The following is a 50,503-nucleotide window of genomic DNA, read 5'->3' on the forward strand; positions in this document are numbered from 1 at the left end:
CAAAATCCGTTGCGTAATTTTACAGATTTAAGCATACAGACAAACAGACTAAAATAGCGACTTTGTTTTATACTATGTAGTGATGTTATAAATTTTTTTCTACCTGCTGAAGTGCCGTGTGGTTCCCGGCATCAATAAAAAAAATATATTATGATCACTAAATCTCGTTTCCATTGACGTCGTAAAATGCGACTAAAGGATAGGTTTATAAACTAACATTTAAAAATTAAAAATGACAAATATAAATATATTTTATAAACTTGTACGGCTTATGAACTTGGGATTCTTCTTTTGTTCTTTGTTGCTAAGTTATAATTTGTTGTTTTAAAATATTAGGTAAAACTCACTTATTCTCACTTTAAAAAATTAAAACTAAACGTGACCTTTAATTTTTTCAAGACTGCATGAATAGGTATTATTCGTAAGACCCGGTTTTTTTCACTATAAATAAATAAATAAATAAATAAATAAATATATACGGGACAAATTACACTGATTGAGTTAGCCTCGAAGTAAGTTCGAAACTTGTGTTACGAGATACTAACTCAACGATACTATATTTTATAATAAATACTTATATAGATAAACATCCAAGACCCAGGCCAATCAGAAAAAGTTCTTTTCTCATCATGCCCTGACCGGGATTCGAACCCGGGACCTCCGGTGTCACAGACAAGCGTACTACCGCTGAGCCACAGAGGCCGTTTATACTCGTAAATAAAGAGATTCTGATTCTGTTCGCTCTGTGCACCCCGTAAGGGATAAAGAAGTTTTTATATGTAAGTATAAGTAGTTGTGCCCGCGACTTCGTCCGCGTGGAATAGTTATTTGGGCATCATTGAAGCCCTCAAGGATGAATCATTTTCCCAGTTTTTTTTTTCACATTTTCCATTATTTCTTCGTTTCTTATAGTTGCGGCGTGATGTTATATAGCCTAAAGCCTTCCTCGATAAATGGTCTATTCAACACAAAGAATTTTTCAATTCGAACCAATAGTTCCTGTGATTAGCGCGTTCAAACAAACAAACTCTTCAGCTTTATAATATTAGTATAGATGTAGGTAAAAATGTTTTGTATCATCGCAAAAGTCAGCATGTAATTAATACACTTGAGGTTTGCAGTCATCAGGTTTCCACGACTCTTTTTCTAGGAATATGTAGTAGACTAAATTTGATTTAACTATTATGTTCTTTCAAAGAATAATTAACGAGAGATAGATGAATAAATTTGAAAAAAAAAAATGCCGTCTGGTTCCTGGCACCAATATTAAAAAAGAATAGAACCATTCAATCTCTTTCCATGGATGTCGTAAAAAGCGTCTAAGGGATTATATTTCCAATAACACGCAAACGGAGTTGCGGGCAACAGCTAGTGACCAAATATTTGAATTACAGAAACAGCGTAGAGCACACTGATCTAATGTTATACAAACAACGTTTGGATAAAGTTATTCGTAACTCTATGAAACTTTAAAAAGTTTTCAACTGTAAAATAAACATTAGTGCCACTCAGCTCAGGAGAAGTTGATAAGAAACCTTCGGTAATTAAGCCGAGTGCGCTAAAATAGGATTCCTGGACATTTCCAATTCAAGAAGAGCATTTTAATTATATAAGTACTAACTATCAAAGTTTAAGTAGACTTATTTCAATACTAACCTTTTTGAAGAAAGCTTTTGAAAGTTAACGAAATGAGACATTATATTTTGAGAGAGAGAGAGAGAGAGTAAAATATAGTCTCTACATACATATAATCACGTCTTTATCCCTTGCGGGGTAGACAGAGCCAAGAGTTTTGAAAATACTGATAGTTCAACTGTTTGGCTTGATGATAGAATTGAGATTCAAATAGTGACAGGTTGCTAGCCCATCTCTCCATAATCAGTCTCTGTTAATATTTATTGTATATATGTATATTACTTCTTCCTCCTGGCTTTTAGTTCCGGTTCCCGGCATCCTCTCCACTCTGGAGAGGTACATAAAGATATTTCCTCTTCGAAGTTATGTAAGTACATTACTTTGAATTCTAACCGATTTTCGTACGGTGAGGGAAAACATCGTTAAGAATCCTGTACTTTCAGGCAATTGGATGTGTAACCATAAATCCAATACGGGTTAGGTTTACCTGAAAAGGTTGCGGAGGTCAGACGGGAGTCGCTTCGTGTTAAATCCTGACTCACTCAATCTAGGATCCATGGTCAAAGGCATACCCCGGGCTCCTCTCCAGAGTGGTGAGGATGCAACCGGGACTAAAGCCAGGAGGAAGAAGAAGTATATGAATGTATGCTCTAGCCTTCAAGAGTTGTGGACGAATTTTGTTCATGTTTGAAATGTTGGTAGGTTCATATAGGTATTTGACGGCCTCTGTGGCGCAGCGGTAGTACGCTTGTCTGTGACACTGGAGGTCCCTGGTTCGAATCCTGACCAGGGCATGATGAGAAACGAACTTTCTCTAATTGGCTTGGGTATTGGATGTTTATCTATATAAGTATTTATTATAAAATATATTATTTGATTTATATCTAAAAATGTTACCAGTGCGAAGCCGGGGCGGGTCGCTAGTTTTGATATAAATTCTATAACATAGTCGTTTCACGTGAATCCCACGTTAAACATGTACTTAAGTGCTTTTTCCTGGGATAAAAGATGAGCTTTTATAAAACGCTGTTAAATTTTACGAAACAAAGCAGCACTAAGAAATACTTTCTTCCTTATTTTAAGCGTAATTTCAAGAAAAAAATATTATATACTTACATATAGTCAAGTCTATATCCTTTGCGGGGTAGAAAGCCAACAGATTTGAAGAGACTGATAGGCCACGTGTAGCTGTTTGATAGAATTTAGATTCGAACAGTGACCTATTGTTAGTCCATCGCCTAAAAGAGGAAACCAAGTTTATAAGCCAGTTCATTAGTCGCCTTTAACGACATCCATGGGACACAAATGGAGAGGTACTTCTTTCTTTTGGTGCCGGAAACCACACGGCAAATAAGAGATAACAAACAAACACAATAGAATAGAAACTCGCTCGTGCATTAATAATATTAGTCATGAAGTTGGTTTTAATGTTTCGTTTGCATACAAACAGTTTCAGAATTAAGCTATTTCAGAGCTTTTCAAAACATTAAAGTATTGTTAATTGACACTGGCGTATGTCTAAATTTCATACTGCATAAGTATGTCTTTGTTCAGCGTTTCCGGGATTTAATCTCGAATAGGAATGTTGACGACAAAGTTTTGAAACATATGAAAATGGTTTTAGCATGTTATTTTTACCTGTAGTATTTATCTATATAATATTATAAAGCTGAAGAGTTTGTTTGGTGTTTGTTTGAACGCGCTAATCTCAGGAAGGTTCGAATTGAAAATATATTTTTGTGTTGAATAAACCATTTATCGAGGAAGGCTTTAGGCTATATTACATTACGCTGCAACTATAAGGAGCGAATACATAATGATAAATTGAGAAAAAAAAGGGGAAAATTAGTCATCCTTCAGGGTTTCAATGATGCCCAAAATTACTATTCCACGCGGACGAAGTCGCGGGCGCAGCTAGTAAATAATAAAATGCAATCGGAAAGTTTAAAATCACTCATTCGTTACCGACATAAACTATTTACAGTATTTTCTCTTCTATTGTCACAAAATCCTCTTAAAGTTTCAGTAACAGTCTTGGGCGCTGAATGCGGACTGAATTTCTGTGAAAATTATATCAAGAAGCGCTCTTAAGATCTTGAAGAAAGGCTTCTTCAAGGTTGGCTACACCCGTCTGTGTTGACGCAACCGCTGCAGTTATAGTGAGACGGGATGGAAAGGGATGAAAGATAATGAAGGTAGACGAAAGGGTATGAAACGAGAAAAAGGGGATGAAGTGGGAGGAAAGGGTAATAAAAGGGTAGAATGGGGAAAAATGGGGAAGAAAGGGGAAGAAAGGGGAAGAAAGGGGAAGAAAGGGGAAGAAAGGGGAAGAAAGGGGAAGAAAGGGAAAGAAAGGGTAAGAAAGGGGGAACAGGGGGAAGAAAGGGGAAGAAAGGGGGAAAAGAGTGAAGAAAGGGGATAAAAGGAGATGAAAGGGAAAGAAAGGGGAAGAAAGTGGAATAAAGGGGAAGAAAGTGGAAGAAAGGGGAAGAAAGGGGAAGAAAGGGGAAGAAAGGGGAAGAAAGGGGGAAAAGGGTGAAGAAAGGGGATAAAAGGAGATGGAAGGGGAAGAAAGTGGATGAAAGTGGAATAAAGGGGATGAAAGGGGAGGAAAGGGGAAGAAAGGGGATGAAAGGGTGTTGGCTCTGTCTTCCCCGCAAGGAACACGTGATAATATACACACATACATAAAATCACGCCTTTTCCCGGACGGGTTGGCAGAGACTACATCTTTTTACTTACCACGATCACTGCATACTTCCTACACTTCATCCACATTCATAACTCTCTTCATGCAAGCTCGGCGGTTTCGGGTACTCTCAACCTGACTCTTTGCCAGGACGACCGTGATTCTATATGTATGCTTATATACAAAAAATCGAAGAATGAGCGTTATTTTTTCATATTTACAGTCATAATACCACTGTCACGGCCATCTTTGAGACGTGAAATCCCGGAGTCTAGCGATACGGCACGTCTGAATTTTTGTCGATATTGTAAAGGAATATTTTTGCCGTATTGACAGAATTACGATATGGAATAAAATCTTTTTTTTTCTTCATATTTCGCCATTTTTTCGCGCGAGTTATCATTGTAACTGAACAAGAGGTAGCCGTGTGTGAACTGTGAACGGTTGTTATATATATTATCTGAAACTAGTTCTTACGCACTGCTAGAAACGCCCATACATGCATATGGTCACGTCTATATCCCTTCCGGGGTAGACAGAGCCAACAGTCTTGAAAAGACTGAATGGCCACGTTCAGCTATCTGGCTTAATGATAGAATTGTGATTCAAATAGTGACATGTTGCTAGCCGATCGCCTAAAGATGGATCCTAAGTTTGTAAGCATATCCCTTAGTCGCCTTTTACGACATCCATGGGAAATAGATGGAGTGGTCCTATTTTTTTTTTGTATTGGTGCCGGGAACCACACGTCACTAACGAAACGCCCAATTTAAAAAAAACAAATTAAGCGACGAGTTTAACGTCGTCTACAAGAAAAGAGACGGAATTAGCACCCGTTCGAAAAGCGACGAATATACATATGTATTATGTATATCTTGCTCTGCGCCAACGCCAATCTCCTGTTTGGTTTCCTTCCACCCAAAGTTTGACTGAAGAGATTGCATTAGCGATAAGTCCGCCTTTTTTACCATCTCTGTCTGTTTTGTGATGTTTTGTGCTGTTTTACTCTTATGGTGCAATAAAGAGTTTTATGTATCTATCTTTTATAGCGCTAATTACACAAAATAATAAAGGTTTTCTCAAATCCCACAGAAGCTATAGTTTTTACCGGGATGAAAGATACCCTATATCCTTCTCCAGACTCTTGATATTTCATACATACATACATATGATCACGTCTATATCCCTTGTGGGGTAGACGGAGCCAACAGTAAACAGTACAGATGACATAAAATTCGACTGAGGGACAGGATTATAAACTTGTCATTCCTTTTTTAGGCGATGGGCCAGCAACCTGTCACTATTTGAATCTGAATTCTATCATCAAGCTAAAATGCTGAACGGGGCCTATCAGTCTTTATTTAAGACTGTTGGCGCTGTCTACCCCGCAAGGGATATAGACGTGACTATATGTTAGTATGTATGTTCTTTTCTGCGCAACACACGTTTTAACCGATCACTTTACCGATTTTTCTACCGACGCCATGTTAATGTCGTACGATAGTACATACATAACCACAGAACATAATACACGTCTAATTAAAATCGGTGAATAGGAGAACCTGCATATGACTGGTCAATTCGAAGTCAAAGCTAGAGCGATTCGCTAAGTAAACCATTTTAAAACCTATCACTTCTTCTGTCGTGTGGTTTACGGCACTGTAGAATGTGTAGAACCACTCCATATCCTTCCCGTGGATGTCGAAAACTAAGGGATAGGCTTATAAACATGGGATTACTCTTTTATTCGATGGGCTAGCAACCTGTCATTGTTTGAATCTCAATTCCATCATTATACAGCTGAACGTGGCCTATCAGTCTTATCAAGTCTTTTGGCTCTGTCTACCCCGCAAGGGATGTAGGCGTGACCATATGTATGTATGTTGTTTAACTTTCACTAATCCAACATTTATATCTAATTTTCAAAAATAATAGAAAATACGTGGGTAAGAAAAAAAGTCTACTTAGCCAATTGAGGGTGTAAGATCAAAGGCGAATTGGTTGTCCATTATGACAATATCTGGATTACAAATTGATAACCGTTTACCGCAAAGCGCCAAAGACAAGCCAATGTTTGCGCTTTGAAATGCGATTGGTCTAGCGTCGGGACAAGTTAATTTGACAGATCCATTCGAATCGAAGGCCTACTGGATAATACTATTATTAATGGCAGAGAGTTTGGCTACGTCTGAATGAATAGACATACATATATACATAAAATCACGCCTTTTTCCGGGAGGGGTAGGCAGCTACACCTTTCCACTTGCCACGATCTCTGCATACTGCCTTCGCTTCATGCACATTCATAACTCTGTTCATGCAAGTTCGGCGGTTTCGGGTACTCTTGATCTGACCCTTTGCCAGGACGTCCTTAATGAATACACTATCGTTTTTAATTAAGTTTTCAGATATATGTAACTTATCTCATAGGCGATAACGTGGTCGAGCGCAAAGATCACTTTAAATATTTGGTATCCCAAGAATTGAAAGTGATAGTCATCTTTTACGACATCCACGGGAAAGATGGAGTGTTCCTATTTTGTATTGGTGCCGAGAACCCACCACTCCGTCTCATTGCCATGGATGTCGTAAAAGGCAACTAAGGAGCTATTCTTTTAAACTTGGGATTTTCCTTTTAGGCGGTGGGCGAGCAACCTGTCTCTATTTGAATCTCAATTCTATCATTAAGACAAGCAACTGAACGTTGTCTATCGGTATATTGAAGACTGTTGGCTCTATCTGCCCCGCAAGGGATATAGACGTGATTATATGTGGTGTCGGATTCTCGAGGTGAAAATAAAAATCCTGTGGCTTGGAACTTTTCTTATTTTGTTTGTAACTTCCCAATATAAGTCTTTTAAGCGAAGGAAATATGCAGAGATCGTGGCAAGTGGAAAGAGGTAGTCTCTGCCTACCCCTCCGGGAAAGAGGCGTGATTTTATGTATGTATGTATGTATAAGTCTTTTTCAATCGTCCGCAGCCAATTGTTTCAATAATTCATTACTCCTACTCTTTCATCCTACTCTTTCATCCTACTCTTTCATCCTACATACACGCGTCCTGCTTCTTTCTGACACTCATCTATCTCTTTCACACACGCACTCTGTTTCTTTCACTCAGTGTTGAAATAGTGTTACATATTGTGGAGGGGGAATACACATTTTATCGTAGTCAAACTCCACTGCAAGTCAGTAACTCTAATGTGATCTGTCACGAAGCAAATTCGGTTCCCATTGTCCCGTCAGATGGCGGGATTGGATCATTAAGCCTGCACCGGGTGTAATTATATGTATGTGCAGACTAGTTTAATTAATTCTCTGTTAAATCAGTTAGCTGTCTTTAACATGTATTTGCTAGAATGTTCTGCACATTTCTGTTGTGGTTATGCTTGTTTTGCGACTTCGTTTAATTTAGTACACTTAGATTATGAAAAAGAAGAGAACTTTTTTTAAAGGCTGAAATTTCCTATATATAAGAATTTTTCGAAGTATTATTGCAATATAATTTGAAATAAATCGCGTAAACTGATAGTAAAGCTTACATAAGTGGTTATAATTTTATACTTGACTATAGGCCGCCCGCGACTTCGTCCGCATGGAAACTCCTATTAATCCCGCGGGAACTTCGGGATAAAAGTAGCCTATGTGATATTCTGGGTCATCTGTATTTTCATCGTAATCGGTTCAGTAGTTTTTGCGTGAAAGAGTAACAAACATTCATACTGACATCTGATTCTATATTTAAGCCAAATAGGTGAACGTGGCCTATCAGTCTTTTCAAGACTGTTGGCTCTGTTTACCCCACGAGGGATATAGACGTGACCATATGTATGTATGAGATCAAATTAAGGCCTTATAGATTTAGCATAGGTAAGCAATGCAACCGTTTGCAAACTCGACAGTAAGACAAGCCAACGCAAATGAGATAATGCAAATCACAAGACCGACTTCGATAATACTTTAGTCTGCGTCAGAACTTATTGTTTTGACAGCTAAGCTTTTAGTCGACGCGACGCTTCACGAAGCTTATCGTGGCCGGCGGTATTAGCTTTTGTGTTGATGCACAGCTTGCAAAGGTGAAATTCTGAACTTAACGGATGCATTGAAAGCTTTATAAACTAAAGCGTGTTGGTGATTGTGTGAATCGTGAAGTTCGGGAACTGATGACCATTTATTTTAAACGTATTTACATATATACATACATATGGTTACGTCTATATCCCTTGCGGGGTGGACAGAGCCAACAGTCTTGTGAAGACTGAATGGCCACGTTCAGCTGTTTGGCTTAATGATAGAATTGAGATTCAAATAGTGACAGGTTGCTAGCCCATCGCCTAAAAAGGTAGGTACCCCTATAAAAAGGTAGAGCCTATCCCTTAGTCGCCTTTTACGACATCCATGGGAAAGAGATGGAGAGGTTCTGGTCTTTTTTGGATTGGCGCCGAGAACCACACGGCAAACGTATTTCTATATTTATTTATTTTTATCGAATTTACAATATTTTTTTTTGTCGAATTCCTAAAGGTCTTGTTCTGCATGTGTTTTGTCTAGCTAAAAAACACTAATAGAAAAGGATCACTCCATCTCTTTCCGTATCGTAAAAGGCGACTAAAGAATAGGCTTATAAACTAAGGATTCTTCTAACAACCACCTGTTTCATCATCAGTTTTCACTTGTTTCGCTTAATGATAGAATACATACATACATACATACAATCACGTCTATATCCCTTGCGGGGTAGACAGAGCCTACAGTCTTGTAAAGACTGATAGGCCACGTTCAGCTATTTGGCTTTAAGATAGGATTGAGATTCAAATAGTGACAGGTTGCTAGCCCATCGCCTAAAAGCAGAATCCCAAGTTTATAAGCCTACTCCTTAGTCGGCTTTTACGACATCCATGGGAAAGAGATGGAGTGGTCCTATTCTTTTTTGTATTGGTGCCGGAAACCACACGGCAATGATAGAATTGAGATTCAAATAGTGACAGGTTGCTAGCCCATCGCCTTAAAAAAGAAGTTTATAAGGCTATGTCTTAGTTGACTTTTACGATATCCACGGTGAAGAGACGGAGTGGTCCTATTCTTTTTTCTATTAATTAAGTACAAGTAATAAAAATATATTCTTCTTTCATTACAAATGAAAAACAGCTGTAAAAAATATTCAGCCGACAGCATTCATTTTGCACAAATAAATTCCTATCCCATCAACAAAATTACTCGGCACATCAAAGGCTAGTCGAAAACCATCAACATAATATGAATATCAGAAAGCCAGACAAATTGCAATCTATAAATCCGAAACACGAATACCTAGGTATAGTACATTAACAACAGAAGGTAATATTTACATGTCGCACGCACACATTCGTATTTCTATAGATATCGGAATCAATGAGACGATAGACGCGCGTCGGTTGTTAAGGTATTGTATAAATAAATATATACGAGACAAATTACACTGATTGAGCCTCGAAGTAAGTTGGAGACTTGTGTTACGAGATACTAACTCAACGATGCTATATTTTATAATAAATATTTATATAGATAAACATCCAAGACCCAGGTCAATCAGAAAAAGTTATTTTCTCATCATGCCCTGACCGGGATTCAAACCCGGGACCTCCTGTGTCACAGACAAGCGTACTACCGCTGCGCCACAGAGGCCGTCAAAAAAGCGTGAATAATGTAATAAAAGCGTCAGTAATGTATAAAAAGCGTAATGCGCTGGGAAGCATTTGAATCATATTAGGCGAAATACTACGATGTGGGAAAGCATAGTTGGAAAAATTATACATCCAAAACTCATCTTTGAGATAGTGGTTAGACATCCCGTTAAAATGTGTAACCGTGGTACAATATTAAAGATAAATAATACAGGTATAAAACGGTCACGTGACATACCTTTATTTTAATTTGGACGCTTCGAATTATGTTACCATGTTCCGTGTTCATTGGGCGATTATTCATGATTTAAAATGTGTTAGGTTTCTTTTTATTCTCCTTCCCCCTGGCTTAAGTCCCGGTTGCATCCTCACCTCTCTGGGGAGGAGCCCGGGGTATGCCTTTGACCATTGATCCCTGATTGGGTTTTATCCAAATCTGGATCATGGTCAACTGGCGCACCCTGGTCAACTTTTCAAACAGGTGAGGTTACAACCCGGGCTAACACCAAAGGAAAAAAAGGAAAGAGCATAATAATAAAAATGCCTTCTTCTTCTTCTCCAAGTACTCTTTTTCCTACGTCTATGAAAATTGCTTAATTTTATTTGAAATTTTAGTAATAATGTTTTGTCTTAACGTACGCAGTTCTATGCCTACTGTCACTATAAACCTGTCAAATAATTAAATAAGAGGCAACACGAAAACATAATAGTGAATGCTAAGGATAATATCAATTGTGACGATTCATTCACCAGTAGGTATTTGACACTTCTATAGTCTCATAATATTGCGAAGTCTATAACTTTGTTCCCCTAGCTGTACGTTCCCAGTTATTTGCTTTGCGGGGGTCCGGTTATTTCATTTAGTGCTCGAAATTAAATACCTACCTAACAGATTTTCAGTGATGTACAATGGTATTCGAATATTTGTGTTTTGAAATGATTTTTCTCTTGTCTGTTTACCTTCCCTTTTTAGCTTAATACTAGATATTGTTTATTGATGCCTTGTAATTATTTAACTTACATATATAGGTCTACTTTAAAAGAGCGGAATCTCCAAACACAAGTGCATTATGCATTTAAATGGAGGCTCCTGCTACTAATTTGTTACCCGCTTGTAAGTTACTTAATAAATAAATTTTCATTTTCATTTTTCATTTTTTTGTTACATTTTCAAAGCGTTTTGTTGCAATTATGTCTTAAGATAGCTGATGCCGTGAGTTTGCCGACCGAATAGAACCTCCCATGGACATCAGATAAGATTCGCATGATGACCATGTACCTGGATTGGCCAAGTGTGGTTCTCACACGGAGCTGCTCATCTATATTGGATCATAGACATCATAGTAGAAACTGCACTAGATGAATGTGCCTACTCCCTTACTCGCCTTTTTGTGCATATAAATGACGTGCATATACATACATACATACATATGGTCACGTCTATATCCCTTGCGGGGTAGACAGAGCCAACAGTCTTGAAATGACTGTATGGCCACGTTCAGCTATTTGTCTTAATGATAGAATTGAGATTCAAATAGTGACAGGTTGCTAGCCCATCGGCTAAAAGAAGAAAACCCAAGTTTTTAAGCCCATCCCTTAGGCGCCTTTTACGACATCCATGGGAAAGAGATGGAGTGGTCCTATTCTTTTTTGTATTGGTGCCGGGACCCACACGGCATATCTATATGGATCACAATCATCTTTATTGAATCATAGTAGAAACTGCACTAAATGAATGTGCCTACTCCCTTACTCGCCTTTTTTGTGCATATAAATGACGTGCATATTGAAGTTTTAATTTATGCTATGTGGCGTCTACAAAGCTGTTTAATGAAATTTGATGTGGGAAAATGTTTTTCAGAGTTACAGGGAGAACATACCTACAAACATACAGTAGATTAGGAGTATGTATATAGCGTAAATTGTATCATACTGAATCAGTTCTTTTAATTAGTATTTCCTATAAGCGGCTGTTTATGATTGACAGTTTAGTTTTTTAAAAGCTGTTATCTTCATCAGCTCTATTTAATATTGAATACCTTTCTTACCGCCGAGCTTGCATGAAGAGAGTTATGAATGTGGATGAAGCGAAGGAAGTATGCAGAGATCGTGGCCAGTGGAAAGAGGTAGTCTCTGCCTACCCCTCCGGGAAAGAGGCGTGATGTATGTACCTTTCTTAGTCACCTTCAACGACATCCATAGGACAAGATTGGTGTGGTCCCATTCTAAAGTTCCTGGAACCACACGGCATATAAAATATACAAAAGTATTGCATTGATACAAATAATTTCAATGGAATTCTAGTAATAAACTTACGAATGCATTGAAAGAACTACAGAAACCATTCATCTGAAAACATTTCAAACCGAACGAGATACGAAGAACGAAATAAATAAAACAAAAAAATAATAAATCCTATGTGCTTCAGAGAAATACTACAGCTAGTTTCATTTTAGGGTTCAAGAATTATTCGTTCATTCATTCATTCATATAATCACGTCTATATTCCTCGCAGGGTAGACAGAGCCAGCTGTCTTAAAAGGTAGGCCACGTTCAGCTGTTAGGCTTAATGATAGTGTTGAAATTCAAATAGTGACAGGTTGCTAGCCCATCGCCTATGCCTAAGTTGATTCTATAAATAAAAGTTTGGGTACATAATAATATAATCACGTCTATATCCCTTGCGGTGTAGACAGAGCTACTCTTGAAAAGACTGGAAGGCCACGGCTGTTTATGAGTAAACTAGCTTTTGCCCGCGGCTTCGCCCGCGCAAATGTATTTTAGATTATAAGGATACGACATAAAATTTCACCCATTTTTTAATCCCGTATCGTGCGGGACTGTTAAGTTTATATTTGATTTAAATTCATATGGCTTCTCCCGTCTCTTCTCGTTCTGTTCCGTCCCGTCACAACCTGTTGTGTCCCGTCCTGCCCCGTCCAGTCCTCCTATCCTGTCCCATCCTATTTAGTGCCATCCTGCTTTCCGCAACTGACACGTATTTTTTACTAACCAATATATTTACAATACAAATGAACAAAACACAACGAAACGTCTTCAAGCATGAATACGAAACGACCAACAACTTATTAACGGAGGGTAAAAATGCTTTCAAAATCATAGAAGTCTTATTGATTGTCGAACGACAAACGATAGCGACTTTGACATGGTGGCGCCATCTATTGCTACATTATCAAACAAATTGTTCATTGAAGGAATAAATTTTCTTATCTTTTGCATATCAAAAATTAACACTTATAAGGGTTCCATCGTACCTTAAGGGTAAAAATGGGACCCTATTACTCGACTTCGGTGTCCGTCTGTCTGTTAGTTTGTCTGTCCGCTCACCCATCCTCCTGTCACCAGGCGTGTCTCATGATCCGTATTAGCTAGACAGGTGACATTTTCACAGATTATAAATTTCTGTTGACGTTAAAATAAAAATACTAAAACTGTATGCATACCAAATTTCATCAAAATCGGCCTAGCGGTTAGGCCGTAAAAGCGGAACGATGATTCACCCCCCCTTTAACTGTTTTGGGGGTTGTTTTTTGAAAAAAAAAGTAGCCTATGTTTGAACTCGTATCTTAATCTATATGCATTTCAAATTTCATCAAAATCGGTTCAGCGGTTCAGGCGTGAAAGCGGAACGATGATTTTCATACAAACTTTCACCCCCCATTTGATTATTTTGGGGGTCGAGTTTCCCCCCCTTGGGGGTTGACATTTCAAAAATCCCTTCTTAGTGCTCACTTATGTTACTAAAGGAACCTCTGTTCAAAATCTCAGACTCCTATACCGAGCGGTTTCGGCTGTGCGTTAATAAATCAGTCACCCAATCGCACCCCCTAAATCACGATTGGAGGGTAGTTTGAAAAAACTTATAATGTCAAACATATTTACTTGCCTATGTACGTGTTCATGCCAAGTTTCAAGTTTATAAACCCAAGTTTTTACCCCTTTTCCCCCCCTTGGGGGTTGAATTTCCAAAAATCCTTTCTTAGTGCTCCCCTACATATCCCAAGGAACCTACATTCCAAATTTCAGCTGTCTACGACCAGTAGTTTCGACTGTGCGTTGTCTGTCAGTCAGTCACTCAGTAACGGAAGAGTTTTATATATATAGATGATGGTCAGCCCATCGCCTGCAATGTGAATACATACATACATACATAAAATCACGCCTCTTTCCCGGAGGGGTAGGCAGAGACAACCTCTTGCAATGTGAATCCCAAGCTTTATTAGTCCCTGCATTAGTCGCCTTATTCGACGTCCATGGTAAATACTCGTATATGGAGTGGTTCTATTCCAAAGTGACAAGAACCACACGACACTTCGGGAAAATTTCGGTAAGAATTCGACGTAAGCTTAACATATTAATAAGGGATAAATGAAAATAGACTTATAAATTTGGGATTCTACTTTTGGGCGATAGGCTAGCAACCTGTCACTATTTGAATCTCAATTCTATCATTAAGCCAAACAGCTGAACGTGGCCTGTCTAGAATAGAATAGAATAGAATAGATTTATTTTCAAAATTGGATACAAGGTATCACTTATTGACGTCACATTGTCTGTCTTTTCAAGACTGCTGACTCTGCTGACCCTGCCAGGGATATAGACGTGATTATATGTATGTCATAAATATAATACAGTACGGAACCACCATAACTAGCGACTCGCACTTGGCCGTTTTATTTTCAATTTGTTTCAGAGCTGCAGTCATACAGAACGGACGAATGCCTGCAGAACATTTCAACAATGTTATTAATTTTTATACTCTTATTTAATAGCAATTTAATTTTATGCTGTTATTAATTTTTATGTTACATACATATATAATAAATTTGTCATATAGTTATGAATGTGGATGAAGCGAAGGAAGTATGCAGAGATCGTGGCAAGCGGAAAGAGGTAGTCTCTGCCTACCGCTCCGGGAAAGAGAAGTGATTTTATGTATGTATGTACATAAAATCACACACTAGAGGCCGCCCGCGACTTCGTCCGCATGGAAACCCTATCATTCTCCCCAGAACCCCGGGATAAAAGTAGCCTTATTCTGGATCTTCAGCTACCTACATACCAAATTTCATCGTAATCGGTTCAGTAGTTTTTGCGTGAAAGAGTAACAAACATGCATACTGACATACTCACAAACTTTTACATTTATAATATTAATATGATAAAATCACGCCGCGTTCCCGGGGGTATAGGCAGAGACTACATCTTACCACACAACTCAATTTTGTATCATTCCTTTCATTAACTTTTACAATTTATACGACAAAAGAGGAAACAACAAACTATGTTAAGACCGTCACAGATTTAAAAAAAATAAAGTCATAAAAATGCTACAATGAAACGGAAGCTGTCTTAAATTCCTGATAACAGAGGTTATCGACCCGGGACGTGTGATAATGACTTATTTATACATCTACTTAGTAGAGCAACATGCTACTGGGTTTAAGTTAGACTTATCCGATAACTTTATTGCTGTTTGTAAACTTATACATATATTCACGTCTATATTTATATGCGGGTATATACCCTTGCAGGGTAGACAGAGCAAACAGTCATCAAAAGTCTGTAAGGCTACGTTTGGCTTAATAATAGAATTAAGATTCAAATACTGACAGGTTGCTAGCCCATCGCCTAAAAAGAATGCAAGTTTGTAAGCCTATCCTTTAGTCGCGTTTTACGACATCCATAAGAAAGAGATGGAGTGGTCCTATTCTATTTTGTATTGGTGCCGTGAGGTTCCCGGCAATACAAAATAGGTATAATATTTTCTTTATGGAATAATTTTCAGCTATCCGCAGACTATTAATTAAACTCCAATATTCAGTAATGGATATGCTAGGTTCAGCCAGACGGCTCTTAAAAGGGGGTGCATTCAAATTGATAATGGACACAGACGGGGGGTGGATAATAAATCCAATTTCATAGCAATATGTACTGTATACTGTAGTTTGTTTGTTAGTTCTTCCGCCATGATCAGATAAGTGACATCGGACGGGTGATTTAAGAAAAAACTATACTAATATTATAAAGCTGAAGAGTTTGTTTGTTTGAACGCGTTAATCTCAGGAACTACTGGTTCGAATTGAAAAATTCTTTTCGTGTTGAATAGACCATTTATCGAGGAAGGCTTTAGGCTATATTACATTACGCTGAAACTATTAGGAGCGAAGAAATAATGGAAAAAAAACAGGGAAAATTATACATCCTTGAGGGCTTCAATGATCCCTAATAATAACTATTCTAAGCGGACGAAGTCGCGGGCACAGCTAGTGTCAGATATAATTTTTATTGTCAAATATTATTCATTTTATTCCAATAATATAGTGTTTTAAATTTGATTATTTCTCTCCTCTTTTCTCCTTCCGTTTCCCGTAGTGAATAATGTATTATTGCAACTATACTTCCAGCAACATACATACATACATATGGTCACGTCTATATCTCTTATGGGTTAGACAGAGCCAACAGTCTTCAAATTGCTGACAGGCCACGTTCAGCTTTATGATAGAATCGAGATTCAAATACTGACAGGTTGCTAGCCTTTCGCCTACAAAAAAAGAATCCCAAGTTTGTAAGCCTATCTCTTAGTCGCCTTTTACGACATCCATGGGAAAGAGATGGGAGTGGTCCCATTCTTTTTGTACTAGTGCCAGGAATTAAATTATTCCAAAAACATTATTTATATTGCAGAGATGCGTTACCAGCTAGTATGCAAGGATAGTTACATTATTGGATCAAATTTGATTTTCGTTAACGGAATGGGCTTCTGTCTGGGTTGAGATTGAAGGGCCGGGGGCGACCGCCACGGTAATATATTTACTGGAATAGCTGCCGTGCGGTTACCGGGAACTTCTTTTTTCGCCTCATCTTCATTTCTTTGCTCCTTATAGTTGCAGCGTGATGTTATATAGCTTAAAGCCTTCCTCGATAAATGGTCTATTCAACGTCAAGGATTTTTCAATTCGAACCAGTAGTTCCTGAGACTAGCGCGTTCAAACAAACAAACTCTTCAGCTTTATAATATTAGTATAGAATAGAATAGATTTATTTTCAAAATTGGATACAAGGCATCACTTATTGACGTCACATCACTAAAATCTAACTATAACTACTACCGCATCCAAAGCGCACGTGTAGAAGAAACTACAACGGAACAAACTACACTGCAACATTTTCATCGCACGTCAATTCGCGTCAATTACAGATTAATGTTCATGCCACATCGAGTGTTTCTAGATCCGGATTCTGTTGCAATTACACGTGTGTGATCATTACTCGCCCTAGGCTCACCCGGTAAATCAATGTTCACCAAATGTTTGACCAGACACGACGCCCGGGGTAATCTTCAGCACGGCTAATGGATATTATGCAGGTATACGTACTTAATCCTTGTGATTTAATACAACTTGCTCTATGCATTCATATAATCACGTCTATATCCCTCGTTTAGGATAGTTATCAGTAACAATCTACTGGCAAGTAATTTTTAAAATCATTGTTTTATTATTAATTGATTTTAATTTTAGATTAAGTAGAGACCTAAATTGGACTTCCCTATTTCATCCCAGTGGATGGGTGGTTATGCCAAATTATCGGTACGAATAGTCAAAAGCGTAACGTATTGGTATAGTTACGCGGCACACCCGGTAAATCAATGTTCACCAATGTTTGAACAGACACAACGCCCGGGGTAAGCTTCAGCACGGCTAATGGATATTATGCAGGTATACGTACTTGTATGCCGTGTGGTTCCCGGCACCAATACAAAAAAGAATAGGACCACTCCATCTGTTTCCCATGGATGTCGTAAAAGGCGACTAAGGGATATGCTTACAAACTTGGGATTCTTTTTTAGGCGATGGACCAGCAACCTGTCACTAGTTGAATCTCAATTCTATCATCAAGCCGAATAGCTGAACGTGGCCATTCAGTATTTTCAAGACTATTGGCTCTGTCTACCCCGCAAGGGATATAGACGTGACCATATGTATGTATGTACGTAATCCTTGTGATTTAACACTACTTGCTCTATGCATTAACATAATCACGTCTTCATCCCATACAGGAGTGCATTTTAATTATATAAGTGCTAACTATCAAAGTTTATGTAAGTAGACCCATTTCAATACTTAGACCTTTTGGAAGAAAGCTCTTGAAAGTTACTCTACATACATACATACATATAATCACGTCTATATCTCTTGCGGGGTAGACAGAACCAACAGTCTTGAAAATACTGACAGGCCACGTTCAGCTGTTCGGCTAACTGATAGAATTGAGATTCTTATCAAGTGACAGGTTGCTAGCCCGTCGCCTAAAAGAATGCCAGGTTTACAAGCCTATCCCTTAGTCACCTTTTACAACACCATGGGAAAGAGATGGAGTATAGATCTATTCTTTTTCAAATAAGTGCCGGCAACCACACGGCACATAAATGATAAATAGAGGAAAACATATAATTGTAGCGATACCCAAAAAATAATGACTTATAACTTATCCATTGTATAAGAAATGAAGCAGACTAGGTTAAGTGATAAGTTAAGATATAGTTTATCATACACAAAGTATACAATTATGTCTAACTAGAGGCCGCCCGCGACTTCGTCCGCATGGAAACCCTATCAATCCCGCAGGAACTCTGTGATAAAGCTACCTACATACCAAATTTCATGGTAATCGGTTCAGTAGTTTTTGCGTGAAAGAGTAACAAACATCCATACAAACTTTCGCCTTTATAATAGTAGTAGGATAATGTTTTTGCGCCACACAAAGAAATACTGCAATAATCTCCCCCTGGGTGTGGAGTAACATTCAGGGGAAAACTTCACAAGAAAAAAAAACCACACTTCACAAGGAAGGTATTAGATATAGATAACTAACTACCAATACGCTACGCTTTTGTCTATTCGTACCAATAATTTGGCGTAACCACCCATCCACTGGGATGAAAAAGGAAAATCCAATTTAGGTCTCTATTTAAATTAAAATTAAAAAACTCAATTAATAAAACAATGTCTTTAAAAATTACTTGACAGTACATTATAACTGATAATAAATCTTATTCTAGACTAAGACTTTCAAAGAAATCATGAAATTCTTAACAAAACAATTTTACAACTTAAATGTTTTTCTTCGTATATCATTCACTAGCTGTGCCCACGACTTCGTCTGCGTGGAATAGTTATTTTGGGCATCATTGAAGATGATTTTCAGATGTTAAATAATAAAAAAGAAATTTATTGTATGCAGAGTTAAAATTGCTATGTGCCGTGTGGTTACCAGCACCAATAAAAAAAGAATAGGACCCCTCCATCTCGTTCCCATGGATGTCATAAAAGGCGACTAAGGGATAGACTTATAAACTTGAGATTCTTCTTTTAGGCGATGGTCTAGCGACCTGTCATTATTTGAATCTCAATTCTATTATTAAGCCAAACTTCTGAACGAGGCCTGTCAGTCTTTTCAAGACTGTTGGCTCCGTCTACCAAACAAGGCATATAGACGTGATTATATGTACATATGTATGTATAGTACAACTATGGTCATTCATTAGCATTCAGTTAGCTGCAAATGTCAACAATGTCAAACATGCAAGTATTAATATTCAAGATTATCCAACTTATGTTAAATTTCCATAGATATTAAGATAACAACTCAAAATGCTAAGAGCTGAGCTGAGACGAACATGTGGAGGGACTTAGTGTTAGAACTTCGAGCGAGTTCCTACAAGCACTAGGTATAATACATACTTACATACATATGGTCAAGTCTATATCCCTTGCGTGGTAGACAGAGCCAACAGTCTTGAAAAAACCGAATGCTAGCGCATCGTCTAAAAGAAGAATCCCAAGTTTATAAGCCTATCCCTTAGTCGCCTTTTACGACACCCATGGGAAAGAGATGGAGTGATCGTGAACGTGGCCTATCAGTCTTTTTAAGACTGTTGGCTCTGTCTACTCCGCAAGGAATATAGACATGATTATATGTATGTATATATGTAGGTTTTTATTCCATCCTAATGGATGAGATGTAAGTCGACCTGCACTGTCTCACCCCTTTTAACAACCCACCTTTGCTTTCCACTCACTAATTACTGTGCGCCCGACAGTAAAGCGGCATAAGTAAGAAAAACTCAAAATTGATTAAAAAAAAAACAAAAAAAAAAGTGTCACTTTTAAACTGTCACTTTTGTGAACTGTCAATAAGTGACTCAAGAAATATGAACTTATTTTTATCTAAATAATTATGGTTAAAAAATGAGACTCATTGTCATTTGAGAGGAATCTTGAAATATTGTTTGATTGTCTTCATACTATTATGATATAGATATTTAATGTAGAAATTAGTTAACGAAACCATTTTACAATTGCTTATGCTGTAACATTAAAGATTGTCATTAAATCAGGGTAGTCCGAAATATACTATTTAAAGCAAACACTATTTAAATATATCTTAGTGATAAGGGTTGTCCAACCTTAATAATTTTTTTTAACTAAAAATTACTTTAAAATTATTTATATGGCTAGTAGCTATATAAATTTTTGAATTGCATTTTTTTACTACACAAAGTATAATCTGGTTGCGATAAATAATATTAATAACATATGCACAAAAAAAACCACTGACTGTCAATTGGACATAAAATTAAACGTTATTTATTTATTTTCTCTAATAATACAACGAAAGTAGTACACCTCTTAAAGTATTTGTTATTTTATAATATATCAAAACACATGACCTTAACATGACCACAACAAATAATTATCCAAGTTAATAACACTCCGTAATTTGAATGGTATTAAAGTGCAAAAAAAAGGAAAAGTAATCATAATAAAAGCGTGAAATGTAAATTTGTATAATCTGAATACGTTTGTAATTGGGGTTATGCTGTTTCTCCGCGGGGGACCGTGGAACGACACGCGAGTTGGTCGGAGTCTACCTCTGCTAGCCAGACCAACACGACCTCACCATGGATAAGGTAAGCGGCTAGTTTAATTACTTTTTTTATAGCTATATATTAATGTACTAGCTGCGCCCGCGACTTCGTTCGCGTGGAATAGTTATTTTGGGCATCATTGAAACCCTCAAGGATGAATAATTTTCCCCGTTTTTATATTTCTTTGCTCCTTATAGTTGCAGCGTGATGTTATATAGCCTAAAGCCTTCCTCGATTAATGGTCTATTCAACGCAAAAATAATTTTTCAATACGAACCAGTAGTTCCTGAGATTAGCGCGTTCAAACAAATAAAAACTCTTCAGCTTTATAATATCAGTATAGATGTTCATAGGTATAATGCTGTCGTACAATCAAATATCATTAAGCCAAATAACTGAACGTGGCCATTCAGTCTTTTCAAGGCTGTTTGCTCTGTCTAATACATTAAATTTTTCAGGCCAGAGATAGAGGCATCTTGAAGCTGGAACCAAGGACCAGGGTGTCGATTGACACCAAAGCCGAGCTCACACCACAGGTCAGTACATACATACATACATACATATAATCACGCCTACACCCCTTGCGGGGAAGACAGAGCCAACAGTCTTAAAAAGACTGTTAGGCCACGTTCAGCTGTTTGACTTAATGATGGAATTGAGATTCAAATAGTGACAGGTTGCTAGCCTGTCAGTATATCCAGAAATCCTCCCCTCTCCCAGGTCCAGGGGGTGGTCCGTAAAAGCGATAAGGATTTCCCTGACAACAATAAAAAGGCCAAATTCAGCTGTTTGACTTGATGATAGAATTGAGATTCAAATAGTGACAGGTTGCTAGCCCATCGCCTAAAAGAAGAATCCCAAGTTTAAAAGCCTATCCCTTAGTCGCCTTCTATGATATGCACCGGTAAGAATGGAGTGAGAGTCCTTGAATAGAATGGAAAAGAATAAATTTATTTTCAAAATTGGATACAAGGTATCACTTATTGACTTCACATCACTAACTACATAAACTACAACAAGCGGTGTACCAAAGCGCATGTGTAGAAGAAGCGGCGGAACAAACTACACTGCAGCACTTTCATCGGACGACAATTTACAAATACTAGATCTTTTCAATCTAAATCGAGGACGAATGCACATTGTCTACATTATAAAAAACCCTAGAAGCCGCCCGCGACTTCGTCCGAATGGAAGCCCTACATGGCTATTAATCCCGCCGGAATTCCAGGATAAAAGTAGCCTATATGTTATTCTGGGTCTTCAGCTACCTACATACCAAATTTCATCGTAATCGATTCAGTATTTTTTGCGGGAAAGAGTAACAAACATTCATGACACTGACATACCCACAAACTTTCGCATTTATAATATTAGTAGGATACTCACAAACTTTTACATTTATAATATTAGTAGGTACGATTAATGAATGTAAAACTAAGTCCTTTTCTATTAAGGTGCCAGGCACCACACGGCACCGTTTACAATAAAGATAATCGATTATTTCATGCCGTATTTACATAGTTTTCCATATTTTATCCCTAGACAGAGGCAACAGTCTCGAAATGACTAAAAGCCGGTCGAAGTATGTGCCGCACTTGCCAGGGGCTTATATTCCAGTGCAGATTGTAGGAGTCAAGTAAGGGAAAGGCTTATGTTATGGAATATCTTATTCACGATGAGTTGGCAACCTGTTGCTCCCTAAATATACATGCCATCATTAACCCTAACAGGTGAACGTGACCTATCAGTCTTTTAAGACTGTTGGCTCTGACTACCCCGCAAGGGTTATATATATATATATATATATATATATATATATATATATATGTGTATAAATGTACCTATGTATTATTTTTCATGCACGGAAAAATCCGAAGTACCGTTACGCAGACTTCCAACTTTTTTAACTTTCTGAAAGATAATAGGAACTCATTCATCTATACATACCTACTAATACTATAAAGCTGAAGTTTGTTTGCTTAAACGCGCTAATCTCAGGAACTGCTGGTTCGAATTGAAAAATTCTTTATGCGTTGAATAGACCTTTTATCGAGGAAGGCTTTAGGCTATATAACATCACGCTGCAACTATATAAAACGAGCAAAGAAATAATGGAATATATGAAAAAAAAACGGGGAAAATTATTCATCCTTGAGGGCTTCAATGATGCCCAAAATAACTATTTCACGCGGACGAAGTCGCGGGCACAGCTAGTATCCTATAACTTGAGTGAATTCACTCTGAGGGGCTTGGGAAATTTATTATCGACTAGCTTCCGCCCGCGACTCCGTCCGCGCGAATGTCGGTCTTCGCGTGGATGGTTTATTTCTCCATTTTGAGTAACTCTGACAACGACATTTTATAAATATCTATTGGACCAAAATACGGCTAGTCGATTAAATATTTACAGCAATTCCCGCTGAGAAATCTACATCGCTTTCGGAAACAAGTGGGAATCTGCATCTCTCAGAACATACATACATATAGTCACGTCTATATCCCTTGCGGGGTAGACAGAGCCTACAGTCAGTCCAAAAGACTGATAGTATTAAGTTAGACACATACATACATATGGTCACGTCTATATCCCTTGCGGGGTAGACAGAGCCTACAGTCAGTCTAAAAGACTGATAGGCTACGATCAGCCGTTTGCCTTGATAATAGAATTGACATTTAAACAGGTTGCTAGCCCATCGCCTAAAACAAGTATCCCTAGTTTATAAACCTATCCCTAAGTCGCATTTTACAACATCCATAGAAAAGAGACGGAGTTTTCTTATTCTTCCTTTCAAAAGGTGCCGGGAACCGCACGGCACACATATACTTATTGTAAAATAAATTAGATTAAACAACATTGCACAAATGCTATTGCTCACTCCAAATGAGTATCGATTGGTCGACCTCAGTTCAAAAATCACTTCTTAATTATAATGCGAGCGATACAAACGACTGCGTGGTGGGGGGATGGGAGAAGAGGGGGGTGTGGGGGGGGTGTTAATGGAATGAGCGCCCAGGGCTGCCTCGAATTTCTGTTTGTCTTCTCATTAATTTTGCGCCTAGTTCTAGTTACAAGCAGTTAAATAAAGATAGCTTTGTCTGGTTACATAAGGGTTAAAAATAAGAATGGGACCACTTAGTTTGTTTCCCATGGATGTAGTAAAAGGCGACTAAGGGATAGGCTTATGAGCTTGGGAATATTCTTTTAGGCGATGGACTAGAAACCTATCACTATTTGAATCTCCTCAATTCTATCATTAAGCCAAACAGCTGAACGTGGCCATTCAGTCTTTTCAAGACTGTCGACTCTGTCTACCATTCAAGGGATATAGACGTGACCATATGAATGTATGTATATAGAGTTTGCAAACAAACAAACATACAAAAACACAAACGAATAAATGATCACGCTCATCAGTATATCTAAATCACTCATCGACTCTCAATCTGAAATCCGAGCATGCACCTCAGAAACACTCAATTAATCCTACGTTCAGAAATCAAATTGAAATTCAGCGAATCAATTTGCAGCTCCGTTCACCCTTACCTACCTACAAATGTTATGGCGGAGTTAATTAATCCAGTTCCGTTGCACCGAATTATCCGCAGGGCAACTGACAATATCATAGACCAGACGCATTCCCGTTTTCCGTTTAGAAACGATGCCCATCGGATATTGCACGTTCAACAACTGAATAGTTTACACGTCTATAGCCCGCTTTACAGCTAGCTAGTGGTGTAATAGACTCGAGGCTTTTAGTCTATAAAAAAAGACCGCGCCGGTACCGTGCCCGTTAATAGAAGATACTGCCGTGTGGATTCCGGCACCGATACAAAAATGAATAGGACCACTCCGTCTGTTTCCCATGGATGTCGAAAACGGTGATTAAGGGATATGCTTATAAACTTGGGGTTCTCAGTAATTATACTGAATTTCGTATCTTACTCCTAAATCTTTTAAATTCCCTTAGTTTTTTACAACTGCTCAGTCTTTTAGGTTATATAAGACTTCAACTAGAAAGGCAAGTCTTTTCACTCGTGTATGGGGACTTAAAGACTGAGACTTTTTTACGAGTCATATTACCCAGATCGAGTTAGCCTTGAAGTTAATTGTGACTAATTCAATAATACTTTATTTTACAATAAATACTATTATTATTATTATATAGATAAAAATCCAATACGCAGCCAAGCAGATGTTTCTCATTATGCCCTGAGCCAACAAAGGCCGTCTAGTCGTGTTAGTCTGTCAGAAATCGTGAAAAATATATGTATGTAGTACCTACATACATATATTTTTCTTGATCAAATTAAGGACGTCCTGGTAAAGGGTCAGGTCAAGTGTACCCGAAACCGACTACGTGATTTTATGTATGTATGTATGTATATCACGTCTATATCCCTTACCCCATATCTATATCCTTTGACAGAGTCAACAGTCTTGAAAAGAAATTAATAATAAAATATGGCCGGTCTTTATTACAAGCCTAAAGACTGGATCATGTTCATCACTAGCTGGCCTTTGATCAAATAATTCTCCAACAATGCAACGATTCAGTTCTGTTGGAATAATTGGCTTGATTTTCATGGAAGTCGGCCTCTGTGGCGCAGTGGAAGTGCGCTCGTCTGTGACACCGGAGGTCCCGGGTTCGAATCCCGGCCAGAGCATGATGAGAAACGGAACTTTCTCTGATTGGCCTGGGTCTTGGACGTTTATCTATGCATATAAGTATTTATTATAAAATATATTATCGTTGAGTTAGTTAGTTAGAGAGGATGCAAAGATTACATATAAAAAATTAAATTTTCATTTGCAACTTTTTTTTAAAATTTATTTATGTACTCGAAATTTAAATAGTAGTTCGCCGCGAACATAGACCTCACGAATATTTCTAATTTTTAATAAAATTGTTAATTTCTCAAAAACTACTTAATCTATTTTAATGCGCTACCAACATGAAAATTCAATTGACACATCCTAGACATGTTTACGTAAATTTCAAAATCAAAATCAGACAAACGGTTTGAAAGTTATCGTGTTAAAAACATACATACAAAACAACAATTACTTTCTCTCCAGATCGATTCGTAGATTTTATTTACGTTAAATTAAGCTTTGCTTCGTCAAAATTCATCATTTTCTTCGTGAAAGCACGTCATTGAAATTATTACAAACGTAGCATTTAGTTCAATTTTAATTTTCATAATACCTAATATAATTTTTCTGTATTTTTGCATGCCATGACTGGTAAAATGCGCGAAATGTATAATATGCTTTGTAACACCTATAATTGTACCGCATTTATAGCAAATAAAGTATTTGTAGTTTTGTTGTAATAGGACCACTCCATCTCTTTCCCATTGATGTCGTAAAAGGCGACTAAGGGATAGACTTACAAACTTGGGATTCTTTTTTTAGGCGATGGGCTCGCAACCTGTAACTATTTGAATCTCAATTCTATCGTTAAGCCAAATAGATGAACGTGGCCATTCAGTCTTTTCAAGACTGTTGGCTCTGTCTACCCCGCAAGGGATATAGACTTGACCATATGTATGTATGTATGTTTAACTTAAATTTTCTGTATTTTTGCATGCCACGAATGGTTAAATGCGCGAAATGTATATGCTTTGTAACACCTATAATTGTACCGCATTTATCACTACATAGTATAAAACAAAGTCGCTATTTTAGTCTGTTTGTCTGTATGCTTAAATCTTTAAAATTACGCAACGGATTTTGATGCGGTTTTTTGTAACAAGTAGAGTGATTCAAGAGGAAGGTTTTATATAATATTTTTTTCCGAATTTTGCACCCGTGCGAAGCCGGGGCGGGTCGCTAGTAGCAAATAAAGTATTTGTACTTATTTGTATTTTCCTCCACATCTGGCCAGCCCTGCTCTGAATAACTAATCAGCTTACGATTGGCGCTCATTGCCGCGGAAGACGGACTGCCGAATGTCACGGATCGCACCCAGGGTGTGGTGAATTAATGCCCAAGACATCCGGCTAATGTTGGCATGATCGCAGTTTTGGTAACCTAAGTCCGCACCAACAAATAGTGCTTCTTACGATGTTAATAGATAAAAGGACTATCCATAAAAAGGCGAACTTTGAACTCCTCTCCAGAGAGGTGAGGATGTAACCAGGACTAACGTCAAAGGAATTATATCTATCTTTTAGATAGGCAGGACTTCAAATTCTTCATTACTAGGGGTCATTTCAAAAATCACTTACTAATTGTCATATCTTTCAGTTTCACAACATCGGTTGTCGTCAAATTAATTACTTAAAACTAAATTTTATGCCGCTTAAAAAGCGTCAGAGCAGAAGAAGCGGTAACAAAATGCGCTACAGCATTTTCTTTTACGCGAATGTTGATTAACATTCTAATAAGTATATTCTCACTGTGAAAAAATCTATTAACCCATAGTTTTTAATTTAAAATTCTACCATTAAGCCAAACAGCTGAACGCGGGCCATTCAGTCTTTTCGAGACTGTTGGCTCTGCCTACCCCGCAAGTTATATAGACGTGACCATATGTAGGTATGTATATATGTTTGTAATTTAAGTTTAATTGTTTATCAGTTTTTCAATTACAAAACTTCTTCAACTGATTAATTTAACATTTTAGACCTTGTAATTTCCCAAATTAGATGTATTATATAACACATGCAATGTCTACATTTCTTCTCTCTATTAACGTGTAAGCTTGGTGTCTTGAGTCGGGAATTATTATTTAGCGCTAGACGACTTGAGACAATGCTGTTTGTATGTTTGTTTGTTTGTAATATCTTTATTGCATAGAAATTTACACAGTAACAAGAAAATAGCACATAGTTATAATACAAACGTTAATCTCTTATACTGAATGGATTTAAATGAAATTGGTTTTTTTTTATTATGTTACTATTAAAGACTGGAATAATGGAAAACATTTTGATTTTGAAAATCAACTAAACTATAGTCAATATAGAAAAGAAGCCTCAACATAAGTTGTTCATCCTGATGACATTTTTCTGATGAGATGTAACAATTGAAAATCTATAACACCTGAAGCAGTCATCCGATAATGTTTCAGTAAATAATAATAAAAAATCATAGTTCTTAAAATTGTACAGACACGCGAACGAAATCGCGGACATCAGATAGTTATAGGTACAATAAATATGTTGATGACTGTACACCACTTGGAGATATTTCTCACCACGCCTTGCAATCAAACATGACGGCTCTATTAATTTACTACATACATACATACATACCTACATACACCCATATGGTCACGTCTATATTCCTTGCGGGGTAGACAGAGCCAATAGTCTTGAAAAGACTTAAATGTGTATGCCTATGGACCGCAATGTCTCGGGTACTATCCAGTACTAGTTATTATATCAATAAAAAAAATTATATATACATATATACGAGACAGATTACACTGATTGAGTTAGCCTCGAAGTAAGTTCGAGACTTGTGTTACGAGATACTAACTCAACTTTACTATCACTACATAGTATAAAACAAAGTCGCCCATTTTGTCTGTAGTCCCTTCGTATGCATAAAACTTTAAAACTACGCAACGGATTTTGATGCGGTTTTCACTAATAGAAAGAGTATTTTCTCCGACAGGTTTTTATATATAATTGAAATAAATTGAAACTATATTAGCTGAGTTATAGCGATTTATGTCCAAGAAGTCAGAAAAAAAATCTAATTGAAGATTGCATTTGTGCGTGCGCCGCTTATACCGTTGGATACAAGTAAGAACAATGTATAGCAAAAACATTGGTTTATTAGTTCTACAAAAAAGTCCGCGATGACATATATCCAGCTTTTTTATTTAAGTCACAAAAACTACTTTTCTGTATTAAAAAAACATTTAATTCGTTGGGTGATGTTTAACTGGTGATATAACCAATAATACATATATCCTTATCAAAATAAGTAAGTTCATCATCACGAGCATTTAATTTAGATTATTTTTGCAGTTTACAGTGTGTTATTTAGACATATAGTTTAGGAGATATCACGATATTAGTATTGCGGCACGGTACGGGCCGGCCGCGGCGGCGGGGGCAGCGTCCCTATAAGACAAAAAGAAATCTGTACATTACTTAAATATTTTTTCCAAAAACTGCGATCAAAGAAGAGTCACAGAAACCAAAAAACATTTTAATATTTTAAACGCGGTTAAGGGAAAGAGAAGTTATTGTGAATTGAAAATTAGTATCCAATATGTGTTGGTGCCTTGACTGTATTTGTCGAAGTAGCGGGATACACGCAAACGAAGTTGCGCGGGTCAGCTAGTATTTTATAATAAACACTTATATAGATAAACATCCAAGACCCAGGCCAATCAGAAAAAGTTATTTTCTCATCATGCTCTGGCCGGGATTCGAACCCGGGATCTCCGATGTCTCAGACAAGCGTACTACCGCTGCGCCACAGATGCCGTCAAAATCAATACATTATTATTAATACAAATTATCTTAAATCTCATATCAAAACGCTTTAGTAGCACGTGCCATAGGGCGGCCTTATAACGGCATTTTCACTACGCAAATCACCTGTCCATGCAATAAATCGCAAAATTTATTGCCCTATGCGCGGCGGTCTATTTTCCCTTGTCTCTTCGCCATAGTCCAACCACGGCTCAACAAGACAACATCTTGACCAGAAAAAATTAAAAAGTAAATCTACATTTTTCTGTGTTGCAATTGGCAGTAGGTGTGTTAAATTCTTTTTTTAAATCAAAATAAAAAAATATAATAGTGTAAAAGCAAAATTTTGAATGTGATACAATAGCGTTCCAATTTTGAACGCAAAGTGAAATTGTTTTCACAAATTGATTAATTAAAATGGCCGCTTTTAATTCTGCGAAAAGCCGCACGAGTAATTAAAATCTCACGTGAAAATGTAATGGCTAATTGATAATAATTACAGTCGGTGCCTGTTTTACTATAATGGAAGATTAAAAAGGTCTAGTTCGCGGTTCGCCAAATTAACCGACTAGCATTACAGGCTAATTGAATGACTCTTATATTTGCAAGAACATACTCCTGTTATTACAAAATGAATTCGTGCATTTGAAAATTCGAATAAAATGCTTTTACAACATTAAAAAACATCAAAACGATTTTGTTCTATTTAATTAAGCAGATTAAAAGCACAATCACTAAGAGGTCTATCTATATAATTTATTTATTAGCTTACACTTAGAGAAATATAAATTAGGAATTATTTTTTTGCAAATACAAATAATAAGTAAAAAAAGGAGACGCTAACTTCTGGCAATAGACCTAACTACGTCCACACCTCTCTGAATAGATCCTGAGGTGAACCTTTAACCATGATTCTGGATTGAGTATCATTTACTCATTCCTCAATCAAGTTTTACTCCAGTTGGACCTCCAAATTTGCAGAGGAATCTTACCCATCCATATTGGATCATGGTTGCACATCTAGATGTATGAATGTGCAGGTTTCCTCACGATATTTTCCCTTAATATATACCATCAGTTAGTATAAAAATGTAAGCAAAATTGTAATAGTTTAAATTATAAATGAATAATTATTGGTTTAAAAGACGGCCTCTGTGGCGCAGCGGTAGTACGCTTGTGACAACGGAGGTCCCGGGTTCGAATCTTGGCCAGGGCATGATGAGAAATGAATTTTTCCTGGATCTTGGATGTTTATCTATACAAGTATTTATTGTAAAATATAGTATCGTTGGGTTAGTATCTCGTAACACAAGTCTCGGACTTACTTCGAGGCTAACTCAATCTGTGTAATTTGTCCCGTATATATTTATTTATTTATATAATTGACCAGGGATCCTGTGACCACGGGCCTGTGTCTCCGCAGCCGTCGGTGGACCGTCTGTCGGTGACCTGGGCGGACCCTGGGAGCATGGCCTCCTCGGGACCCAATGAGGTCAAGTTTTCACCATCAGCTGGTGGTAAGTGGCTCTTCTTTCTATAAAATATTATCTTAATGGAAAAAAACCTTAAAGGCCTAGGTGGACTACTGAAATTTGATTTTTTATGCAATGCGAATACAGTTTTAATTAAATATCTGAGGTTGTTAAGCTGTAGCGAATTTAAAAAACAATTATTTTACTTTTTTTTTGTTGTTTTTATGATCTATGGTTAATAGGAAGCACTGGCTGGAATGCAAAATAAAAAGAAAAAAAAAAAAACAAATTAGCGCCAAATTTGATATGGCTTCAAGATTTTGTCGAGTCAAATTATTAAGATTTTGATTTAAAAGTTTTTTTTTTATTTTGTAATCATCAGTAGGTACAGATTATAAAATGTTAAATATATTTATTTTTTAATAGTGAACATTGAAGTAAGTAGCTAAACTCTGATTTATCTGCAGTTTTTATCAGAGCGGCTACTGAATCCCTATGTTTGTACAGTTATAGCAAAACCATTAAAGTTCAAACAGTCGTGATTGGACGGTAATCCTGAGACAAATCTAAATGAGATATCTTAGATTTATAAATAACTAGCTGTGCCTGCAATTTCGTCCGCTTGAAATAGTAGTTTTGGACATCATTGAAGGCATCATTGAAGGAAAATTATTCCTCCTTGAGGAATAATTTTCCCCGTTTTTATTTCACATTTTCCATTATTTCTTTGCTTCTTATAGTTGTAGCGTGATGTTATATAGCCTAAAGCCTTCATTGATAAATGGTCTATTGAACGCAAAAAGAATTTTTCAATTTGAACCAGAAGCTCCTGAGATTAGCGCGTTCAAACAAACAAACAAACTCTTCAGCTTTATAATATCCTACTACTATTATAAAGGCGAAAGTTTGTATGGATGTATGGATGTTTGTTACTCTTTCACGCAAAAACTACTGAACCGATTACCATGAAATTTGGTATGTAGGTAGCTGAAGACCCAGAATAACACATAGGCTACTTTTTATCCCAGAGTTCCCGCGGGTTTCCATGCGGACGAAATCGCGGGCGGCCTCTAGTTAGTATATATGGTCGTAAGATAAATTTTAAAGAATGGTTACCTCATTCGCCTCACCACATTGAAACCCACAAAAAACCCGAGGGAAGGCTGTAATTTAGAGATGGGAGCTGCCAATCAAGTTTTTGTAACCTTCGGCGGCTCGCCTGACGACGAATTATGCCAATTTTTAACTTATTTTATCTTCTTTCAATCATCAGTTTCAAGAAAAATTGCAAATTTACTTTCTAAAACAACAACTTGCGCAACTTTCAGTAGAGACTTTCGGTATTAAATACCACCTTCGGTCGCTTCAAGCATACATACATACACATACATATGGTCACGTCTATATCCCTTGTGGGGAAGACAGAACTATTTGGTTTAGTGATAGAATTGAGATTCTAATAGTGACAGGTTGCTAGCCCATCGCCTAAAAAAAGAATCCCAAGTTTGTAGGTAAGCAATGTTCATTACAAAATTATCGGTAAAACTATATACTTAATTCGAAATCAGTGTATGATTCGGGTCGATCAAAGTGAAGATCTTCCGCTAAGCTAGGTGTGATGCCTGGGGAACCGCGCGACAGACGATGTTGTATCGGAGGTTGTATATATTCTCCAATCCGTGAAATCTTTGCTTGCGCGATTAAGACTCTTCGCTGTTATTGGCTGATACCGTCTTGTCATCGGCTGTTGCGACTTGTGGCGTAGAGACGTCGCCACAGTTAAACGACTGACCCGATTTTGATAAAGTTAATAATACTAAGAAAAGTAATAATACTAAAGTAGGTAATAATACTAAGAAACATTTTAAAATTTGGAAACAGTTTAGTAATAGCAATTCTAATTCCATATCAAGGCACACACTGAATGGGATTTAAATTAATTGCTGATATGTCCAGCGAAGCAAGTATGCAGAGATCGTGGCAAGTGGAAAGAGGTAGTCTCTGCCTACCCCTCCGGGAAAGAGGCGTGATTTTATGTATGTATGTATGTCCAGCGTCATAGTGGATGCAATTAATTCGAAGTTTTATCAAACAAACTTCTATGCAACTGACAATCGCACAGTCGAATACCCCCAACTTGGTCTGTGAGTGTCGTGTCATTTGCAAATCCATACTGATATAAATGCGATAGGAAGTTTATGTGTTTGTTTGTTTTCTCTTCACGCTTTTCTTATGAAACAATTTAATTGAAATTTTATTTATTTATTCATTTTATTTAAAACTTTATTGCGCAAAAATAAAATGTACAAAGGGAGAAGGTAATGCCGTTGGGATTTCTCTACCAGTTTATTTTGTGTATATATATTTAAACTACAGTTCCCGTGGAATTTGCCAAAAATCTATATTCTTTTGTAGGTGGCGGCGCTAAAATCGTGAGTGTAGATTGCGCTTAATACTAGGCTTTTGGAGGTGACGCTTAAATTCATTGCTTTTTTTGTAGATGGCGCTAGATTAATTAATTTTGTAATGAATCTAGCACCATCATGCGCTAAATACATCGGTTTTTGTAGTTGGTGCTAAATTCTTCGCTGTATGTAGGTAGGTGGCGCGTAAAACATGGCGGACGAAGCTGTGAATAAAAGCTAGTTCAACAATACTTCCCTTGTTATCGTAGTTTCTAGACAAATTGCATTCACGTGAAGCTCCAACTGTTCCAGCTTCTCACTCGAAATCACAGAAACTTCTTCCAAAATTACCAACAACGGTAACAATTTATGTGTTGAATTTGGTGCAAAAGTTCTCTAAAAGCGCACCTTTCCGTGACTCATTCCAAAATCTCTTTAGTTCTATATTCACGTAACTTATGAAAGAAGAAGTTCAGTTACATACATAAAATCACGCCTTTTTTCCGGAGCGGTAAGCAGAGACTACATCTTTTCACTTGCAACGATCTTTGCATACCTCCTTCGCTTCATTCACATTCATAACCCTTTGCCAGGACGTCCTTAATTTGATCAAGATACGTGCGTCTAGGCCTTCCGACTCCGTCCTTTCCCTCCACACTCTCCTTGTAAGTATGGAACTTACATGGAGCATTTAGTGGAGTTTTAATAAAATAATAAATAAATATATATATACACGGGACAAATTACATAGATTGAGTTAGCCCCGAAGTAAGTTCGAGACTTGTGTTACGAGATACTAACTCAACGATTCTATATTTTATAATAAATACTTATATAGATAAACATTCAAGACCCAGGCCAATCAGAAAAAGTTCTTTTCTCATCATGCCCTGGCCGGGATTCGAACACGGGACCTCCGGTGTCACAGACAAGCGTACTACCGCTGCGCCACAGAGGCCGTCAAAATTTAAATGACTTTCAATTGTTAAGAGTGCTCCGAAGACGAGGACTACTCGGCGAGTTTGAGTGCTGTGCTTCGTCAGCGGCGCGCCAGCGTGCGCAGGTCCCGCAAGGGACGGGCCAGGAGACCGTCTTCTCCCTTCCTGGCTGAGGAAGTCCGCAGGAGGTCTTCAGTTTTTACTACCAGTTCTGGAGAGTAAGTACTGTTTGCTTCTTTCGTCCTTTCATCGGCTGCAACGATAGAATAAATAATAAATAAATAAATATATACGGGACAAATTACACAGATTGAGTTAGCCTCGAAGTAAGTTCGAGACTTGTGTTACGAGATACTAACTCAACGATACTAATATAAAATAAATAATTATATAGATAAACACCCAAGACCCAGGCCAATCAGAAAAAGTTCGTTTCTCATCATGCCCTGGCTGGGATTCGAACCCAGGACCTCCGGTGTCACAGACAAGCGTACTACCGCTGCGCCACAGAGACCGTCGAATCTTCCTTCTTCGATCTTCTGCTGTCACAAGATTAATCCTGATATTCAACCAAATTTTGTTATGCAAAGCATAGACGCAGGAATAAAGTCGTAATGGCGGCGATGTACGCATGGGTGAGTGACAGAAACTTGCCATTTCGTGAGATAATCCGTGACGGACGCTGTCACACAAGTGAATATACGTTTGTTTGTTTGTTTTGTATTCTTTGAATACTAGTATAACCTCTTATCATACACTGAACTTTTTTGCAACAGTCTGTAAATATTTGATCAAGTAAAGGATTTTTAAAGTTACGAAGTGTTGAAAAGACATTTTTACCCACAGCACCGCAATATCAATGGAGGACATCCAATCAGCCGTGGTGACCCAGGAGCAGATCTTCGAGAACATCCATGTCCACAAGGAAGTTCTCAGTTCAGTCAAACAGGAACCAATTGAGATGAGGAGGAAACTCAAAATTGTCAATCAGGTATACTTTTATATGTTACAAAAGAGTACGCCTCCGCCGGTGTGAAACCAAAAATTCCACTATTTTCCGTTCCCGCGGGAATTTCGAGAATTCCTCCTCCTTCTCCCTTAGTCCTTCCTCAGTCCATCCTTAGTCCTTTCTCAATCCTTCCTTAATCTTTCCTCAGTCCTTCCTTAGTCGTCCTCAGTCCTCCCTTTTTTTCAGCTTTCCTGGTAAAATAAATAATAAATACCTACATAAAATTATTTATTACATGTAGGTACTACTTTGACCTTTTTTTAATTAATAAAATTAAGACATTATTATTTGTCTATGGTCTTATATTTAACAAATAAAATAAACATCTTGCTTAATATCTTAAAAACAAGTCTCTTACTTGGAAATGTATAACCGTCACGTTGATTTTTCCGCTGCCGCCGCCAAGAAGCCTTATAAAACTCTTGATATTTGATATAAATTTCAACTTAGTATTTCTAAGATTTCCTAAGAAAAACGCGGCTCGCCGGGAGGTCGAATGGTCGGCTGATAACCTTTAAAATGCTCATGATAGGTAGTAATTTAGTTATTAAATACCTAATAATAAGAAAATAAATATATACGGGACAAATTACACAGATCGAGTTAGCCTCGTAGTAAGTTCAAGACTTACGAGATACTAACTCAACGATACTACGAGTATATTCTATAATAAATACGTATATAGATAAACATCCAAGACCCAGGCCAATCAGAAAAAGTTTCTGGTTTTTGGTTCTGGTCTTTTTCTCATCATGCCCTGGCCGGGATTCGAACCCGGGACCTCCGGTGTCAAAGTCAAGCGTACTACCGTTGCGCCAAAGAGGCCGTCAATATTATTATTTAATATCTAAACGTTATTTAATATCGTAAACTCTGTTTTATTAACACCCTGGTTTATAGTGACAGGACTGAAAGGCCACGTTCAGTTTTATGGTCCAATGATAGAATTGAGATTCGAATATTGACAGGTTTCAAGCCTAGCGCCTACAAAAAGAATCCCAAGTTTATTAGCCTATCCCTTAGTCGCCTTTTGCGACATGCACGTGAATAATCTAGAGTGGTCCTATTCTTTAAAGCCGGGGATTTCGTGTAAACTAAATAGTTTAAGTGAAACTATTGTGTGGTTCCCGGCAGCATTAGAAAAAAGAACAGGACCTCTCCATCTCTTTCCCATGGATGGCGTAAAAGGCGACTAAGGGATAGGGCTTATAAACTTGAAATACTTCTTTTAGGCGACAGGCTAGCAACCTGTCACTATTTGAATCTCAATTCTATCATTAAGCCAAACAGCTGAATGTGGCCCATCAGTCTTTTTAAGACTGTTGGCTCTGTCCACCCCGCAAGGGATATAGACGTGATTATATGTATGTATGTATGATACTATTGCAGGCCAAAGCTTACATTAAAAGACACGAAGGCCAGCTACAGCAGAGACTGGCACAATCCAAAAGCACCAAAGACATCTACGCGAGGTTCAACATTCTGATAACTTCGGTAAGTTTTCACATTCTGTAGCGGCCGTTCAGCCTCCATGGACAAACGAGACTCTGACTTAACATTTTAGATGACTAAAACCGACTGACAGACTGTGAAAAAAAGGACAATCGACTTGGACACTAAAGGGAGACGACCATAAGACGACGAGACGACAAGACGTATCTTGAACGGGAAAACTCTTTTTTTATTTTATTCAGACTCGACCAGATAGACCCTCGGCCCGTTCACATACTAATCGATATTTACCACGGGAGCGATGTTTCGGCTCGACCGCCGGCAAAGGGATGATCTCCCGCCAGGCTTGGTGTGACGCCTGGGGAACCGCGCGACAGACGGTGTTGTGTCGGAGATTGTATAAGTATATGCTCCAATCCGTGAAATCTTTGCGTGCGCGATTTAGACTTTTCGCTGTTTTTGAATGATAGCGTCGCGTGATTTTTTTTTAATTGTTGTGACGTGTGGCGTAAAGAAGTAACCACAATATGTTGAAAATTCTACAGCTGGTAGCTAGCAAAAAGTAGGATAATCTAGTGCCGTGTGGTTCCCGGCACTAATAAAAAAAAGAATAGGACCACTCCATCTCGTTCCCATGGATGTAGTAAGAGGCGACTAAGGGATAGGCTTATAAACTTGGGATTCTTCTTTTAGGCGATGGGCTAGCGACCTGTCGCTTTTTAAATCCAAACAGCTGAACGTGGCCTATCAGTCTTTTCAAGACTGTTGGCTCTGTCTACCCCGCAAGGGATATAGACGCAATTATATGTATGTATGTAATCTATTGCTATTACAAATGATCCATCCATGAATAAATTACGAGCTCATCAACTTAGGGCGTAAATACATTTTTTGTATGAACATATGAAGAGAGTTATGAATGTGGATGAAGCGAAGGAAATATGCAGAGATCGTGGCAAGTGGAAAGAGGTAGTCTCTGCTTACCGCTCCGGGAAAGAGGCGTGATTTTATGTATGTATATATTTGTCAAATCTGTCATTAGAATTTTTAGATAGGACAAAATAAAATAGGATTGAGAAGTTTTTGAGATGTTCACAATTTTTTAAAACATGGTGTTCGCTAAATCAAAGTTTGCGGCCAACTACTGGTAGTCTGTGATACATGTCATTGGATCCGTTCCCAGAAATGGCAGCAACTGAAGCGTGAAGCGGCCAACACGTCCAACCTTCTTATCCCGTGGGAGCTCAGGATCAAAGAGATCGAGTCCCACTTCGGTTCCGTAGTCGCCTCCTACTTCACTTTCTTGCGGTGGCTCTTCTGGGTCAACTTGGTCATCGGATTCATTCTTCTTGTCTTCGTTATAGTTCCAGAGGTAATTGTTTATTTGCATTTGTGTCAGGAACAAAAAGGAACACATTTAGGTAGAATAGGACCACTCCTGTCACTATTTGAATCTCAATTCCATCATAAAGCCAAACAGCTGAACGTGGCCTATCAGTCTTTTGCAAGACTGTTGGCTCTGTCTACCCCGCAAGGGATATAGACGTGATTTTGTGTGTGTGTGAGTGTAGGACCACTCCATCTCCTTCCCATGGATATCGATAAAGGCGACTAAGAGATAGGCTTGTGACCTTGGGATGCTTCTTTTAGGCGATAAGCTAGCAACCTGTAACTATTTCAATTCTATCACTAGCCAAAAAGCTGAACGTGGCCTAGCGGTCTGTTCAAGACTGTTGGTTCTCTCTACCCCGCAGAGGATATAGGCGTGATTATATGCAATGTTGGCAATGTTGGAAGGGAAGACCTAGGTGTCCTAGACTAACGTACCTTGCTTGGAGACGTTCTGATCAAGAATACACTAAAAGCTTGCGCGTTAATACTGATGAATATAAATGAAGCAAAATCTGGTGGGATGATTTTTTTTGACGACTCCAGCCATAAATGTAAGTGAACCTTTTTGATACTGCATACGTTTCCGTTGCCAGTATTTAACGGCAGACCCCAAACAAGATGGCCAAAGAAAAATCATAGAAGATAAAGAAAATGCGACCAACCTGCTGACTCTCTGGGAGTTTGAGGGTATTTTGAAGTATTCACCGATCTTCTACGGGTACTACAGCAACATAGAGAGACCGCAGTACGCTATGCCGCTGGCGTACTTTCTAACTGGACTGGCCGTTTATATATACAGCTTCGTCGCCATTTTGGGAAAGTAAGTGTTTACATCACAAGATTTAATAATAGAATAGGTAAGTGGAGTCCCAGGCACCAATACAGAAAAGAATAGGATCACTCCATCTCTTTCCCATGGATGTCGTTAAAGGCGACTAAGGGATAGGCTTACAAACATGGAATTCTTTTTTAGGCGATAGGGCTAGCTATTTGAATCTTAATTCTATCATTAAGCCAAATACCTGACCGTGGCCATTCAGTTTTTTCAAAACTGTTGGCTCTGTCTACCCCGTAAGGGATAAAGACGTGACCAATATGTATGTATGTAAGTGGAGTGAAGATATGAAGTCTAACCATACACCCTTGATGTTTTTTGAAGCACCAATTAATACAACATTTATTCGTCAACTATAATCTATGTTCTGCATTTATTATATCTATACTAATATTATAAATGCGAAAGTTTGTGAGTATGTCAGTATGGATGTTTGTTACTATTTCACGCAAAAACAACTGAACCGATTACGATGAAATTTGGTATGTAGGTAGCTGAAGACCCAAAATAACGTATAGGCTACTTTTTATCCCGGAGTTCACGCTTGAATGATTCCACGCGGACGAAGTCGCGGGCGGCCTCTAGTTTATTCTTAAATTACAACACCTACTGACTCCAAAAAGCCTAAAAGGAATCATCACTTCAACAATTCTGTGCTTTAAGAATGGCGGAAAATTCCCGAATGTCTAAGTTATCTGAGAAGGAGGACGAGTGCATTTTCTCGTGGAAACTCTTCACTGGCTGGGACTTCATGATAGGGAACGCTGAGACCGCTCACAACAGGATAGCCTCCGTGATCCTGGGATTCAAGGAAGCCCTGCTCGAGGAAGCTGAGAAGAAGAAAAATTTGAGAAAGTAAGTTAAGTAAGAAGAATCAAGAATCAGCATTGCCATTCAAATTGGCAATGCTGCCAGCCTTCTAGGCACACTCCCGCATGTTGATGCTATGCAGGGACTGTACAATTTATAAATTAAATTTTAGTTTGTAGTCATCTTTTTTCTTTATTTTTATAAGTAGTTTTAAATTAATAAGTTTGTAAGTATCTTTTTTCTTTCTTTTTATTAGTAGTTTTAGCTTTAGTTTTAATTTAATTTAATTATAATATTTATAATAAATATCATAGATATAAAAAAAATCAAGAATTAAAAATATACATACATAAAATCACGGCTCTTTCCCGGAGGTGTAGGCAGAGACTACCTCTTTCCACTTGCCACGATCTCTGCACTCTTCCTTCGCTTCATCCACATTCATAACTCTCTTCATGCAAGCTCGGCGGTTTCGGGTACTTTTTTCGGTATTTTTTTTAATATTATGATTATATTTTTTCGGTTTTTTTTTAATATTCCGATCAAATAAAGGAAAATGTAATCTTATCAACATATCGACAATAAAAAATGTAGACGAAGGCGCTCAAACTGCCAAAAAGTAGCTTTTCATTTAAAGAAAAGTTAACGTAGGTACAAAAAGTGACCTCAGACAAAACTTGTTTTGACAAAAAATCACATAATTTTCGGTAATCGTAATTATGTGATTTTTTGTCAAAACAAGTTTTGTATATTGTTTATGTATTGTAGTTTTTTATGTATGTATATTATAATTATTTTATTTTATATTTTGTGTAGGTAATAAATATATTTATTTAGTTTAACCCCACATAAAGTTCTCTGTCAGACCCAATGGTTGAGTGATAGATAATGCTTCTAGCAATAAATCCGCCAATAGTGCTATACATTTGTATTTTGTGCAATGAAGTTTAAATAAATAAATAAATAATAGGTACTTTATTGATGTCCTCTTAGCGTAATTACGGATTCTAAACACCCTTCTTCTGCGATACTATTAATTATAATTGTTCAATGAGACATACCTGTATCACACAGAGATATATTGTGCCGTGTGGTTCCCGGCACCAGTACAAAAAAGAATAGGACCACTCCGTCTCTTTCCTATGGATGTCGTAAAAGGCGACTAAGGGATAGGCTTACAAACTTGGGATTCTTTTTTAAGGCCATGGGCTAGCAACCTGTCACTATTTGAATCTCAATTCTATCATTAAACCAAATAGCTGAGCGTGGCCTATAAGTCTTTTCAAGACTGTTGGCTCTGTCTACCCCACAAGGGATGTACATGATGCAACATGCAGTAAAAAGCATTCTGATTAAACTTTAGACATACATACATACATATGGTCACGTCTATCTCTCTTGCGGGGTAGACAGAGCCAACAGTCTTGAAAAGTCTGAATGGCCACGTTCAGCTATTCGGCTTAACGATGGAATTGAGATTCAACTAGTGACAGGTTGCTAGCACATCGCCTAAAAAAAGAATCCCAAATTTGTAAGCCTATCCCTACGTCGCCTTAACGACATCCATAGGAAAGAGATGGAGTGGTCCTATTCTTTTTTGTATTGGTGCCGGGAACCACACGGCTTACAAACTAACACCTAAACTTCATTACAGTTGGCGCATAATTTCCCTGCGTGGAGTCGTCAACATCTGCGTCATCATTCTCTTAGCCGTGTCGGCGTACGCCGTGGTGACTGTTGTGTCCCGCTCTGACGACAACCCCAAGGCCAGGAGCTGGTGGCGCGAGAACGAGACGACTATAGTTGTCACACTCATCTCTATCACTTTTCCAGTCTTGTTTGAGTTGCTCGGCCTCTTTGAGCATTATCATCCTAGGAAACAGCTGAGGTTGCAGCTAGCAAGGTAATTATTTCGTACATACATATGGTCACGTCTACATAGACGGCTCTGTCTACCCCGCAAGGGACATCCCTTGCGGGGTAGACAGAGCCAGCAGTCTTGAAAACACTGAATGGCCACGTTCAGCTATTTGGCTTAATGTTAGAATTGAGGTTCAAATAGTGACAGGTCGCTAGCCAATCGTTTAGCCCATTATTTCATTTCATTAAATTTTCTACGTTATAACTTTGCCGTGTGGTTCCTGGTACCAATAGAAAAAATAATAGGACCACTCCATCACTTTCCTATATATGTCGTAAAAGGCGACTAAGGGATAGGCTTATACACTTGGGATTTCGTTTTAAGGCGATAGGCTAGCCACCTGTAGCTATTTGAAGCTCAATTCTATCAAAGCGGCTGAACGTGGCCTTTCAGGCTTTTGATGACTATTGGCTCTGTTTACCCCGCGGCAGATATAAACGTGATTATATGTTATGTTTAGGTTATAACTTTATGAACTGAGATAATATGCAAATTGCATTTAGGTATGTACCTATCTTGCTTTGTCGAAGTCAGGCTTCAGTGATGTAAAAAGGTGTACAAAATGATGATCTTTTGGTCTTCATTATTAATTAATGTTTTCATAATTACCCAATATTTCTAATCTCATCATAAAGTGATGAGATGATTCATAAACTTTTGTTATTCATAAGATATGTACAATATAGTTTAATTTTTTTTTCATTTTAGGATTATGTTACTAAATTTGCTCAATTTATATTCTTTGATATTCGCTCTGTTCACGAAGATCGGGGGAATGGGTCTTGAATTGAATGCATTGAAACCAAACATTAGTATGGATTCCAACATATCCAACACAATTGAGCCAATGCTTCATTTCCAAACAATATGTTACGATGAAATGGTATCATGCGAGATTTGCGACGACATGTTTAATATCAGAGTGACTACAGCGGAAAACATAATTGACCTAGAGTCTACAAAAATGATTTCATTGCAATCATTTAAAACTGAAAACGATACACTAACAACAATGCAAGGAATTACAATTGATATTAACAATAATACAGTTTTAAATGAAATGAATAATCATCCTAAAGCCGAGAATTTGATTCAGACCACAGGGAGATCGGTTATGCAAGAACAATTAGAAAGATTACGAAGTATTGCGAGCATAACTAATGCCACTGCAGAATTCGATGATCCCACTTTAGAAGTATACGATGATAACTTTACTTTTGATAACATGAATATCACAAGTGATGAAACAAATGTAAATAGTTTTAGAGATTATGTTTATAATCCTATTTATACAAATAGTATAGAGGACAATAATTTAGATTCTACCGTATATTCTACGGAAGAAACTGAGACTAGTATATTATATAATAATTTTACGAATGATATAAGTGACTTTGTCAAGACAACTATCGATGACGAAAACTCTACAAATAATTTTATGACAAATGAATTGATATCTAGTACTGAAATGACTAGTAATATTGCATTTAATCAAACAGCAACATACGATTGGATTGCTTACAATGACACGATGAGTGAGTCAATGTTTACCGATTTTACTTCAACTTACACACCATATACAGGTTTACATGATGATACAATAAGTACAAATAATGATGAAACTACCATTCTTAATATAGACGAATCAACATTGAATGAATTGCCGACTACGGCAGATACATCAAATTCATTTACAGAAAAGGCAACATCTTTCGATTACGAGTTCAGCACCGATGTAATATCGTCAACAGATACTACAACGAAATCCACAATTTGTCCCAATTTTTTAAATTGTTCGATTAATTGTAACGGCCATAATGTAACGCAGATAATTGCTATTGAAAAATGTAAGATAATATCAATAAAATGTTATAGAACTATTTGCAAACATATCAAACCAATCAATAAAAATAAAACACGGGAAGTTAAAGACGTAGTATATCTTGATAAGTATAACAGAAAAATGTACAATTTAACGAAAGAAACAAAGAAAAAGTTGGAAAAGTTATGTTGGGAAACTCTATTTGGACAAGAATTGATAAAGCTTACAATGATGGATTTGGTAAGGCTTCAAGCAACTAGATTTTATGTTATTCTTATTATCTTAATTACTGTTAAAACTATACATTTTTCAGGTGTTCGTGCTATTGGGAACATTGTTTATGGATTTCTTTCGCGCTCTTTTTGTCCGATACATGAACCGCTGTTGGTGTTGGGATTTAGAAAAGAAATTTCCTGAATATGGTGATTTCAAAATTGCTGAGAATATACTGCATCTAATAAATAATCAGGGAATGGTGTGGATGGGGATGTTCTTCTCTCCTGGTTTAGTAGTGCTCAACGTTGTCAAGCTTATGATCATGATGTACTTAAGATCATGGGCTGTAATGACTTGTAATGTCCCCCATGAAGTAGTTTTCAGGGTGTCCAAAAGTAACAACTTTTACCTTGCACTTCTGCTTACTATGTTATTTTTATGCGTGCTCCCCGTCGGCTACGCTATTGTCTGGGTCAAACCTTCGTGGCATTGTGGGCCTTTTTCTGAACACACAAAGATTTTTCATATATTAACGAATAACATCTACAAAATTCTACCAAAGAGCTTGAACTTTCCGCTGGAGTATATTACATCTCCAGCTATTGTGATTCCGTTGTTAGTCTTACTCATATTGATTATTTATTACTTGATTTCGTTGACAAATTCTTTGAGGGAAGCCAATAATGATTTGAAGGTCAGCAAAAACCTTTTTTTTTACTAAAATATAACTTTACGAGGGACACATAATCAAGGTCACTGTTTATTTTAGGCACAACTGCGGCGCGAAAGAACTGAAGAACGAAGAAAAATGTTCAAACTCGCAGATACAAGGGTGCGAGCTGGTTCTGCGGCAATTGATAGTACGCCGTTTTCTCGCTGGAAGAAAGCCTTGCCATCACTCCCTCTCAGGTCCATTGATTCTGATGAAAACAAAACTATGACTGGTGATAGTGCGACGGATCCACAAAAAGCCCTTAAAAGGACGGGTCCAGGTAAGAAAAATGAGGTTTCATCATAAACTTATTTCTGTTTTATCCCTGATTCCATCAATGTATCTGGTTCTCATCTTGAATTTTGATAAGGTTTTAAAAGTTTCACTGCATCATTTATTTCCAGGCGGGATATTTGCGAAAATTGTTAACATGGCAGTGGATAAAAAAATTGACATAGAAACAATATCCGGTGCTGAAACTAAAAGTGGATCTACCACGTCAAAAAATATTAATGATGACTCTGACACAGATTTTCATGAATCTTTACCAAAAGAAGTACTGACTATCAAAGACATTGTTTTCAAGAATACACCAATTAAGAAAAAAAACAGTGTCGAATTTAAGACCGATGATATCGAAAAGGCCAAATTCAGACCTGAGAATACGGGTCTCAAAGTTAAATTAGAAACTATAGATGATCGGACGGAAAAGAAAGCAATTTTAGAAAAACAAAAAGAAGATTGTTTAACTCATAAAAAGCCTTTAAAACTTAAATCCCTAACATCGTCTTCTGAAGGATGCTCTACCGAATCAACGCTTGATGAAACTTTAAACCAAAAACAAACATTAAAATCAAACAAACCAAGAAAACAATCAGATTCTACTGTGATTCCTGTTATAACTATCAGTACTACTGAAAGTGATGAGGAATTGTTACAGAGTAAAAAAGATTTATCTGATAAATCTAAAGAACATAAAAGAACAGAAGGTAGTGCTTGTGAATCTTTAAAAAAGGTAAAGAAAAATAGCTCAGATTCAAAATCTTTGCGGAGGCAAACTAGCGTGGAGAGTATCAATGAACAAAAACAACCAAAAGAAAAAAAGACAGAAGATGGACACAAATATCAATACTCGTTGTAGTGTTATCGACCTTTATTTAAATAAAGATAACTGAGTCTATCAAAGCTTTTATTTAGTTCCATGCGTATTTTTCTAGACTACCATAGTCTACAATACTCGTATAGGACTACGAGTATTATCTCTATTTCTGTGGTAACTGTATGCTTCGCTATTTGCCAACTGCACGATCTCATTGAATTAAAGTATGACGGTTCAAATCCACGAAATAGTATGTGGCTAACTTTAAAGAGTTAATTAAATCACACAAAGGACACACAAAGGACATTCTGCGGCAAAGAGTAAGAAAGGTCAATGTTAAAAATTACACGCTTACTAAAGATACAGCTAGTTTGGATACACGAAAAAAAAGAAAGCTTATGTACCAATTATATGTGTATTGCAAAGTGATGAGGCTAGCTAGAACAATACAATACTGCACATAAAATCTGTGACTTCTATTACACATTTGTGACGCACACACACATACATATAATTTTGAAAATAGAGAGATATGGCGATCAAACGGAACTAACAGTGCATGCGGGCTTGATAGACATCCTTTCTCGACATTCTTCATCTTGGATTCCATGGTTTGATACCTTGTTGATATATAACTGTTACCTTTAACAGGCGGCCATGTTCTACATCCTCTTTCGTTATAAGTGGTGGTAACATCTAGATATCTCTTAAAACATCCACCAATGTAATTAGACATTTTACAAACACTTTTATATTTATAACTAATATATTTGAAATGTTTCTGCTCGAATATTGTGTGGCATTTAGAACTAGTGAATTCTATTTCATCTAATCCGCAAACATAACACTGAAATTCTTCTCGAATTTTTAATCTTGTGACGTCACTATTTCCTGAAACATTATGTGACATTCCTTTCCTAGCATAATTATGTTTATCATTTACTATTGTTTGTATTTTTTCGCTTTTATTTAGTACTTTAAAACTTCGTTCGGTTGAAGATTTTCCTATAAATCTGGATATCACAAACTCATAAGTATCAACAAATGTCGTGTCACTCTGGCCCAAATAATCAACACCATTGTTGGTAGAACTTAACTTAAATGCAAGAGGGATTGAGTCATAAATACGTGTTATTATTTTAGAAACATCTGGCAAAATTGTGAATGAAGGTCTGTCAACATCCGATTCACATGGAGCTACTAAAATAGATTCGCGAGATTTAATTTTGCTTCCTTTTTTAGTTGACGTATACAATTCTGTGTCAATTTCTATTAGGCCCGTAGAAAATGTTGTCCCATCTGTCACAACGCCAGTGCGGGTCAATAAATCAGGTTCATCCTCAACCTCATTTCGTGGTGAAAAGTATATTTCATTTATTTTAGATTTACAGCGCTCTGATTTAGATGAAATTGATTTCGTTGACTTTTCATCAATATTAATGAAAATATCATTATCAAATCTAATCGGCCTTTCACTTACAGCAGATTCAAGTATAGGAGGCAGCGTTGCTACCAAGCCAATATTCGTTAACCAGTAACTCTCAAATCTGTCTTTTATCGGTACAGATTCGATAAACTTGGCTTCGATAGATGTTTTTTCCATGTTTATTAGCCACTCATCCTCAATTTTAGTAGGCCGTTCTTTGATTAGAACAGTTTCTGGTATAACTGTTTCTCCAATCGTTTTTTCAATATTCATTGGCCTTTCACTTTGAATCCTGGTTGGTTTCTGATTCTCTTTAATTGACATAGCCTCTGAGGATGTGTCTGCAGAATTAATTAACCATTCATTCTCAATTGGAATTTCGTCTTTTCTTTTATGATCAGTTTCTGGTAACACTGCTTTTGTAGTTATTTTGTCATTATTAGTTAACCATTTATTTTTAACCATTGTTGGTCTTTCTTGGGTACAAGCAGCTTCACGTAACGTAGGATGCATTAATACCTCTTCAATATCCATTGACCATTCATTCTCATCCCTTTCTTCTTTCAGGGCGGATTCTATAAAATTGATTTTGGTAATTATTTGCTCTTGATTCTCTAATCCTTCAGTCACAAGTTTATTTGAACTTTTTTCTATATCAAATGCCTTTACTGCAGACGCTTTTGTTGGCCTAAATGAAAATTTAGGCAGTTTTATCACATTTTCATGGTCCATACGGTCATAATTCTTAGATTGCAAAGTCCATATTGAAAAATCAAAGTTGCTTGCTTTAAGACTACTTTCACCCGCTGTAGTAAAATATTTGATATCATCTTCCTTTGTACTATGTGATCTCATCATAAAAGTTGGTAATCCTTCCGCTATTTCGTATAAACCATTCGATTTCGTAGGTAACTGTTTTTCACTTAATGTTTGTATCAAATACTGTAAACTTGTGGATACTTCTTTTGTCCCGCCATTAGCAGTTTCTAAATCATCATATAATTCATTGCTCTCCGTAACATGTTCATTATATTGTTCGTTTTTAATAGCATAAGACTTTATTATACTTTGTCCAGCAGATTTCGTCTTTATTATAGGATATGTGACTTGTCTCCATTCTGCTTTAGTCTTCATCTCATTATATGGTGTTATCGTATCACCAGTAAAATATAATACTTTTTTGGATTGAGGCGCAGTTAACAGCTTGATTTCATCTTCGTAATCATTAGGTAAAATTTCAGTTTCTTTTGGTGGCACGTGTTGGTGGAGATTACGTGCTCGAGAAAGCAACGACGGCAGATATTGCGCTGAAATTGATACACTTGCAAGGATGTAATAGTAAAAAAATATCATAATAAATACATATAAAAAATGTAAATATTAAAACTACCTATCAAAAAGCATTATAATGTCAATGTTAAAGACAAATTTTCCATGACAATTTGTTTTTTTTTTTTCGATTACACATGATCAAAGAGAAAACTAAGAAGAGTGATTTAAAAATATTAAAGTAAATGTTGTGCTTTAAGTCTACTTAGGTACAGACTTTAAATTCGGATGTAATTCTTTCTTATTTCTTCCATTCTTTAGCATCGATACATTATTATAATAGTTATTAGTGAAGTTTTGCTGAATACCAAAACATAAACAATCAATTTCCTAATTCGAAATCAAGAATTCGATGACCTAGGTAGGTATTATTTGAATAATATAAGTCTTCATCATCTAATAATGTTGTTAATAATTTTTCTATGGATGTCGTAAAAGGAATAAAGTGTCTGTCACTTTTTGGATCTCAAACAGCTGAACGTGGCCTGTCAGTCTTTTCGAGACTCTTGGCTCTGTCTTACATTCGAGGAATGTAGATGTGAATAAATGAATAGTAAATTATAATAATATTCTACTGTACTAATCTGTACTGTAGCCACTTTACTACAGGGAGTGCAAGGCACAAATTATAACAACTTTCAACCCAAACTCTAACTGATTCCAGACACAACTTAAAACGCTATTAAAGCACACAGACACAAAAGCCATTCACAAAAGTTCCCAAAAACTGTTACAAACATAGCGAAATTATCTGGCTCGCACCGTATCCCGAACCCCGGGGTGCACCCCCCACCCCTGCATCCCCGGCTCATATCATTCCGCGACGGACCGGCGCACGCGCAACATGGCGCGCCGCGCGTCACTTATTTTTATACTATTCACTGCTATTGACGCTCAGATATTGACGCCGCCTTATTTTAATTTGGCTCAAGGGAAAAAAATCACAGCGACCGCGACATGCGGAGACGAGGGACAAGAGTTGTATTGTAAGCTGGGAGGAGCCAACACGGGCGAAGATGAACATGTCATTCAAGGACAGGTGAATCTTTTTTTTTTTTTTTGTTTTTTTTTTTTTGTATCTGCGAATTTTGGCCTGAGTGAAACTGAATGTTTTATCCGTTATGTGAATTCTACTAATCGTTTTTGGGTAATGCTGATTGTGATGACTGATGCCCAAATCAAATCAAATCATCTTTATTGTGGTACACATGTTTTACATAGATCTTAAATATATAATAATAAATGTTTCAATGTGTCCTATTCTTAACATAACGTACAATATAGGTATAGCTGTTATACCTATATTGTACGCTCAATACATTGAGCCTCTCGCCCAGAGGGATAGGTAGAGGCAACATCTATCCCGTTGCCACGATACCCGAATACTAATTTTGCATCATCCACATTACTCAATCTTTTAGTAAAAGCTCGAAGGGTTATCATGATCTGATCTAAGAAACATACAGATTTTGATAAATTTTAGGGTTCAGATAAGTACGAGTATTTTATGGTAGAGATATGTGCCGTGTGGTTTCCGGCACCTTAGAATAGAACCAGTACATTTCTATACCATGGATTTCATAAAAGGCGACTAAGGAATAGGCTTTTAAACTTGGGATTCTTCTTTTAGGCGATGGGCTAGCATCCTGTAACTATTTGAATCTTAATTCTACCATTAAGCCTAACAGCTAAACATGGCCTGTCAGTCTTCCATTACTCCTGGCTCTGTCTACCCCGCAAGGGATGTAGACGTCATTACATACATAGGTACATACATATGGTCACGTCTACATCCCTTGCGGGGTAGACAGAGCCAACAGTCTTGAAAAGACCGAATGGCCACGTTCATTCAATCACGTCATTATCTGAATGAACGAATGAAATTCAAAACATTTCTACTTATTGGAAATATCAAGGAAAAATGTTGGAAAAAACTTTAAGCTTTTCAAAATGACGGCAACATCGATCGCTCCCTGTTACACGTTGCAATTTGTTTAGTAATTAGTTAATAAAAGTAATTAGAGTTTCGTAACGGGAGGCATCGCACTCTTATCACACAGGATGGTGATAGCTTATCACTCCGTTATCAAGTCAACAGCGAGCCGGGTCTCTCGCTAACCGAATTACAGCTATTTTGATACGAGTATCATGTATAGACAGCATCAATTAAATGTACTTAACAATGCCGTGTGGTTCTCGGTGGCAATATAAAAAAGAATAGTAGGTACCCCTCTTTCTCGTGGATGTCGTAAAAGCCGACTAAGGGAGAGGGCTATGAACTTGGG

The 50,503-nt window shown here is 37.3% G+C and overlaps 1 protein-coding gene across 1 annotated transcript; it reads left to right on the forward strand.

Annotated features, from left to right (window-relative positions):
• The first annotated feature begins 3,907 nt into the window (after nt 1–3,907).
• LOC106129520 (transmembrane channel-like protein) lies at nt 3,908–45,505 on the forward strand. The gene is made up of 14 exons (XM_060953834.1): nt 3,908–3,991; nt 21,403–21,480; nt 30,771–30,897; nt 34,248–34,413; nt 35,042–35,186; nt 36,594–36,698; nt 37,840–38,028; nt 38,642–38,868; nt 39,547–39,738; nt 41,348–41,596; nt 42,323–43,676; nt 43,750–44,346; nt 44,422–44,638; nt 44,769–45,505. The coding sequence occupies exons 1-14, from the start codon at nt 3,908–3,910 to the stop codon at nt 45,503–45,505; spliced, it is 4,467 nt and encodes a 1,488-aa protein (XP_060809817.1).
• Nucleotides 45,506–50,503: the final 4,998 nt, after the last annotated feature.

Source organism: Amyelois transitella, chromosome Z (assembly GCF_032362555.1).
Source record: "Amyelois transitella isolate CPQ chromosome Z, ilAmyTran1.1, whole genome shotgun sequence".
Lineage (NCBI taxonomy): Eukaryota > Metazoa > Arthropoda > Insecta > Lepidoptera > Pyralidae > Amyelois > Amyelois transitella.

Bases quoted from the DNA above. Each gene is read 5' to 3' on its own strand.
- LOC106129520 (XM_060953834.1), top strand. From the start codon at position 3,908: ATGGGGAAGAAAGGGGAAGAAAGGGGAAGAAAGGGGAAGAAAGGGGAA. The intron at 43,677-43,749 runs GTAAGGCTTCAA...TACATTTTTCAG, and splicing joins AGCTTACAATGATGGATTTG to GTGTTCGTGCTATTGGGAAC. The intron at 44,347-44,421 runs GTCAGCAAAAAC...TGTTTATTTTAG, and splicing joins AAGCCAATAATGATTTGAAG to GCACAACTGCGGCGCGAAAG.